Raw genomic sequence first — 72,089 nt, forward strand, 5'->3', positions numbered from 1 at the left:
TATAGTCAGGGGCACAGATAGGAGATTTTGTGGGAGCGTGAGAGACTCACGTTTGGTATGTTGCCTCCCAGGTGCAAGGGTACGTGATGTCTCGGATCGTGTTTTCCGGGTCCTTAGGGGGGAGGGGGAGCAGCCCCAAGTCGTGGTCCACATTGGCACCAACGACATAGGTAGGAAAGGGGACAAGGATGTCAGGCAGGCTTTCAGGGAGCTAGGATGGAAGCTCAGAACTAGAACAAACAGAGTTGTTATCTCTGGGTTGTTGCCCGTGCCACGTGATAGTGAGATGAGGAATAGGGAGAGAGAGCATTTAAACACGTGGCTACAGGGATGGTGCAGGCGGGAGGGTTTCAGATTTTTGGATAACTGGGGCTCTTTCTGGGGAAGGTGGGACCTCTACAGACAGGATGGTCTACATCTGAACCTGAGGGGCACAAATATCCTGGGGGGGAGATTTGTTAGTGCTCTTTGGGGGGGTTTAAACTAATGCAGCAGGGGCATGGGAACCTGGATTGTAGTTTTAGGGTAAGGGAGAATGAGAGTATAGAGGTCAGGAGCACAGATTTGACGTCGCAGGAGGGGGCCAGCGTTCAGGTAGGTGGTTTGAAGTGTGTCTACTTCAATGCCAGGAGTATACGAAACAAGGTAGGGGAACTGGCAGCGTGGGTTGGTACCTGGGACTTCGATGTTGTGGCCATTTCGGAGACATGGATAGAGCAGGGACAGGAATGGATGTTGCAGGTTCCGGGGTTTAGGTGTTTTAGTAAGCTCAGAGAAGGAGGCAAAAGAGGGGGAGGTGTGGCGCTGCTAGTCAAGAGCAGTATTACGGTGGCGGAGAGGATGCTAGATGGGGACTCTTCTTCCGAGGTAGTATTGGCTGAAGTTAGAAACAGGAAAGGAGAGGTCACCCTGTTGGGAGTTTTTTATAGGCCTCCTAATAGTTCTAGGGATGTAGAGGAAAGGATGGCGAAGATGATTCTGGATATGAGCGAAAGTAACAGGGTAGTTATTATGGGAGACTTTAACTTTCCAAATATTGACTGGAAAAGATATAGTTCGAGTACAATAGATGGGTCGTTTTTTGTACAGTGTGTGCAGGAGGGTTTCCTGAAACAATATGTTGACAGGCCAACAAGAGGCGAGGCCACGTTGGATTTGGTTTTGGGTAATGAACCAGGCCAGGTGTTGGATTTGGAGGTAGGAGAGCACTTTGGGGACAGTGACCACAATTCGGTGACGTTTACGTTAATGATGGAAAGGGATAAGTATACACCGCAGGGCAAGAGTTATAGCTGGGGGAAGGGCAATTATGATGCCATTAGACGTGACTTGGGGGGGATAAGGTGGAGAAGTAGGCTGCAAGTGTTGGGCACACTGGATAAGTGGGGCTTGTTCAAGGATCAGCTACTGCGTGTTCTTGATAAGTATGTACCGGTCAGACAGGGAGGAAGGCGTCGAGCGAGGGAACCGTGGTTTACCAGGGAAGTGGAATCTCTTGTTAAGAGGAAGAAGGAGGCCTATGTGAAGATGAAGTGTGAAGTTTCGGTCGGGGCGATGGATAGTTACAAGGTAGCGAGGAAGGATCTAAAGAGAGAGCTAAGACGAGCAAGGAGGGGACATGAGAAGTATTTGGCAGGAAGGATCAAGGAAAACCCAAAAGCTTTCTATAGGTATGTCAGGAATAAGCGAATGACTAAGGAAAGAGTAGGACCAGTCAAGGACAGGGATGGGAAATTGTGTGTGGAGTCTGAAGAGATAGGCGAGATACTAAATGAATATTTTTCGTCAGTATTCACTCAGGAAAAAGATAATGTTGTGGAGGAGAATGCTGAGCCCCAGGCTAATAGAATAGATGGCATTGAGGTACGTAGGGAAGAGGTGTTGGCAATTCTGGACAGGCTGAAAATAGATAAGTCCCCGGGACCTGATGGGATTTATCCTAGGATTCTATGGGAGGCCAGGGAAGAGATTGCTGGACCTTTGGCTTTGATTTTTATGTCATCATTGGCTACAGGAATAGTGCCAGAGGACTGGAGGACAGCAAATGTGGTCCCTTTGTTCAAAAAGGGGAGCAGAGACAGCCCCGGCAACTATAGACCGGTGAGCCTCACGTCTGTAGTGGGTAAAGTCTTGGAGGGGATTATAAGGGACAAGATTTATAATCATCTAGATAGGAATGATATGATCAGGGATAGTCAGCATGGCTTTATGAAGGGTAGGTCATGCCTCACAAACCTTATTGAGTTCTTTGAGAAGGTGACTGAACAGGTAGACGAGGGTAGAGCAGTTGATGTGGTGTATATGGATTTCAGCAAAGCGTTTGATAAGGTTCCCCACGGTAGGCTATTGCAAAAAATACGGAGGCTGGGGATTAAGGGTGATTTAGAGATGTGGATCAGAAATTGGCTAGCTGAAAGAAGACAGAGGGTGGTGGTTGATGGGAAATGTTCAGAATGGAGTACAGTCACAAGTGGAGTACCACAAGGATCTGTTCTGGGGCCGTTGCTGTTTGTCATTTTTATCAATGACCTAGAGGAAGGCACAGAAGGGTGGGTGAGTAAATTTGCAGATGATACTAAAGTCGGTGGTGTTGTCGATAGTGTGGAAGGATGTAGCAGGTTACAGAGGGATATAGATAAGCTGCAGAGCTGGGCTGAGAGGTGGCAAATGGAGTTTAATGTAGAGAAGTGTGAGGTGATTCACTTTGGAAGGAATAACAGGAATGCGGAATATTTGGCTAATGGTAAAGTTCTTGAAAGTGTGGCTGAGCAGAGGGATCTAGGTGTCCATGTACATAGATCCCTGAAAGTTGCCACCCAGGTTGATAGGGTTGTGAAGAAGGCCTATGGAGTGTTGGCCTTTATTGGTAGAGGGATTGAGTTCCGGAGTCGGGAGGTCATGTTGCAGCTGTACAGAACTCTGGTCCGGCCGCATTTGGAGTATTGCGTACAGTTCTGGTCACCGCATTATAGGAAGGACGTGGAGGCTTTGGAGCGGGTGCAGAGGAGATTTACCAGGATGTTGCCTGGTATGGAGGGAAAATCTTATGAGGAAAGGCTGACGGACTTGAGGTTGTTTTCGTTGGAGAGAAGAAGGTTAAGAGGAGACTTAATAGAGGCATACAAAATGATCAGGGGGTTGGATAGGGTGGACAGTGAGAGCCTTCTCCCGCGGATGGATATGGCTGGCACGAGGGGACATAACTTTAAACTGAGGGGTAATAGATATAGGACAGAGGTCAGAGGTAGGTTCTTTACGCAAAGAGTAGTGAGGCCGTGGAATGCCCTACCTGCTACAGTAGTGAACTCGCCAACATTGAGGGCATTTAAAAGTTTATTGGATAAACATATGGATGATAATGGCATAGTGTAGGTTAGATGGCTTTTGTTTCGGTGCAACATCGTGGGCCGAAGGGCCTGTACTGCGCTGTATTGTTCTATGTTCTATGTTCTATGTTCTATCCCCCAACACGCCCAGCCCAGCCACGGACTCAACCTCGACTCCACCCCCGAAATATACACTCCGCCCCGGAACGCCCACAGACTGCAGCAGCAGAGACAGCGACTGTGACTCTGACGACAGCCACAGCACGCCTCCCTACTATCCCCATCCAACAGGACCCACACCCAGCAACTCCGACTACGATCCAAGTGATCCCTTCATGATCACTTTCCTGAACAAACCCCACCACCGACCACCGAACTACACTGACGACCCCGATTCTGTCCCCACACAACTAGACACCAATTATTGGCACCGAGATAACTCGTTCCGACTCGTCCGCACCGACGAGAGCGACCCCACCTCACACCACGCAGCCCTTTCAGCCCTGATACACTCAAGAGTTTGGCACCCGGGAGAAAATGACGACCTTGGGTCTGACTCCCAAACCGAGAACCCCTTTGCGACCCTGTTCACAACCGAGAACTGAGGTGTCCAGATGATTTTTTAAAAGGAACCGTTTGGGAGAAGTGGTGTCCTTTCTGATGTAACCTGCAGAATCTTTTATGTTGTTTGTAAGTTTGTTAAATGTTGTTTGTCAGACAGGAAAACATTTTTCACGGCCCCACGCCTTTTTGGCCGAAACCTCTGTGGACTTGCCCACAGAGACTCACTATTGCCAGGCACTAGTTCAGCGGAACTAGCTTGTCTGCAGAGACTTGTTCAGGTACCAGACGCCCGTTCGTAACTGCCCTTCTGGTTCGAGGGAAAGAACCACTACGGCAGCCCCCCCACGATGAATACATTTCTTGCCCGTTCTTGTCGGTTGCTCAGGCAGTGGAGAAGTGGCTTGGGACCCGCCCTGCCTGGGAACCCCCCCTCTGGTCAACTACGCTCGGGTAGGAGAGACACGGCATTGGTCGCCGTCCTACCCGGGGACTCCATCCAACTCTTACCCGTCGCGGCCCATACGCACCTCATTTTGGAAATTTTAGTTCAAAACGTTTTGTTTTCTTTCAGGTACCCCTTAGGTTGCCAACCACATGCTATTTACATCCTGAAACATTTGGATGGTAAATTGTACAGTCTGCGAGACGGCTCGCACTGGTTCATTATTTGGAAGTTTGTCTTGTCCTGAAATTCGGTTTTTGAAATACAATGAGGGAGTCACACATAGTGACCAATCATAAAGGGAGTATTTGGCACTACAGGACAGACACACTATCGTACAAGATATTAAACAAAGATAGTTACAGACACTATGCTTGTTTCCACAGAACTCCAGAAGCTCCAGGACCGGAGAAGAGAAGAAAGAAAAGGAAAGAGAAGAGCCATGAGGACTTCCTTCACATGGATCAGCATAATCTTTATGGACATTTGGGTGCGCGTGAACGCGAACCCCATGACCTCAAGCCCCCCAGCCGTTAATGTTTCACTTCCCCGCAGTACCTAGAGCCCAGTCACCAGCGACACCGCATCATCTTGGTGTGCCAGGTTTATAACCTGGTACTCCCTGTCCTATGTAATAGAAACATTACTGGTATTGGCGATACTCTGCTGCATCGTGCAGACTATGCGTCTAAGAAAATGGAGAAGGAGAGCCGACCGCGCTCGAACCCCGGTATATAGGATCAGATCCCCTATGTTCGGAAAGGACCAGACCCCCGACCCCCGCGATCTATAATAAAGAGCATTCACTTGCGGTTTTATTGTAAATAAAGAAATGTAAAGAACTATACATGAGCAAATTGTACGACCCTGAGCTTGACTGCCAAGCCAGGAAAACTGATGTATAAACTGCTATGATTTTGTTTGTATGGTTGAGGAAGGTAGAATGATGAAATGTTTAAGTGAGTGTAGTGTATTAAGAATAGTTAGAGGTTCCCAGTTTATTATTTTGTAATGCATGTCCCTGTTTGACATAGCGCCCTTAGAATTGTCAGTTAAAGATTTTTGCATAGCTATGGTCAGTGCAGAGGCAATGAAGGAAGTGCCCCCCTTAGGTCAGGGAATGGAAAGCAACATAGTTATGTGATCCTTCACGCTTCGCGTTAGGATCACAAGGAGGATATGTAGCCTCTTAAAATGGCCAACTCCCGATTCAAAATGGCGAACGGCAAAGGCTGATGGGAAAGTCAGCCAACAAGACAAAAACCAGCAGCTGCAGGTTGGCTGTGTATTTACCACTGGAAAGGCCAGACAATATCGATACCAGCAACCATCAGCATAACAAAAAAACAGCTATCTGCATACTAATGAGCAATTCTCGGGAACAGTAAGCAACATTTAGACACACAAAGCAAAACCAGACTCTTCGGCGCCAGCAGGAGCCTACACAAAAGGAGGTGAACGAGCACCTCAAGACCACCCATCAATCAGGGAACCGCTCCGGCATTGGAGAAAATCGAACCAAGTGATTGGGACGAAGTCCAATCACTTGGGACCAGGTACAGGGTCCGCCCCGAAAGGCGGGAAGCCCCCGGGGACTATAAGAATTGAGCCCCAAGTTCAAATCGCTCTTTTTCTCTTCCTCTCCACCTCTTCGAGCTCTTCGTCCTGCCCGGGTCACCCAGCAACAACGAACCAACATTGACCGTGACCGGAGCAGTGAAGATCGAATCGTAAGTTTAATTCAACGCTCGCTACGAGATAGGCGCTCCTAGCTACCAATCTGTACCAACTTCGAATCCCGCAGACTCAGAACCCGAACGAAAGGCCATTTGTTTCCCTGACCTGGTGGGCCAGTTCCAAGTTAAGTATAGGCCTGTTATTTGTAGAAGTAGCTTAGACGTAGAATTTGTGCATGAGTAGCAATTACTGTGTATAATAAATGTGCTTTGATTTAAATCTTACTAATCGGTGAATTGGATTATTGATCATTACTCGGACTTGAACCACGTGGCCGTATCAGAAAGATACCTGGCGACTCAAGAGCAAAGGTAATAAAACAGAGCAATTGAACTAAGGCAAAATCAGCAACAGTACGATCACCCCATTTTCCTCTTAAAAGCTGACAGAGGCTGGTCAACTCCTTTACTGGAGAAAGATTTGCTTTTCCCTCCAGAGAACTCGATGAAAGCTGAGGTAGTAGTGAATGGGATGGGTGGAGATAGTATCTCTATTCCATTCTATAAAGTACAATTGGAGCGTGATTTACTGTCAGATCCAGTAGTCGATGGGCTGCTTAAGAAATTCCCAGTAGCTGGAGTAGACTTCCATTTGGGGAATGATTTGGCAGATGTGAAGGGTGCAGTTTCACCCATGATTACAGAGAGTCAGAGAGAAGTACAGCAGATAGCACGTGAGATGCCAATGGTAGGGCATACGAGAGTTAGGAAACCTCATTTGACATCAAATGACTCAAAGAAATGTTGAAAGACGGTGGTGACATATCAATGGTCAGTGGTACTGAACCAGATTCTGAGAATGCGAGCACCAAAGGTGGCCATAGGAAAGAGGAGTTCGAATTTAGTAACATTGACAGTGATGAAGAGTCAGGCTAGAGTTCTGAATTCAATTTCGGTCCTGATTATGGAGTAAGGATAAACAACTGGTACAGAATAGACCTGCCACTAACTAACCCTGACCAAATGGCAAGTAATTCTTCCGAAGCTCGGAAAGAAGACCGCAAATCTGCTTGGAAGAAAAATATACCGAAAAGCATGGCATCAGTTAGTCAGGACAAGGACAGTGAGGGCTGTGAAGTGATACCAAGTGAACAGCTGGTTAATGAACATCTTTCGAAAGGTCCCCAGTGCCTCTTCAGGGTAAAGGAAGCAAATAGCAAAGGAGGTGAAATAATCAGCCATTGATTCCTTTTGAAAATTGAAAGGAAGGTGGATGGAGATTTAAAAAGGGGGATTAAGGGGTTGGTTTGAGATGAGTCTTCACTGCCGTGGTTGCAGCCTTTGGGAAAAGATTTGCCCAAAGATTTTCAGGTTGGTGCAGATCCGTCTTTCCACTGCCAGGTGGAGCTAAGTACAGAGATTTTCAGGTCAGCGCAATTCCAATCTCCAGCCACAGGATGGTGCTGTACGCAGGGTGACTGTACCGGTGCAACTCTGCTCTTCTGCCACCAGATGGAGCGTCGGCCTCCCTGTTGAATTACAACAGTTTTGACCCTGGAATGGGCAGACTTTCACTTGCCTGATTTCTGTACAAAACTCTGATGGTTTCTGACAGAACAGAAAAACAAAAGATGGAACTCTGCAGAAGACCCACCTTCTGTCCTGACAGTTTCTGACTGACTCCAACAATCACAGGCAATAATAGGAGATGGCTGAAATTACTACATTCCCGATTGCCTGGCTGCCAAGTCCATCAGATTGACATTGCAGGTTCTGCCACAGAACCCAAAGGGACATCCTGGATTTGTCTGTCAGGACAGGGCTGCAAAGGGTCCAAAGACTGTAATTTAAACAGAAATCACAAACGGTCCAAAAATAAAGTAGCAGCTAACCAGGGGTCTGTAGATCAAATCAGGCAGCAGGACGGGGATAAAAAGGAACACAGACTAGACAAAGGGCGTTACAACAGTGTCCTGCCAACTGAGTGTAATTGTCAGTCTTTCACTGCAGTCCAGACTGAGCCCCACCCTGGGTCCTTCCTGCCTGTACATTTCCCCAGTTTCCCATTGGGGAACATTCAGCCCGGGATCTCCTGCAGAAGCAGCGCTGTGGAGTCGGGAGGCGGAGTCTGGTGACCCTGTTCGTCCTGGGCGTCTGATGTCACAATGGGAGATGACCCTCACTGAGCCCCAGCTGGAAACTGGGAAATGGCCAATAGGATTTCAACCTGGAGCCCGGCCGGTTAAAGGGGAGGGACAGGGAATCAGAGAAACATGTTCACAGGATGAGAGCGGGGATGTTTATAAATTGAAAATATCAAACACCACACTCAGTCCAGGTCTGGATTCCTGCAGCGACTTCAGCTGTCTCTCTCCAATTAAATGGAACTGACTCTCCTGCAAGCTGAAACAGATTAACAACAAAGAACAATACAGCACAGGAACAGGCCCTTCGGCCCTCCAAGCCGGTACTGGTCATGATACCAACCTTTGCCAAAACCCTCAGCATTCCTTGTGCCGTATCCCTCTATCCCCATCCTATCCATGTGTTGGTCAAGATGCCTTTTGAACGCCGTTAATGTATCTGCTTCCACAGCCTCCCCTGGCAACGCGTTCCAGGCACTCAACACCCTCTGCACATCTCCTCTAAACTTTGCCTCATGGACCTTAAACCTATGCCGTCTGGTGACTGACCCTCCACCCTGGGAAAGAGTGCTGCCCATCCACTCAATCCATGCCCCTCATAATCTTGTAGACCTCGATCAGGTCACCCCTCAACCTCCGTCTTTCTAATGAAAACAGTCCGAGTCTATTCAGCCTCTCCACCTAGCTAACACCCTCCAGACCAGGCACCATGCAGGCAAACCTCCTCTGCACCCTCTCCAAAGCCTCCACATCCTTCTGGTAGTGTGGTGACCAGAATTGTGCGCAATATTCCAAGTGCTTTGTTCTTTGTACATGAAGCTTAAAGACAATGATGGTTAAAGTGCTGCTTTTGTTATCTCCCGGTTTATTCTCTTGTCCTGTGCAGCTTCTGTGTGGAAATCTACAGACTGCTCCCACCAGTATCTTCTTCCCCTTCTTACTTACCTCCACCACATGGATTCAACATCTTCCGATCCAACATCATTTCTTGCTCTTGCGCTTATTCCATCTTGTACCAACAACACTACCCCACATCCTTTCCTGCCTGCCTGTCCTTACGTATCCTTAAATATTTCGTTCCCAGTATTAATCTCCCTGCAACTACAGCTCATGGTTATACGATCATACCCATTTGTGTCGTTAATTCATTTATTTTGTGCCAAATGCTACGTGCATTTTAGTAAAGAGCCAGTAATGTTGCCTTGTTCCTATATTTCCCTTTTAACCCTGTTTTTTGTTTTTTAAAAATGTTTTTATATTCTCCCTATCTGGTAAACTCTGGGTATCAGTGTTTTTTTTATTATTCGTTCCTGGGATGTGGGTGTCACCGGGCCAGCATTTACTGCCCCTCCCATTTAAGAGTCAACCACCTTGCTGTGGATCTGGAGTCAGGAGTCACATGTAGGCTAAGGACGACAGATTTCCTGAATCCTAAAGGACATTAGTGAACCTGACGGCTTTTTTCTTTGCAACAATCGACATTGGTTTCATGGTCATCTTTTAGTTGAAGTTAAATTTCACCATCGGCGAGATTTGAACCCAATCCCCGGAGCATTACCCTGCGTCTCGGGATTATTTGTCCAACGACAATATCACTACACCACTGCCTCCCCTATCGAAATAGCTGACTTGTATAGTGTTGTATCCTTTTGCTTTGTTAGCCTATGTATTCTCTCTGCAGAAACGCCCCTGCTCTATTTAATATAAAGCTCTCCCTACTTCCCTAATTAACCGGTTTGCAAGAACATTAGTCCCAATAGCTCAGCAAACACAGAACTGATGAACAAGACTTGGTGCCAGGAAGCACAAGGGTAGCAAAGTTTTGGATAACCTCAAGCTTACAGGGAGGTGTGCGGCCTGCTGGGAATGTCATCAGGTAAATAATTCTGGAATAAATAAAAGAATGGATGACGGCTTCAGCAATAAATGAGCGGAGGCTGGGGAGGGATAGAATGACGTCACTGAGGTGGAAATAGGCTGCCTTGGTGATGATGTGCCAATGTATTTGGAAGCTCGCCTTGGGATGAAATATTTTGCCACGGTTGTGAACAGTTCAGTTCCGTCTCAAGTGAGTGGAGTCTTTAGCAGGGACTGGGTGTATTGATTTCACTCTTGCCAATATTTCAAACCGTACACATGTTCTGTGTGTGTGGACAAGGCTTCCTTCGATCGTCTTGCCTGCTAAAACGCAAACAGAAAAGCGGAAGACATGTGGGACTGGGGGAAGAGATTCAATTACCTGACTGAACAGGAATCTCATTGGCGAAGTCGCACTGGGGACAGACCGTCCACCAGTCCCAAGTGTGCGATAGGATTCACTCAACCAATCAATCTGCTGGGGCAGTAGTGAGTTCATATTGAGGCGAGGTCATTCACCAGCTTCGCATTCAGGATGGGATTCACTCAGTTATCCAACCTCCATGCTCTGGGGAGAAAGCGCTTTAATGCCTGGACTGTAGGAAATGATGTAAAGGTTCTCGGGAACTGATGTAACACTAACGCAGTCAAAAAGATCAGACACTGTTCGGGTGTTTTCATTTTGGGAGTGGGCTGAAATCATCATCTAAGCTTACTCGGCAATCAGGTTACCTCACTGTTCACACTAGGGAGAGCCCATTCACACATTCCCTGTGTGCCAAGGGATTCCCTTGCTCATGGGGGCCCAGGTAAATTCAACAGGTTCCACGGCATGGAGGAACGGGAAAGCTTGGGAGGGGAGATACGATGGGGGCAACTGCAATAAAAGTCAGGGGTGCAGGGGGTCCTGAGATGAGATCCCTTGAAACCAGATAGTTAGGATAACACTAGAATAGCTCTGCATAAGTTAGTTTATTGAGGGCTGAAACTAACCATAGAAAATGTATCCAGTAATCATTATCAACCATTAAACATGTATTCTTAGAACATAGCAGTAACAGGCATTTAAACTCTTGCTAATTGTAGTGGCCGCAATGTATGATGGGATTTAAACTAGCTGACTTGACCACATTCCTAAGAAAGACAGAATCACACAGAACTAATGTGGGCAGCAAAGACACATGCAGAGGAAGCAGCTCTTATCGCCAAAGCTAGACATCCCATACTCAGGCAACGGTACAGCTAGGAACCACACACTGATAAGAAAAAATGGGAGGGAGAGCAAAGGACAATGGATGCGAGGGGCTTGAAAAACAACAGATGGCCAGTGGAAAGGACGGGACTACACCATGGGCTGATCACGCAGCTAAAATAAAATTCATTGGTCGAGGAATAATATTAGCTAGAAGGATTGGACCGAGCCTAGGTGTGGCAGGGCTACTGATTTTTGGAAATTGTGTCACTATTGAACCTAAAGCAATTTAAAGCAGAGTGTTTTGGGCTTTTATCCAAATCACTCTCCCTCGTACGTTGACCAAGCTTGGAAAGTAAAGCCGCCTTAACCAGAGTTACTGTGTCCACGAGTCTTTGTGTCAGCTAAATAGCAATTAGGTAGGGAGATTCCCCATGGAAAAGTCAGCTCAATACTCAATCTCTGAAAACGCTCCTCGAAGGAGAATGGAGTCCAGAGGGATCTGAATATTAAGAGGGGTGTGCCTTACTCTGGAAGGAGGAATGGAAGAGACCTACACCTCCACTTCCTGCCTGAGGTGTAACAAGGAAAAACTATGATGTTGTTGCCATTACAGAGACTTGGTTGAGGGAGGGACAGGATTGTCAGCTAAACGTTCCAGGATTAGATGTTCCAAGTGGGACAGAGGAGGATCTAAAAGGGGTGGGGGAGGGGTTTGTACTACGGATTAAGGAGAATATCACAGCTGTACTGCAGAGGACACTTCAAAGGGCTCATGCAGCAAGGCAAGATGGGTAGAGCTCAGTAATAGGAAGCAGTAGCCAATAGCCAGCAGGAGATAGAGGAGCAGATATGTAGGCATTTTTTGGAAAAGTGTAAAAGCAACAGGGTTGTTGTGGTGGGCGATTTTAACTTCCCCTATATTGACTGGGGAAAATATTCCCCTATATTACGTTGTGCTAGGTGCGTGGGTGCGCCAGAGTTTGTAAGGAGCATCCAGGAGGGCTTCTTGAAACAATATGTAAATAGTCCACTGGGGAAGGGACCTTACTGGACCTGGTATTGGTGAATGAGCCAGGCAAGGTAGTCAACGTTTCACTCGGGGAGCCTTTCGGAAACAGTGACCATAATTCAGTAAGTTTTAAGGTACTGTTGGATAAAGATAAGTGTAGTCCTCGTGTGAATGTGCTAATTTGGGGGAAGCTGATTATATCAATATTAGCGCAGAAATGAAGAATCGAGTTCGGAGGCGGACCTTTGAGAGTAAGTCAACATCTGGCACGTGGAAGGCTTTGAAATGTCAGTTGATAGGAGTTCATGACTGGTATGTTCCTGCGAGGAAGAAGGATAAGTATGGCAAGTTTCTGGAACCTTGGATATTGGGAGCCTAGTCCAACATAAAAAGAAAGCATTTGTACGGTCTAGAAGGCTGGGAACAGAAAAAGCCCGTGAGGAATATAAGAAAAGTAGGAAGGAACTTAAGCAAGGAGTCAGGAGGGCAAAAAGTGGTCATGAAAAGTAATTGGCAAATGGGGTTAAAGTAAATCTCAAGGCTTTTCATGCGTATATAAAGAATAAAAGGAGCCAGGGAAAGGGTTGACACATTCAAGAGCAGGGAGGGAATCTATGTGTGGAGCTAGAGAAAATGGGCGAGGTACTAAATGAATACTTTATTCACAAAAAAGGACTTAGTGGATGATGAGTGTGGGGAAGGGTGTGTAGATAGTCCGGGTCACATTGAGATCACAAAGGAGGTATTGGGCACCTTGAAAAACATGAAGGCAGTTAAGTTCCCAAGGCCTGATGGGATCTACCTCAGAATACTGAGGGAGGCAAGAGAGGACATTGCTGGAGCCTTGACAGAAATCTTTGTATCTTCACTGGCAGCAGGTGAGGTCCCCGAGGATTGGAGAATAGTCAATGTTGTTCCTTTGTTTAAGAAAGGATAATCCAGGAAATTGCAGGTCGGTGAGCCTCATGCCAGTGGTAGGGAAATGATTGGAGAAGATTATTCACGACAGCATTTACTCCCAATGGGAAGCAAGTAGGTGTATTAGCGAGAGGCAGCATTGTTTTGTGAAGGGGAGTTTGTGTCTCACTAACTTGACTGAGTTTTCCGAGGAAGTGAAGAAGATGATTGATGAAGATAGGGTAGTGGATATTTTCTACATGGACTTCAGTAAGGCCTTTGGCAAGGTCCCTCATTGCAGACTGGTACAGAAGATGAAGTCACACGGGATCAGAGGTGAGGTGGCAAGATGGATAGATGGAAGACAGAGGGTAGCAGTGGAAGGGTGTTTTTGTGAATAGAGGGCTGAGACTAGTGGTGTTCCACAGGAATCAGTGCTGGGACTGTTATTGTTTGCAGGATATATACATGATTGGAGGAAAATGGAACTGGTCTGATTGGTACATTTATGGACAACACAATGGTTGGTGGAATTGTGGAGAGCCATCAGGACTGTCAGAGGATACAGCAGGATATAGATTGGTTCCAGACTTGGGCAAAGTGATGGCAGATGCAGTTTAATCCAGACAAATGTGAAGTAATGCATTTTGGAAGGTCTAATATGGATGGGAAACAGTAAATGTCAGAACCATTTAGAATATTGACAGGCAAAGGGATCTGGGTGTACAGGTTCACATGTCACTGAAAGTGGCAATGCAGGTGGAGAAGGTGGTCAAGAAGGCATATTGCATGCTTGCTGTATCGGCCGGGGGATCGAGTATAAAAATTGGCAAGTCATCCTGCAGCTGTACAGAACCTTATAGACTCATAGATGTTTATAGCATAGAAACAGGCCCTTCGGCCCAGCTTGTCCATGCCGCCCAGTTTTATCACCAAGCTAGTCCCACTTGCCTGCATTTGGCTCTTATCCCTCTCTCCCCACCCTGCCCATGTAACTGTCTAACTGTTTCTTTTTTTAAAATTTAGAGTACCCAATTCATTTTTCTAATTAAGCGGCAATTTAGCATGGCCAATCCACCTAGCCTGCACATCTTTGGGCTGTGGGAGCGAAACGCACACACACACGGGGGGGAATGTGCAAACTCCACACAGACAGTGACCCAGATCGGGGATCGAATCTGGGACCTCGGCGCCACCATGCTGCAGAGCCTAACTATTTCCTAAAGGAAAAGATTCTACCCACCTCTACCACTGCCTCTGGCAGCCCGTTCCAGATGCTCACCACCCTCTGTGTGAAGAAACCTCCCATCTGGTCTCTTTTGTATCTCTCCCCTCTCATCTTAAACCTATGCCCTCTAGTTTGACTCCTCTACCTTTGGGAAAAGATGTTGCCTATCTACCTTATCTATGTGCCACATTATTTTATAGACCTTTATGAGATCACCCCTAAGCCTCCTACGCTCCAGCGAGAAAAGTCACAGCCTATCCAGCCTCTCCTTATAACTCAGACCATCAAGCCTTGTAACATCCTTGCAAATCTCTTCTGCACTCTTTCTAGTTTAACAATATCCTTCCTATAATAGGGTGACCAGAACGGAACACAGTGTTCCATGTGCGGTCTTACCAATGTCTTGTCCAACTTCAACAAGACGTCCCAACTCCTGTATTCAATATTCTGACCTATAAAACCTAGCATTCTGAATGCCTTCTTCACCACTCTGTCCACCTGCGACTCTACGAGGAGCTATGAACCTGTACCCCTAGATCTCTTTGTTCTGTAACTCTCCCCAACTCCCTACCATTAACCGAGTAGGTCCTGCCCTGATTTGATCGACTAAAATGCATCACCTCACATTTATCCAAATTAACTCCACCTGCCATTCATCGGCCCACTGGCCCAATTGGTCAAGATCCTGATGCAATCTTATATGACCTTCTTCACTATCCACTATGTCACCAATCTTGGTGTCATCTGCAAACTTACTAACCACGCCACCTCCATTCTCATCTAAATCATTAATATATATAACAAATAACAGTGGACCCAGCACCAATCCCTGAGGCACACCACTGGTCACAGGTCTCCAGTTTGAAAAACAACCCTCCACAACCACCCTTTGGCTTCAGTCGCCAAGCCAATTTTGTATCCAGTTGGCTACCTCACCCTGGATTCCGTGAGATTTAACCTTTTGCACCAACCTACCATGTAGTACCTTGTCAAAAGCCTTGGTAAATCCAAGTAGACAACGTCAACTGCACTGCCCTGATCTACCTTCATAGCTCAACATATTCTTTAGCTGATTTCTGAACTTAGCCTGTGTCAGTACATAAATGCAGGTGTTTGTGCAGCAGCTCAAAAGCTGCAGCATCAATCCCAGTTCTCTTACGAAGGGAGGTAAATATATGTCACGAAAGCCTAAATATATCATCCGGATCCACATATAATAGAACATATACACTGCCCATAAAAGAATGAAATTCGCCGAGATAGCAAACAGTAAAATGATAGATTTCCTTCGGCTCTCCATCTCTGGATCGCTGGGGCTCTCCTGACTTACATGACCTCTGATTCTCCTCCGGGCTCTGCTGGCCACTAAAATGTATCTTACGGTTAAACTATTGAGCAGCATAATGATAAAAAATGGGACACATGGGTTGAGAATATAATGAAGAAGTTCAATTACTATCCAGAACTTTGAATCCAAAATACCAAATGTTTCATAGCAAAACCAAGGGGCGTTAAAAAATTTATAGCGACCTCTCAACAGGAAGTACCAGAATATATTCTTTAAACAACTGAGAAATGACACTGTTCCAATAACGGTAACTGCAGTTTTCTGTGTGCAATATTTCACTTTCACATTCTGCCAGCAAATAGCCACAAATCGATCAAAGGTGAAAGTGACGGTGAACCAAACTGAACAGTCTGTAGTAGCATAAAGCAGCACGGCATGGATATTGCACACCGGAACATACCAAAGGAAAGAAAACTGTCTTGAATAAGAAATTGGAATCTGCCTCAACATCGAATCAAGGATAGCGACCAGCATATCCGCTGCTGCCATGGCCACCAAGTAGCATGTGGTGCCTTTGGAGAGACCACACTTTCCCTTAGATAGTATCACAATCGTCAGCAAGTTAACTGTCAGGAAAGAAAACAGACATCAAATCACAAACAACACAAAATGCAGAAGTATAAGATAGATGGAGGCCTTGGTGAGATCAGTGGAGCATATAATCCCACACCACAAGACCAATCTGTGTGCTGTGCTATAGTCAGATTTCTGAAAGTGATATATACTTAGTCCTTATTTCTCCACTCTATCCGTTATTCTTGAAGTTAGCATTAAATCTGTTTCCATCATCTTTCAGTTCGTGAATTCCAGGAATTCCAGGAAACATGCTGCCTAAAATAACAATCCCTATTTCCCTTAGATTTTGTCAATTGTCCTTGATTTGTATCCTTTGGGTATCAACCCTGCTTCCAGGAGAGATTATTTATAAAAATGTAGCATATATCACACCATATAATGTGTTTTGTTTCAATAAAGTCTCTTCTAGTTTAAGGCTCTTCCAGTTTTCATATAGTTTATTATACCTGGTATAGATTTGGAAAGTATGAACTCTACCATTTGCAATGTAACTTTGCCCCATTTAAAGCGTGTACCTTAGATACAAAACCTCATCACAGACATATACAAAGTTTTATTAACGTTCATGACAACGGTATTTTTTTGGTTTTCCCATCCAGTAATGGGATTGAATAACTATACCAGGGCTTCAGGACAAAGACAACATTTTCATAAACACACCCAGATTTGGGAATAATAATACAACCTAAATTAAACATACCCAAAAGTAAATACGGTCATTTCATTGTTGTTGCAGTTTTCAATTCCCAACTAAATATAGATGCATTTGTTCAACCTGGCTGTGTAAATCAGTAAAGACTCGGAATTCCTCCCAGGCGACATTACCGAATTTGTAAACTTGTCCTGTGGATTTATGTGAAAGTTATCGTCCAGTTTTCGTAATACCCAGAATTTGCCAAATTCCTTACATGTCCAATATATGCTTTGGTACAGTATCTGAATCATGGAATTCCAACAGTGCAGAAGGAGACCATTCGGCCCATTTAGTTTGCACCGACCCTTGGAAAGAGCACCCTACTAAAGCCTACGCCTCCACCGTATTGCTGTCAACCAGTAACGCTACCTAACTTTTCAACACTGAGGGGCAATTCAGCATGGCCAATCCACCTAACCTGCACATCTAGGGGTAACACGCCGCAATAGAACATAGAACATTACAGTGCAGTACAGGCCCTTCGGCCCTCGATGTAGCGCCGACCTGTGAAACCACTCTAAAGCCCGTCTACGCTATTCCCTTATCGTCCATATGTCTATCCAATGACCATTTGAATGCCCTTAGTGTTGACGAGTCCACTACTGTTGCAGGCAGGGCATTCCACACCCTTACTACTCTCTGAGTAAAGAACCTACCTCTGACATCTGTCCTATATCTATCTCCCCTCAATTTAAAGCTATGTCCCCTCATGCTAGACATCACCATCCGAGGAAAAAGGCTCTCACTGTCCACCCCATCCAATCCTCTGATCATCTTGTATGCCTCAATTAAGTCACCTCTTAACCTTCTTCTCTCTAACGAAAACAGCCTCAGGTCCCACAGCCTTTCCTCATAAGATCTTCCCTCCATACCAGGCAACATTCTGGTAAATCTCCTCTGCACCCTTTCCAATGCTTCCACATCCTTCCTATAATGCGGCGAACAGAATTGCACGCAATACTCCAATTGCGGCCGCACCAGAGTTTTGTACAGCTGCAACATGATGGCTCCGAAACTCAATCCCACTACCAATAAAAGCTAACACACCGTTCGCCTTCTTAACAACCCTCTCAACCTGGGTGGCAACTTTCAGGGATCTATGTACATGGACACCGAGATCTCTCTGCTCATCCACACTGCCAAGAATCTTACCATTAGCCCAGTACTCTGTCTTCCCGTTATTCCTTCCAAAATGAATCACCTCACACTTTTCTGCATTAAACCCCATTTGCCACCTCTCAGCCCAGCGCTGCAGCTTATCTATGTCCCTCTGTAACTTGTAACATCCTTCCGCACTGTCCACAACTCCACCGACTTTAGTGTCATCTGCAAATTTACTCACCCATCCTTCTACGCCCTCCTCCAGGTCATTTATAAAAATGACAAACAGCAGTGGCCCCAAGACAGATCCTTGTGGTACACCACTAGTAACTGGACTCCAGTCTGAACATTTCCCATGAACTACCACCCTTTGTCTTCTTCCAGCTAGCCAATTTCTGATCCAAACTGCTAAATCACCCTGAATCCCATGCCTCCATATTTTCTGCAGTAGCCTACCGTGGGGAACCTTATCAAACGCTTTACTGAAATACATATACACCACATCAACTGCTTTACCCTCATCCACCTGTTTGGTCACCTTCTCTAAGAACTCAATAAGGTTTGTGAGGCACGACCTACCCTTTACAAAACCGTGTTGACTATCGCTAATCAAATTATTCCTTTCCAGATGAAGATACATTCTATCTCTTATAAACCTTTCCAATTTTGCCCACAATAGAAGTAAGGCTCACTGGTCTATAGTTACCGGGGTTGTCTCAACTCCCCTTCTTGAACTAAGGAACAACATTTGCTATCCTCCAGTCTTCTGGCACTATTCCTGTAGACAAAGATGACTTAAAGATCAAAGCCAAAGGCTCAGCAATCTCCTCCCTAGCTTCCAGAGAATCCTAGGATAAATCCCATCCATCAGGGGACTTATCTATTTTCACACTTTCCAGAATTGCTAACACCTCCTCCTTATGAATCCTTCTAGTCTAGTAGCCTGAATCTCAGTATTCTCCTCGACAACATTGTCTTTTTCCTGTGTGAATACTGATGACAAATATTCATTTAGCACCTCTCCTATCTCCTCGGACTCCAAGCACAACTTCCCACTACTGTACTTGACTGGCCCTACTCTTACCCTAGTCATTCGTTTACTCCTGACATATCTAGCGAAAGCTTTAGGGTTATCCTTGATCCTACCTGCCAAAGACTTCTCATGTCCCCTCCTGGCTCTTCTTAGCTCTCTCTTTAGGTCCTTCCTAGCTAACTTGTAACTCTCGAGCGTCCTAACTGAACCTTCATGTCTCATGTCTCATCTTTACATAAGCCTCCTTCTTCCTCTTGACTGCTTTAGTAAAACACGGTTCTCTTGCTCGACCACTTCCTCCCTGCCTGACAGGTACATACTTATTAAGGACATGCAGTAGCTGTTCCTTTATCAAGCTCCACATTTCCATTGTGCCCATCTCCTGCAGTTTTCTTCTCCATCTGATGCATCCTAAGTCTTGCCTCATCGCATCATAATTGCCTTTCCCCCAGATATAACTCTTGCCCTGCGGTATATACCTATCCCTTTCCATCACTAAAGTACACTTAATCGAATTGTCGTCACTATCACCAAAGTGCTCACCTACCTCCAAATCTAACACCTGTCCTGGTTCATTACCCAGTACCAAATCCAAAATGGCCTCGCCTCTCGTTGGCCTATCTACATACTGTGTCAGGAAACTCTCCTGCACACATTGGACAAAAACAGGCCCATCTAAAGTACTCAAACTATAGCCTTTCCAGTCAATATTTGGAAAGTTAAAGTCCCCCATAACAACTACCCTGTTGCTTTCGCTCCTATCCAGAATCATCTTTGCAATCCTTTCGTCTACATCTCTGGAACTTTTCGGAGGCCTATAGGAAACCCCTAACAGGGTGACCTCTCCTTCCCTGTTTCTAACCTCAGTCCATACTACCTCAGTAGACGAGTCCTCATCAAATGTCCTTTCTGCCACCGTAATACTGTCCTTGACTAACAATGCCACCCCTCCCCCTCTTTTACCACCTTCCCTGAGCTTACTGAAATATCTAAACCCCGGCACCTGCAACAACCATTCCTGTCCCTGCTCTATCCATGTCTCCGAAATGGCCACAACATCAAAGTCCCAGGTACCAACCCATGCCGCAAGTTCACCCACCTTATTCCGGATGCTCCTGGCATTGAAGAAGACACACTTTAAACCACCTTCCTGCCTGCCGGTACACTCCTGCAACTTTGAAACCTTACTCATGACCTCACTACTCTGAACCTCCTGTATACTGGAGCTACAATTCAGGTTCCCAAGCCCCTGCTGAACTAGTTTAAACCCTCCCGAAGAGCATTCGCAAATTTCCCCCCCAGGATATTGGTACCCCTCTGGTCCAGGTGTAGACCATCCCATTTGGAGAGGTCTCACCGACCCCAGAATGAGTCCCAATTATCCAGAAATCTGAAACCCTCCCTCCTGCAATGGTTAGCTCTACTGCCTCACGACGCTGAGGTCCCAATATTCCGGCTCTGGGTCACTGTCCGTGTGGAGTTTGCACATTCTCCCCGTATCTGCGTGGGTTTTGCCCCCACAACCCAAAGATGTGCAGGGTAGGTGGATTTGCCCCGCTAAATTGCCCCTTAATTGAAAATGATGAATTAGGCACCCTAAATTTTTAATTAAAAAAAAAGAAAAAAACCCTGCACATCTTTGGACTATTGGAGGAAACGGGAGCACACGGAGGAAACCCATGCAGACATGGGGGTAATTTGAAAAAGCCATAGTCACCCAAGGCCCTGGCATTGTGAGGCAGCAGTGTTAACTACTGTGCCACCCATTATCATTATCATTATTATCATTAGTAAGTTCACTGCCTTCACCGATAAACTTCAGCACAATCTTTAGAAGCCCATGTAAAATCTGATTAATAAATATATCCCTGGTTGCAAATGCTGAAACGGTCTTCACTTCTAACTTCAAATATTGCATCTCTTAAAATCATGCACTTGCAGTCAGGTGGTCTTAGTTTGAATAAATATGTACAGATTTGAATGACGGTGGGACCACATTTATCTGGATGACAGGGAATATGTAGACCTGCTGTAAATGTTGCCATTCACTCAGAAATGTCCTGTAAATGCTGAGACACATTCAGAAACAGCCTATCATTAAGGACACTCTCAGAAGCCACCTGTCAATATCGACCAACATACACTAATGTCTTGTCCATATCGAAGAAGACAGTTAAAGGCTTTGAGTTAAACTGAGACACTCACAGGTCGATTTACATTCCATGTGTCCCTTGTAAATTCTATGACTCCCAACATAATCTACAGACTCGATGTAGACACTGACAGATCACAAAGATATTCGTATATGCTGTTAAAAAAATCTAAGGGTTCTGCGTTATCACTGAAGCAAAATCTTTTTAATACTGATAGGTCCCGCGTTTAATCTCATATGGATCCCTTTGTCAATAGTGACCACCTGACTCACAGGAATTTGAACCACAGTAGAGACAGCATTAAGTAACCAGCAATATTGTAAAACATGCTGTAATACTTATAATTGAGATTAGCAGAATACCGGGTACAACATAAAACACGACAGTGTAATGTTAATGTCAAAAACAACAATGTAGTTTAACAGAGTTACTAAGATAAGAGTTAAATATAGATCCTTACTCGGAACACCAACAGCGACAAGAAAGGGATAGTAAATCTTCTGGATGTCATAAAGTACATCTTGTATCTGGAACACCAGACTCCAATTCATTATTCAGCCCACAATGGAATCAATGTTGCAGTTGATGCTTCTGCAGTCTGGGAAAACATGTCAAAATGAAGCACGTATTCATAGTGAAGGTAAACCCTCTAGTGAAACAATTAGGGCCCATAGAGACTAATATTAATTCCAGTCACTGAACATACACGTTCAGTTAATACTTTGAACATCATCATTTATTAAATCACAAAGTGATTACCTGGACAATGCTGTAGATTCCGGAATGTTTCCAGGATACCGGACTCACCAAAATCCGGAACTTGCATTTTTAACCTGGTCCGGCCCTGTACCCCTTTCTTTGCCTCATCCATCTATTATTGTACGAGTGCAACAGGGCTGCACATTGCAAAACACCGTGACTGTTGTGTATGTGTGTGAACGAAACCTACTGTTTTATTTCATCTTATCTCGAGTTTGCTGCGCAATTTAGTCACAGAACATTCGAGTACTCCGAACCTAAGGGTTGGTGAAAATACACGATTTACAAGGTGGGGGAGGGGGGATCAAAAATCAAAAATGCCTGTCTGTTTCTAGGTGCGTAGTGAGAGGAGAAATCAAGACTTTGTTTTATAAATTTAGAGTACCCAATTCATTTTTTCCAATTAAGGGCCAATTTAGCGTGGCCAATCCACCCACCCTGCACATCTTTGGGTTGTGGGGGCGAAACCCATGCAAACACGGGGATAAAATGCAAACCCCACACTGACAGTGACCCAGAGCTGGGATTGAACCTGGGACCTCGACGCCGTGAGGCAGCAGAGCTAACCACTGCGCCAGCGTGCTGCCCAAATCAAGGTTTCTTATATTAATCTCCCTCCTTTTTTTAATATCCGTTCATGGGATGTGGCATCACCTGTGGCTGGGCCAGCACTTAGTGACTAAACCTGAGGCAATTCAGAGTCAACCACATTGCTGTGGGTCTGGAGTCACAGATAAGCCAGGCCAGGTGAGGTAAGGACGGCAAATTTCTTTTCCTGAAGAAAATTCCAGATGAACCTTTAATAACAATATGCCGTGGTGGGATTCAGATGTTTGGTCCACAGAGGATTATCTTGGGTCACCCGGTTACCACGCGAGCTATGCGAGCGGCAATAACAGTAGCCACCCCTTCCCCCAAAAATTGAACACATGGAAAATAATGATCAATTCAAGGATAGTAAACATGAATTTGTGAAAGGGAAGTTCATCTTTGATGAACATATTGGCGGTTCTTTAGCTTGTTACTTGTTGCACAGATAAACAAACTGAGTGGAGTTGGATTTTCAGAAGACTTTGATAAGTTCTCACAGCGGAGGCTAAGAAACAAAGTGAGGGCGCAGGGCATTGGGAGCAATGTACTCGGATGGACGATGAATTGCGTCACAGACAAACAACATAGAAGAGGAAAAAGAGTGTCATTCTCAGGATGGCTGTCTTTTACGGGTGGGGAATCACAAGCATCAGGGCTAGGGCCACATCTGGTCACAATCCATATAAATGGTTTAGATTGCAATGTTTCCAAATTTGTTAATGGCACAGAACTAGATGGAAATGGCGGTTGTGAGGAAGATGCTAGGAGGCTTCAAGTGGACTTGTACGGGCTAAGTGAATGGGCACGGACATGGCAGATGGAGTGCCGTACGAATGAATATACAGTTATCCACTTTGGTAGAAAAAGAGGCAGACGGAATATTCCTAAAATGGCGAGAGATTGGGAAGTGTTGGTTCCAACGGTATCAGGCTCGTTAATAATACACTGAAAGCTCGCATGTAGGTTCAGCAAACAATTATGGGGGAGATTTTTGTGGGCCTTCATTGCAAAGACATTTGAGCACTCAAATAGGGATGAATTTCTGCAATTTCTAGAGTCTTGGTGAGATGGCATCAAGAGTATTATGTACATGGAGAGATTGCACTGAAAGTTCACCAGATGTTAGCACTTACCCTGCTCCTAAAACCATTCACCCAGAGATACTCAAGTGGGGAAATAAGCTACCTACATCTACTCAGGAGGAAAAGTAAATGTGAAACTGCAACATGCGATCACTGGTACTACAATAACACCCGCCTCGACAGAAGGAAATGAGTTGTGGGTTGCTTGAATGTGTACATTCACTAATGCTCCTGCAAATCTATATTTACTCTCTCACATTCCTCCAAACACTGTCACTGAATCTGGACAGTGTTAAAGGATAGCCTGCCTTTCACCGGGTCATTTCAGACAGTCTGGTGATGGTCAGAGTTTTTACAGGCTCTGATGGTGACAATACATATTGAGGGATTCCCAGCTGTTTTAGGATATAGTACCAACAAGTTTTGTGTTCCATTTTTGTTTTAGCCTGTGCAGTGGTCACCAAGCCAGGCAAAGTGCTCCCAAAGTAGCTAAAAAGACCTTTCTGAGCCCCCCGCTGAACTTTTTCCGGGACACTATTCAATCACACGAGTCATTGATCAGGGTGTCCCAGACCTCCAGTCCTGGTTCCCTGTCAATTTGCTGCACAAAAGCCTTCGCCAGTGTGAAAACTGTTCAAGAGTGCCCAACACATCACACCCTGGTGGCAATTTCTCAGCCCAAGACCGTAAGAAACTACAGAGAGTCCAGAAACCGCCTCCCATCCATTGACTCCATCTACGCCTCCCGTTGCCTTGGGAAAGCAGGCAGCAGAATCAAAGACCCCTCCCGCCTGGGTTATTATCTCTTCCAACCTCTTCCATCAGGCAGGAGATACAAAAGTCTGAGAATAGGCACCAACAGATTCAAACCAGCTTCTTCCCCGCTGTTACCAGACTCCGAAATGACCCTCTTATGAGCTAAACTATCATCTCCACACATCTTCTCTACTGAGTAGTACTACATTCCGTATGCTTCACCCGATGTCTGTGTCTATGCATTTACATTGTGTATCTATCGTGTGTCTTATGTACTTTCATGTATGGAACGACCTGTCTGGACTGTTTAGTAAGGGGAGGTCTTGCCTGACAAACCTGTTAGAGTTCTTTGAAGAGATAACAAGTAGGTTAGACCAAGGAGAGCCAATGGATGTTATCTATCTTGACTTCCAAAAGGCCTTTGATAAGGTGCCTCACGGGAGACTGCTGAGTAAAATAAGGGCCCATGGTATTCGAGGCAAGGTACTAACATGGATTGACGACTGGCTGTCAGGCAGAAGGCAGAGAGTTGGGATAAAAGGTTCTTTTTCGGAATGGCAACCGGTGACGAGTGGTGTCCCGCAGGGTTCAGTGTTGGGGCCACAGCTGTTCTCTTTATATATTAACGATCTAGATGACGGGACTGAGGGCATTCTGGCTAAGTTTGCCGATGATACAAAGATAGGTGGAGGGGCAGGTAGTATGGAGGAGGTGGGGAGGCTGCAGAAAGATTTAGACAGTTTAGGAGAGTGGTCCAAGAAATGGCTGATGAAATACAACGTGGGCAAATGCGAGGTCTTGCACTTTGGAAAAAGGAATAGAGGCGTGGACTATTTTCTAAACGGTGACAAAATTCATAATGCTGAAGTGCAAAGGGACTTGGGAGTCCTAGTCCAGGATTCTCTAAAGGTAAACTTGCAGATTGAGTCCGTAATTAAGAAAGCAAATGCAATGTTGTCATTCATCTCAAGAGGCTTGGAATATAAAAGCAGGGATGTGCTTCTGAAGCTTTATAAAGCATTAGTTAGGCCCCATTTGGAATACTGTGAGCAATTTTGGGCCCCACACCTCAGGAAGGACATACTGGCACTGGAGCGGGTCCAGCGGAGATTCACACGGATGATCCCAGGAATGGTAGGCCTAACATACGATGAACGTCTGAGGATCCTGGGATTATATTCATTGGAGTTTAGGAGGTTGAGGGGAGATCTAATAGAAACTTACAAGATAATGAATGGCTTAGATAGGGTGGATGTAGGGAAGTTGTTTCCATTAACAGGGGATACTAGGACCCGGGGGCACAGCCTTAGAATAAAAGGGAGTCACTTTAGAACAGAGATGAGGAGAAATTTCTTCAGCCAGAGAGTGGTGGGTATGTGGAATTCATTGCCACAGAGGGCGGTGGAGGCCGGGACGTTGAGTGTCTTTAAGACAGAAGTTGATAAATTCTTGATTTCTCGAGGAATTAAGGGCTATGGAGAGAGAGCGGGTAAATGGAGTTGAAATCAGCCATGATTGAATGGTGGAGTGGACTCGATGGGCCAAATGGCCTTACTTCCACTCCTATGTCTTATGGTCTTATGGACTGTACGTAGAACAATATTCACTGTACCTCGATACAGCAGATCAATCAATACAATCCAGTTGGTGTGGAAGATGGAGTTCGGTGGGTGGGCTGTGGGATCTCTGATGAGGAACTGTTTTTTAATGGTGGCGTCTTGATTCAATTGCTGCTGCCACAGGGCCCGTCGTGTTATTTACCGGCACAATGTTCTTAACCATACAAGCTGGCATGATGGGAGGCATGCAGCCAATGGATTGGGAAGGTTTTGTGCAGCAGCAGGCTTGGGTGATGTGAACCGACTCCAGGGGATTTCATGTTGAAATCGCCCCCTGTTTGCAAGGGTGTTGGTCAGGATTGGGAATGAGGGGAGCTGGGTTTATTGGAGGGGCCCAAGATGATGCACATTGTTGCGTTGAGTTGGGGATTGACAAGATTGATATGGGATGACTTGGACCATATTGGTGCCCAGTACTCCGCAATTGTGTAGATGAGAGAAAGAGCTGAGGTCCTTAAGATTTAACAATGTGCACCTCATAAAGTACCAGCACTCCTCCTGGGGAGGAGTTTGTTTCGCGCTTTGGTCTTCTCTGTCTCACAGTAGTTGGTCACCTTTGCAACATTATTGGTTAGTTTAGGTTTCTGCTTTCAAAAAAGCCCGAGACTGAGAGGCACAGCAGATATCAAAAACATAGAAGTTACAGTGCAGACGAAGGCTATTCGGTCCATCGATTCTGCACCGGCCCTTGGAAAGAGCACTCTACTTAACCCCACGCCTCAACCCTATCCCCGTTATCCCACCTAACCTTTTGGACACTAAGGGGCAATTTAGCATGGCCAATCCACCTAACTTGCACATCTTTGGGCTGTGGGAGGAAACCGCAGCACCCAGAGGAAACCCACGCACACCCGGGGAGAAAGTGCAAATGACATCTGAACAGTTTCTGAATGGCGGCATGGTAGCACAGTGGTTAGCACTGTTTCTTCACAGCTCCAGGGTCCCAGGTTCCATTCCCGGCTTGGGTCACTGTCTGTGCAGAGTCTGCACGTTCTCCCCGTGTGTGCGTGGGTTTCCTCCGGGTGCGTTGGTTTCCTCCCACAGTCCAAAGATGTGCACGTTAGGTGGATTGGCCATGCTAAATTGCCCTCAGTGTCCAAAAAGGTTGGGTGGGATTACTGGGTAATGGAGATAGAGTGGAGGTGTGTGCTTAGATAGGGTGCTCATTCCAAGGGCAGGTGCAGACTCAATGGGCTGAATGGCCTCCTTCTGCGCGGTAAATTCTATACCACACAGACTGTTTCCCAAGGCTGAAATTGGACCCGGATCCCTGCAACTCTGAAGCAGCAGTGCTAACCACTGTGCCACAGTGCCACCATTCAGATTGCAATCTGATATCGTCAGCATTGATGATCTTACTAAACATGTTTGGAGGCAGATCGCTGATATAATTTTGGAAAAGCATTGTGGCTAGAACAGTCCCTGGGGAAACTCTTTGGGCTTTTGCTTCCAGGCACGAGTCCCCTCACCCATGCTCACCCTGAATTCTCTATCTCAGAATAAGAGTTTGATGGTGCCAAAAACCCATCGGGAGAGCACTCTTAGGATTTGGACAAGGAGACCAATGTGTCAGACCATGACGAATGAGATCGAAAAGCCAGCACCTGTTTGAGGCTATTTTCAAATAAATTTTCAATTGCTGTGGTTAGTGCAAGAATGTTGTCTGTGCTTCACCCCGGCTTGGTCAGCTTTCAAGATTTTCTCCACCTCTGGCATGGAGCCGCTGGAAGATGAGGTATTCCGGGAGCTTGTAGCAGGCAGAGAGCAGAGATATTGATCGGTAGCTTGAAGGTACGTTTGTGTCTTTGACTGGATTTGTGAGGCTGAGGAATATCGACATGTGCTCGGGTTCTCCCTTCACTGGTAGTCTTGGTGAGGGACTGGTTTAACACAGTGGGCTAAATAGCTGGCTCGTAAATGCAGAACAATGCCAGCAGTGCGGGTTCAATTCCCGTACCAGTCTCCCCGAACAGGCGCCGGAATGTGGCGACTAGGGGCTTTTCATGGTAACTTCATTGAAGCCTACTTGTGACAATAAGCAATTATTATTATTAATCGAGCCAACCAGCAGCGGGCATGTTTGCCAATGTGTTTGAGGACCTCAGGAAGAAAGTTGCCACAGGTCGGGCACAATGGTGTTCAGCAGCAGTGCCAGGCTTTGATGTTTTTGCAGCACGTTGTAGAATTCCACTCAGTGAAGTGCTCGGGGCAGGACCTGAAATTGTAATGCCTTCGAAATGCTCTCCACTCTGTCTTTATTTGATTCTTCACATTATACTCCAGGGGTGCCTATCCCATATGGGAGAGAGAGGTTGCTACGTTGTTGGCATTTACTATAATAGGCGTTAGGGGCTTCTCCAAGGTAGCATAGGAACTTCCAGGAGTTCTGGATGGAATAGGTGAAATACAAGTTTCGATTGGTTTCTTGCCATGTAGCTTGCCAGGTAGAGTCCATCAAATGATCAAATATATCTGGCTCACCAGTTTCCCTGTAGTGCTGAAGGAGAGGGTGTACACTAAGTGATATCTATTTGGGATGGATTTGGAGGCAACTTTGTAGAATGCTTTGCAGATGGGGCTGTGTGCCCACTCTAAGGTAGCATGGCATCGCTACAACATTTTCTAGTCTTGTAGCATTTCTCCCAATTGGCTTTGCGTCAGTTCCATCCTGCAATAAGGTGAAAATATTGAGGATGCTGAAAATCTGGAATAAAAACTGGAAATGCTGGAAAAATAATCTCACCAGAGCTGAGAACACCCGCGGAGTGAAAAACAGAGCTGACATTTGGAGTCCGCGGGTTCATCTTTGGTGATGAAAAAAATGAGAAATTTTATTTGGTTTTTGGTTTATTTTTGGGGGTTTATTTCGGTTTAAGAAGGAGTTGTGTCGCTGAGCAAAATAGAAGTTCTACGATAGATGGAGCTAAGAAAGATTTGAGAAATACTCTATGGAACAGAGCAAAAACCGAGTTCATGATAGTGTTAAAGACTAAAGAAGGTGCTGATAGTAGCACAAAGGTAGCAGAATATTTTAATAACAGAACCAAGGTCAGCGCAGAGTAAAGTAAAAACTTAGAGCAAATAACAGCTGATCCTGGGGACGGGGTGGGGGCAGTATTGGGAACAATTGGATTTAAACATTTATTTCACCCGATCTGACTACGAACCTACAGAGTGTTTTTTTCCAGTGTTTTCTGTTTTCAACATGAAAATCCAATTATTTCTTCTCGACATTGCCCTTTGATTTAAAGCCAAGGATTGAATGCAGAGGTAGAGATTCCACTGATGTTTGAACTTAGGATCATCTGTTTAAAAAAGAGTCACTTTAACTACCTCCACCAAAGCGTGCACCAGCATTCTAATTCACAGTCTAAATTTGTATCTCAATCTGTTGTCTCAACCATCTGTTTTGTTCAGCTGTTCTATGGTATATGCCTGTGCGAATTCATCTGCACTCGTCTTTGAAAGTTTTCAAATGGTGTTTATTGTGGGGAAAGTGTGAGACAAACCCTTGAATGCAAGAAAGTTCATTTGGTTTTGTCATGTGAGAGTGCCTTTAAGAATTGGATGCTGAAGAAATGTATCTTTAACAGATGAAGCTGATCATATTACTGAAGTGATGTCACGGGGGGGGGGCGGCTGAGCTCACTTCTGCTTTTGGTTTCAGTTTGAAAAAGCAGCTTGTGTGTGTCTGGGTGTTTCCAGAGAGCTGCAGGAAGAAAAGCAAGGTGCTGGAGCTGAAGTCAACCAAGCTGATATATCTCTGCCATCCAACAGAAAATATATATTAACTGTGACCTGGTGTGTTACTGTTTAAGGTTTGAAGCCTTTTGGATGTTTGAAGGAACATTTTGAGGGATTATTTAGTGTTGTATTATTTTCTGGGTTTTCTTTGAAGTAAGGGGTGTTCAGAGATCCAATGTTTATTAAATAGGTTAATTTGAGTTCATGGAATAAACATTGTTTTGTTTTAAAAACCACGTGTCCATAATTGTAATCCCACACCTGGGGAACAAGCCGTGTGCTTCAAAAGCAACAATCCATTAAAGGGAGAGGTTGGGTGAACTCCATGATACATTTTGGGGTTCTGAAAACACCTCGCCCTCGTCCACACAGCACTATCGCCGCAAGACTGCACGTCCCTGGACACTGAGGGGCAATTCATCATGGCCAATCCACCTAAACTGCACATCTTTGGACTGTGGGAGAAAACTGGAGCACCCGGAGGAAACGTGGAAAATGTACAAACTCCACCCAGAAATTGACCCAAGGGTGGAATTGAATCTGGGCTCCTCAGGCAGCAATGCACTGTGCCGCCTGTATGTAAAGTTGTCATAGTTCCAGCTGACAATGGGGTGATTTTTCCCTTTGGGGGAGAGCTGTCTGGTGGCTATTTACCCTGAGGGTCAACATATCTTAAGCGAGGGGGAAAGGTTGAGAAGGGGGAAACCTTCATGGATAACCTCAGCTTGTAATTGAACCCTCTCTTCTGGCCTGGCATTTCATGGCAAACCAGCTGCCCAACCAATTGAGCTAAACCGGCCCAGTTTAAAGATAAATTGTGTGACTGTTAGAGGTGTTAGTAGATCTGTCAAACCACAGTCATCATTAAAATGTTGCACTTTTTATCACTCCCCATTCTTCCCTGTATTCAATGACAGAAATCAACCAATTCTTCCCTTTCCATCAGTTTTATCAGTTATCGACGGTAATAATTCAAAGCGCTTCCTTAAATAATAATCTCCAAACATAATATTGATCCAATCTGGCTTCTTTGTATTGGCAAATCCAAATATTTTTATTCGGATTTTCTGAGGTCGATTTAGTCTTCATTACATCCGTCTGCACGCTATTTTGTGTTGTTAATTTTTTCTGGTTTGCTTTAGTCTCCATTCTTTATTCCTTCATGTTAGATTGGGACGGTTGCGAATCAGCCACTCAAAACCTCATCTGGACACATTTTTGTTACTTTCCTCTAAACATTACAGCTCTCTTCGCATTTTACATCATGAATCATTTCCTCTCCCGTCCTCACTCACAGACCTTCACTTTTAGCACACCCTGCCCCATCCCGCCTGAAGATGTGAAGGTGTTGAATTATTGATCCTGGTCAATTTCCTGCTGCTTTGTACCAGCCGTTTAATCAATGTAACAGTGCCACAATTATCCAGCTGTGGTGAGCCAGTGGTTCGGAAATTGTACCTTGAGTGTTGTACGTGGGGTTCAGTGTGAACGTTCAAACACTGCTCGCAGCCCCATGATTGACATTATTCCCTTCTTCCATCAGCTCGCTGACTTGAAAAGATTAAATTGAATCCATCGACATAGAACTTGGAAACACAAATAATGTGTAAGGTTCATTGAAATTATGTTGATTTGTCAACACTCAAAAACGGATGAACAACAAACTCAGAAGAAAGGTTGAAAATGTATTTTAATAAATGACCGACAATGTTTGGGAACAAAAGCAGGAGCTTCAGCGCGCTTTGGTTTCATTTCCATGATGTGGAGATACCGGCGTTGGACTGGGGTGGGCACAGTAAGATGTCTTACAACACCAGGTTAAAGTCCAACAGGTTTGTTTGGAATCACTAGCTTTCGGAGAGCAGCTCCTTCATCAGATGACTGAAGAGGTGGGTTCCACAAACACACATCTAGACAAAGTCAATGATGCAAGGTGATACTTTGAATGTGAGTCTTTGCAGATTTTATTTCAAGTTTGAGGAGATTTATCTGCGCCTCTGATCGCAGTCGGTCTCGACGCTGGAATCTTCCAATAACATCACAGAACACATTGAAATGAGACGCCCTCACCATTCGGCCATGGGAGCTCTGCAGAAACACTCAAGTAAATGTCACTGTTGCATTCAAGCACCTGCATTATGGCATGGAAAATATTATGAATGCCGTGTCCTGATCCACTGCTGAAGCTGAATTCTGACTCTTTTCTATAAATGTTGTGTTGTTTTCACAGAGAAACAGAGGACACCACACGGCAGGCGGTGGAGAGAATGTGTTCTCATGCCTTGCAATTTCACTGAACTATTTATTTAGGTCTTAAAATAAAGACATTGGAAAAAAAGTAGAACAGTGGCATTATTTGGACACAGTTAGGTCAAGGAATTTGGGTTTGATTGTTCACTTTTCTAACCAATGTCGGAATAACTGTCCAGTTAGAATTTACCACTTTCTCCAGTCATTTCCTGAAATTAGTTTGCGTAGCTGCATAAATGCCAGTAGCTTGTCCAGTAGCTCAAAGACAATTACACATTACCTGTTTGGGAGGCGATACATTTCAGAGATGTAATTTCAGGTGGGTAATGCATGGCTAAGTCGTTAGTCACAGATCAAACAGCAGCTGTAAACCACAATAAAACTCTCTGACATAGTGAACAGGAAAATAACGGATTTCCTTCAGTTTCCCATCTCTGGATTATTCTGATTCTTACTGTTCTCAACCTGCAGTTCTTTGCAGACCATGGTAACTATTAAAATGCCGCTGATTATCAATAATAATAACAACAATAATCTTTATTAGTGTCACAATTAGGCTCACATTAACACTACAATGAAGTAAACAAAGAATATATAAAAACAAACAGAAGTAATGGTAATATTACTTCAGTACCAAAAGTCCCAGATTAGGAAACCCACGCCAGGACAGAAACCCCAGTGAGTATTGTTAATGAAAGTAAAAATACTGCGGATACTTGAAATCTCAAGAAGCAACACCCGAGCACTCCAAAACGCTGCAAGATTTCCATCATGTTTCCCAATGGCCCCTCCGGATTCCCAACATATAAATGCATATAGTGAGACCCTATGCTCCACCACTTCTCTAACTATCCTTTGCCAAGTTTTAGAAGCTCTCAGCGCCATGGCTAGCGGCTCTACTGCCAACGCAAATAACAAAGGAGAGATTGGACATCCCTGCCTAGTACCCTGGTATAGGAGAAAGGGCTCAGACAGAGGTCACTTTGTTAATGCATACACTGGCAAATGGAACTGCATTCAATAGCTGCACCAATGCTATGAAGCCCGGTCCAAACCTAAATGTCTTTAATATTGTGAACAGGTAGTCCCATTCTACCTGGTCGAACGCCTTCTCTGCATCAAGTGAAAAAATGATCGCCAGAACCAAACCCTCCCCAGGGGTGAGAGCCACGTTCGGCAGCCTTGTCCCGTTTGCTGTCAACCTCTGCCCCTATACAAATCCCATTTGGTCTTTTCCCACCACCTCCGGAAGACAAGGCTCCAGTCTTAACGCCTACATCTTGCCAGGATGCCGTCAACAAATCCATTTGAAGGCTGCCTCAAGGCGACCTGCCATTTGTGCAAACCAATTCTTTGAGCCTGCAAGTCTGGATGCGTCCACGCGAGATCAGACGATATGACCCGCAGACTGTGGGGTATTCGTTCTTCTTCAGGAGCAGAGAAATCGATGCCTGCCCTAGTGAATATGGCAAGGCACCTCTCTCAAAGGAACCCCTGAGCATTCCCAATAACAGAGGACCCAGCTGATCTAGGAATTTTTCATAACATTCCACGGGAAACCCATCGAGTTCCGGTGCCCTCTCCGAAGTATAAACTTTAGCGCCTCCTTGATCTCCTCCAAATTTAACGGGGCATCTAGTTCCTCCTGCACCTCCTCTCCCACCTTGGGAAATTCCAACTCCCACAGAAATTCCACCATACCTCTCATCCCGAGGTGGTTCGGACTTGTAGAACCCCTCGTAGAAGGCACAAACTGCCTCAATTACCTTCTCCTGAGGCGAAACCAGCCTCCAATCCTGCGCTCTAATGTGGACAACCCCCCTCAGCCTCCCATTTCCTCAGTTAATATGCAAGGAGCCGACTTGCCTTCTCTCCATACTCATAGATTCCCCCTTCAGCTCACCTCAACTCTCGCATCGCCTCATCAGCGGAGATCAAATTAAACTGCATTTACAGATTTTTCCTATCTGCTGATAGGACCCCCGGGGGCCCAGGGGGCGAGAGAGGCTGATGTTTTGGCCTTTGTCTCCCGGGTAGCCCGGAGACGGGTCTTATTAGATTGGCGGGACTTAGAGCCCCTGAAATCGGGGGTTTGGGTTCGGGACATGGCCGGGTTTCTCAGGCTTGAGAAGATCAAGTTCACCCTGAGGGGATCAATGTTAGGGTTCGCCCGGAGGTGGCAGCCATTTAGCGACTTCCTTGGGGAAAATTAAGCTGTCAGCAGATACGATAAGGGGGGGGGGGGCTTAGGGAGAGGGGTAGGGGGGAGATAGCTTGGGTGGAATCAGTGAGTGGAGGAGGGGGGACTGGGGAACTGTGTGTGTGCGCCATGTTGGCTGGTATGGTTGTTGGTTGTTAGGAGGCTATTCACTGTGTCATGTTTGCTTTAGAAATTGTTGTTAAAAAAATTACAAATCCCTTCACAAAATGTTTTATTTAAAAAAAGATTGAATCGCTCCTGTATCCCTTAAATTTTAATCTCCTTACCAATTCCACCGGTACACACGAGTACACCTTACCCTTACAGATTATATCATTTAAGCGTTCTGATACTTGCTTGTTCACCAACTATGGGACGCGCTGCACAATTTGTTGCCCCTCTGCCATTGGTACAATGATTTTTACTTTAATAAACCCTTATCCTCTTTTACCGAAACTGTCTTCCCAGTACATTTCTTAAGCCACCAACACTGCGACTTCACATGTCCAACTTTATTACAATGAAAACACTTATGTTTTCTTTTCACTCTATCACTATCCTAGGTTTCCTTTTTACTCTAAGGCACACTCTCCTTAACATTACGAAACAAAGCTCCTTTGCAATGACCACCATGAATTTCTCACGAACCAGGTTTCTATCCTTCAACAGATTGAAATTAATGTAGAAACCAAACTTAGTTTCATGAACCAATTCAAAATCATCGGCCATTTCTGCTGCCTGTCTAGCATTTTGAGCGCTTTGCTCTTTCACTTGAGTTCTCATTACTGAGTGGAATGAATCTCCTAATTCCTCCAAGATGATTATTTTCCTAAAAGCATCATATGTTTGGTCTGTTTTTTATTTTCTTATCCACCTGTCAAAATTAATTTTTAAAAAATCTTTTGAATTCAATATATGTCTGACATGGTTCTTTCCTCAGATTTCTAAACTTTTGTCTGTAAGCTTCTGGCACAAGTTCATGTGCTATTAATATGGTTTAGCTCACCTCATTATGATCCCTAGATATCTCTTCTAATAGTGATGTGCGACCTACCAGCTTCATCTGAACCAACACTACCCACATGGTCTTTGGCTAATCCAATTGATTAGCCACTACCTCAAATGAAATGAAAAAGCCTTACACGTGTTTCTCATCAAATCTTGTAAATGCTTGAATGTATTTAAGCATATCCCAACTAAGCTTGTGTTTGTAAAGTATGTCTACTTGCTCTCACCTTCCTCAGATTCAGCCTTTAACTTCAACCTTTTAAGTTAATATTCTCCTTGCAGCACCATTTTCTGAAGTGGAGATTCTCTCTCTCTTTCCTTAACCATTTAAACCTTTTCTAATCTTTCCATTTCTCCATCAATCGTCCTCCTTTCAATTTCCTTTAGAAAAGCTCTCTTTTTCCTTTTCTTCTGCCATTGCTGATCTCTCCTTTTTCTTTGCTTCTGCCATTTTCATCTCTCCTGTTCCACTGCTTCTGCTATTGCCAATCTGTGTATCCTTTGCTTCTATTTCCAATTTCTCCAGTAATATTTGCAATCGAATTCTAGCTAATTCTAATGATTCAGGCTGTGTCTCTGGAAAATTTAAATATTGAGCTGTGGTTTGTATTATCTCTACCTAACTCACGCCTTTTGATAAGGTTAACCACAGTTTCTCCACCAAACCCAAAAGCCTTGTTTTAGTCGCCCTTTCATTCCAAATAATCATTTCCACATCCAGGAAAATGTTTGCAATTGAAAGGGTCTTATCCAGCCACTCCTTATTTAAATTTCAAAACGTGAAAGAATGCGACCATTCTTTAAGTTCAATAACCCCAAGCCAAGCAAGGAATTCTCCTTAAATTCCCAGACGAGCCCTCAATTTTAAAATGAACGTAGACCAGACACCAGCAGTGGCTAGGATACTGGACTGAAACCCTAAAATCTTTGTTTATTTGTAAGATTGCTTGGAAAGAATTATTTGCTCCAGTGGTTATTGCATGAAAAAAACTAGGTCTTTGGTATTTCTAAAACAAAACTTTACTATGAATACAATATCAAACTTTTTAACATCATATCAAAAATAACACCTTACAATTACCCCTGAACACTCCGACTCAATTTCCCGTTAAACAACAAGGAAATAAACATACAGCTCTCAATCTATCTTAAAATCAGCAGGACATGGAGTAATACTTGTTTTATAAGACACATTTGGCTCCGGTTAGAACCACGTTCAGACTCTGGCTGAATATCTTCATAAAAAGTGGCTCACCTGCTGGGTTTCAGCTTCTTCCTGGTCCCCAAACAAAACTGTTCTGCTTTACATGATCCTTCAGGGGGAGGGGGAGCAGCCAGAAGTCGTGGTGCACATTGGTACCAACGACATAGGTAGGAAAAGGGGTGTGGAGGTAATAAACAAGTTTAGGGAGTTAGGCTGGAAGTTGAAAGCCAGGACAGACAGAGTTGCCATCTCTGGTTTGTTGCCGGTGCCACGTGATAGCGAGGCTAGGAATAGGGAGAGAGTGCAGTTGAACACGTGGCTGCAGGAATGGTATAGGAGGGAGGGCTTCAGGTATTTGGATAATTGGAGCGCATTCTGGGGAAGGTGGGACCTGTACAAGCAGGACGGGTTGCATCTGAACCAGAGGGGCACCAATATCCTGGGAGGGAGGTTTGCTAGTACTCTTCGGGAGGGTTTAAACTAATTTGGCAGGGGAATGGGAACCGGATTTGTAGTCCAGCAACTAAGGTAGCCGATATTCAGGACGCCAAAGCATGTAATGAGGCAGTGGGGAAGGGAACACTGACAAAGGAGAGTATTTGCAGGCACGGAGATGGGTTGAAGTGTGTATACTTCAACGCAAGAAGCATCAGGAATAAGATGGGTGAACTTAAGGCATGGATCGGTACTTGGGACTACGATGTGGTGGCCATCACGGAAACTTGGATAGAAGAGGGGCAGAAATGGTTGTTGGAGGTCCCTGGTTATAGATGTTTCAATAAGATTAGGGAGGGTGGTAAAAGAGGTGGGGGGGGGGGGTGGCATTATTAATTAGAGATAGTATAACAGCTGCAGAAAGGCAGTTCGAGGAGTATCACCCTATTGAGGTAGTATGGGTTGAAGTCAGAAATAGGAAAGGAGCAGTCACCTTGTTAGGAGTTTTCTATAGGCCCCCCAATAGTAGCAGAGATGTGGAGGAACAGATTGGGAAACAGATTTTGGAAAGGTGCAGAAGTCATAGGGTAGTAGTCATGGGCGACTTTAACTTCCCAAATATTGAGTGGAAACTCTTTAGATCAAATAGTTTGGATGGGGTGGTGTTTGTGCAGTGTGTCCAGGAAGCTTTTCTAACACAGTATGTAGATTGTCCGACCAGAGGAGGGGCAATATTGGATTTAGTACTGGGTAATGAACCAGGGCAAGTGATAGATTTGTTAGTGGGGGAGCATTTTGGAGATAGTGACCACAATTCTGTGACTTTCACTTTAGTAATGGAGAGGGATAGGTACGTGCAACAGGGCAAGGTTTACAATTGGGGGAAGGGTAAATACGATGTTGTCAGACAAGAATTGAAGTGCATAAGTTGGGAACATAGGCTGGCAGGGAAGGACACAAGTGAAATGTGGAACTTGTTCAAGGAACAGGTGCTACGTGTCCTTGATATGTATGTCCCTGACAGGCAGGGAAGAGATGGTCGAGTGAGGGAACCATGGTTGACAAGAGAGGTTGAATGTCTTGTTAAGAGAAAAAAGGTGACTTATGTAAGGCTGAAGAAACAATGTTCAGACAGGGCATTGGAGGGATACAAGATAGCCAGGAGGGAACTGAAGAAAGGGATTAGGAGAGCTAAGAGGGGGCATGAACAATCTTTGGCGGGTAGGATCAAGGAAAACCCCAAGGCCTTTTACACATATGTGAGAAATATGAGAATGACTAGAGCGAGGGTAGGTCCGATCAAGGACAGTAGCGAGAGATTGTGTATTGAGTCTGAAGAGATAGGAGAGGTCTTGAACAAGTACTTTTCTTCTGTATTTACAAATGAGAGGGGCGATATTGTTGGAGAGGACAGTGTGAAACAGATTGGTAAGCTCGAGGAAATACTTGTTAGGAAGGAAGATGTGTTGGGCATTTTGAAAAACTTGAGGATAGACAAGTCCTCCGGGCCTGACGGGATATATCCAAGGATTCTATGGGAAGCAAGAGATGAAATTGCAGAGCCGTTGGCAATGATCTTTTCGTCCTCACTGTCAACAGGGGTGGTACCAGGGGATTGGAGAGTGGCGAATGTCGTGCCCCTGTTCAAAAAAGGAACTAGGGATAACCCTGGGAATTACAGGCCAGTTAGTCTTACTTCGGTAGTAGGCAAAGTAATGGAAAGGGTACTGAAGGATAGGATTTCTGAGCATCTGGAAAGACACTGCTTGATTCGGAATAGTCAGCACGGATTTGTGAGGGGTAGGTCTTGCCTTACAAATCTTATTGAATTCTTTGAGGAGGTGACCAAGCATGTGGATGAAGGTAAAGCAGTGGATGTAGTGTACATGGATTTTAGTAAGGCATTTGATAAAGTTCCCCATGGTAGGCTTCTGCACAAAGTAAGGAGGCATGGGATAGTGGGAAATTTGGCCAGTTGGATAACGAACTGGCTAACCGATAGAAGTCAGAGAGTGGTGGTGGATGGCAAATATTCAGCCTGGATCCCCGTTACCAGTGGTGTACCGCAGGGATCAGTTCTGGGTCCTCTGCTGTTTGTGATTTTCATTAATGACTTGGATGAGGGAGTTGAAGGGTGGGTCAGTAAATTTGCAGACGATACGAAGATTGGTGGAGTTGTGGATAGTAAGGAGGGCTGTTGTCGGCTGCAAAGAGACATAGATAGGATGCAGAGCTGGGCTGAGAAGTGGCAGATGGAGTTTAACCCTGAAAAGTGTGAGGTTGTCCATTTTGGAAGGACAAATATGAATGCGGAATACAGGGTTAACGGTAGAGTTCTTGGCATTGTGGAGGAGCAGAGAGACCTTGGGGTCTATGTTCATACATCTTTGAAAGTTGCCACTCAAGTGGATAGAGCTGTGAAGAAGGCCTATGGTGTGCTCGCGTTCATTAACAGAGGGATTGAATTTAAGAGCCGTGAGGTGATGATGCAGCTGTACAAAACTTTGCATAAGGCCACATTTGGAGTACTGTGTACAGTTCTGGTCGCCTCATTTTAGGAAGGATGTGGAAGCTCTGGAAAAGGTGCAAAGAAGATTTACCAGGATGTTGCCTGGAATGGAGAGTAGGTCTTACGAGGAAAGGTTGAGGGTGCTAGGCCTTTTCTCATTAGAGCGGAGAAGGATGAGGGGCGACTTGATAGAGGTTTATAAGATGATCAGGGGAATAGATAGAGTAGACAGTCAGAGACTTTTTCCCCAGGTGGAACACACCATTACAAGGGGACATAAATTTAAGGTGAAAGGTGGAAGATATAGGAGGGATATCAGAGGTAGGTTCTTTACCCAGAGAGTAGTGGGAGCATGGAATGCACTGCCTGTGGAAGTAGTTGAGTCGGAAACATTAGGGACCTTCAAGCAGCTGTTGGATAGGTACATGGATTACGGGAAAATGATATAGTGTAGATTTATTTGTTCTTAAGGGCAGCACGGTAGCATTGTGGATAGTACAATTGCTTCACAGATCCATGGTCCCAGGTTCGATTCCAGCTTGGGTCATTGTCTGTGCGGAGTCTGCACATCCTCCCCGTGTCTGCGTGGGTTTCCTCCGGTTTCCTCCCACAGTCCAAAGATGTGCGGGTTAGGTGAATTGGCCAATGATAAATTGCCCTTAATGTCCAAATTGCCCTTGGTGTTGGGTGGAGGTGTTGAGTTTGGGTAGGGTGCTCTTTCCAAGAGCTGGTGCAGACTCAAAGGGCCGAATGGCCTCCTTCTGCACTGTAAATTCAATGATAATCTATGATTAATCTAGGACAAAGGTTCGGCACAACATCGTGGGCCGAAGGGCCTGTTCTGTGCTGTATTTTCTATGTTCTATGTACTCTTTTATAACTATCGTATTGTGAGAGAATTATGAACTTGTGGTCAGGCAGATGAGAATTCAGCCCCTCTCTCTCCCAACCTTCTCCAAATATCACTGCCTCTCTGAATTCCTGGGTTCCACCCAGCAATGTTCTTATATCTCAAAGCTGAAAAATAAATGACTTCTGCAGGTGGAATAACCGCAGTAACACCCCAGGGACATTTCCAGTCAGACCACATTGCTCTGGTCAATTGCACCTGCTGTTTTCTAGATGTTCTCAGGCCTGTACAAACAAAATTATTTTTTAATACATGACCAATGCAGATAAACACACTATATCCCAAGGATGAAACCCGCAAAATATCCCAATATTTAGAAGCCTCTAATCCTAAGACCTACCATTCATCACAAACGTCATGATTTTGAACTTCTCTACAAAATCTACTTTCAACATTTTGTTTCCTACAGAGATAGAACAGGCCATATCTTCCACACATCCGTGTAATTCAAATCTCTTACTTTTCGAACAATTGTCACAAATCTATAATGCACCCCTTCGAATCTCCACATCTTTCCTGGTTTAGCTCACTGGGCTAAATCGCTGGCTTTTAAAGCAGACCAAGGCAGGCCAGCAGCACGGTTCATTTCCTGTACCAGCCTCCCTGAACAGGCGCCGGAATGTGGCGACTAGGGGCTTTTCACAGTAACTTCATTGAAGCCTGCTCGTGACAATAAGCAATTTTCATTTTTCATTTCATAACTGGTGTTCAGAAGTAGCGCAGTGGTTAGCACTGTTGCTTCACAGCTCTGGCTCCCAGGTTCGATTCCAGGCTTGGGTCACTGTCTGTGTGGAGTCTGCACGTTCCCCCCGTGTCTGCTTGGGGTTCCTCCGGATGCTCCGGTTTCCTGCCATAAGTCCCGGAAGACATGCTGTTAGGCGAATTGGACATTCTGAATTCTCCCTTCGTGTACCCAAATAGGCGCCGGAATATGGCGACTAGGGGCTTTTCATAGTAACTTCATTGCAGTGTTAATGTAAGCCTACTTGTGACGCTAACGATTATTATTAGAAATTGACACTATTCTTTAGTTGTTGCCAAACCAACTGCACATAAATGCTCACTATACTTTCCTTGCTTTTATAATCTCTGCCTCTGTAATTGAAAACGAGGATCATGTGTATCTTGTTCGCCAATTATTAAATTACGCTCCCACTTTCAACGACGTGTTTCAACACACCCTCCGCTCCCTCAGTTCCTGCAATCCCTTTAGAATGTTATCTCTTATTTTGCATTGTCTTCCCAACTCTTCCCAATATATATCACTTCACATTTCTCGGCATGAATTTCACCTGCCACTTGTCTGTCCATCGCACTACCCTGTATAAGACTTGCACAGGACAATGACAAACCATCCGAAACGTTCACAACGCTTGGAAGTGTGTTGTCTGAAACTTTTGAGACGCCACTTTAAATGCTGCAGGTCAGTTGATGCAGGTACACCCACAGTGCCTTTATTTACAAATGTGGAAATAAAGCAAACACAGATTCTAGTAAAAACAGAGCTTTACAATAAATAAACAAAAGAAAACAAATAGAAATAGAAAGAACATGATAAACAGGCACTTCTGGGCAGAGTGAGCATTTGTGGAGAGCGGAATCTTCAGTTAAACGATTCATGGCTCTGAACTTTCTCGAGGTCTGAACATTTAATTCGAGTTTCCTCTCCACGGAGAGGATTATATTTCCTCCCCTTTAATGTTGCAGCTCCCCATTTTGGTTGCCAGAGTTAAAAGATTTAGCATTTTAAAAAAAATGTATGAACTCACTTTGCGCATTAAATGGTATTTGCTCTTCGCTCATCACCATTGTCACCGTTGATACTAACAGAATAAACATTCTGAACCCAATGGTACTATTGCCACTGTAAGGTAGATTTTGTCAACTGTAACATATTCCAGTTGTGCATCTCCATTTCTCAGACCTAGAACCAGGACTGATGCATCCGGCGTGGTTATGTTGCAGAGACAACAGGGTTCCGATTGCTTTCACTTCAGCTCCGTTCCTCTCCAATGCCAACATGGTGGAGAGTTTTTGATGGTCGTTTTTTTTTCTTTGCATCTTATTTTTTTTTTTTGCATTGCTTGTTTCTTTTCGAAGATACAATGCAATTGTCCACTGCTAGCTGTCACACCAAGCTGTTAGCACAGATTGCAGGGTAATTTCCCCCCCCCAGGCATTAACCATCACTCGTGTAGTGGGTAAAGCGGGAAAGCAAGCTGGCAATGGGGGAAGCAGGAATGAGTTTCAACAGATTTCTCTAATTTTAACGGAAGGGCAATTAGAGAGCTCAATAAGCTGCGAGCCAGCATCCCCATCAGCATGTTTTCCTGTGCTTCACTCTGGCGATGTCAATGCAGAGAACTGGATATCAGAATCGACCCCATTGCAATGGAACTTTGAACAAAAGCATTGTTCAGTGACATTGCACGGTGCTGAAGTTCCAGCTCGATGTTGAATCTTAAAGTGCTATGTTGGGCCAGCTTGTGCTGTGAGCTGTGCAGTTAGTTGACTTCGCTGGGCAGCATAACAGTAGAAACTTGTTACCATTCACAGACCTGATCAAATGGCGCCTTTTCTCCAAGAGATGACGCGGTGCCTACTGTATAAATCCATGTCTCCATGTTTGGAACAGCGTAGGGCGGTATTGCAGACACATCATTACCACAAGTAAATAGCTTCCTGTCCTCCATTATCCAAACTTGGAGGTGAGCAATTCCTAATACAATTAGGCTCAGAGAGGGAGATTGTGGCCGGGGATAAGACGTGTGTTACCGTCGCCACATCAGGAAACGACAGGGGATGAACCACCAGCTGTATAACTGGAGCTGCCTAAATACCCCCTTGTGTGAGAAATGTCCATATTTTCATATTTTCATTTCCAGTTAACTCAAAGGATAGCAATATAATAGTATAATCGACCAGGAATCAAACCCTCACTGTGCATTAAAATAAAATTAAATGTTTGGTCAAATTATCATTGTGATGTGATGCGTTGTGTCACGGAAGAAATGACTTGAAATGAATTATTGAGTTGTCTGCCATGAGTTAGCAGTGCGCACCTGTAAATAATCTGTTAGGATCGAGAGAGGTGTGGAAGAGTATTGAGGGGAAAAAAACAATTCATCAAGATAGCTACAAGACGAGGTTTAGCGCTGGTCTCACAGGTACATGCAAAAACAGAGTTGCCTCTGCGATTATAGCAGAAATTGTATCAATAGTCTCACCAAAGTGGCCATCGCTAGTCGTACAGTGCTGTGAATGGGAGTCCAAATGAATGAAATCAGTTATTCGAGAGGAGGAGCATTGTCACCTCTGGTGGACATACAGCATATCTGAGTTACAGGCCAAATTTAATGTATGTGTATGTTCACTACTGGTAATTTGGGAGTGCGTTCACATCCCTACTCAACTCTTCCAACTTCTTCCATCGGGCAGCAGATACAGAAGTCTGAGAACACGCATGAACAGATTCAAAAACAGCTCCTTCCCCGCTGTTACCAGACTCCTAAATGACCCTCTTATGGACTGACCTGATTAATACTACACCCCTGTATGCATCACTGGATGCCGGTGTTTATGTAGTTACATTGTGTACCTTCTGTTTCCCTATTATGCATTTTCTTTTTATTTCCTTTTCTTTTCATGTACTTAATGATCTGTTTCGAGCTGCACGCAGAAAAATACTTTTCACTGCACCTCGGTACACGTGTCAATAAACAAATCCAAATCCACCCTTGCAATGGCTGCACCTCGCACCGGAGGGACATGTCCACCAAGGCGCATTGGATTAACTCACCTTTTGCCCAGGTGTCGCAGTCACACTAGTACTGAAGGAACAGCCTCCTCCAACGCTGCCGTTCCACAGTCATCACAACGATTTCTGCGCTGCTTATCTGAAGGAGTCGAGACGTTAGAACGGATTCAAGTATTGGGGCAGAACGACTCGTAACTGGGAGACAACCTCTCCCAGTTCTGTGGGAATAGGGTCAGTGCCGGTGTTGTGACACTTCGCTTCAGACTTGTAGTTAATGCTTTCTTTGTGTTTTTCTTCAAAAATGTTCGAATTTCAATGTCAACCTTTTCTTTTAAACTGGCGCATCAGACAAACAGCAACAAAAACAGACTCCCCCGAGTTTGTCTGTTGAGCCAGATTTTATGGGCAACGGGTAATATCCCGGCCTCTGAAACTCTGGGTCTCAATCCCAGTTCATGACCTGATGGCCATGGAACCTGGCGTTCATCACTCTGACAAACAGGTGGCTTCTCACTCCGTGAGTCTTTCGAATGCAATCCAAAGGTGGTAAGAGTAGCACAGCTTCCAGGTCAGCCATTTGATGAAAAAGAGTTGAACTCTCAACCATCACTGGCCAAATCTCCAGACGGGCAGCACGGTAGCATGGTGGTTAGCACAATTGCTTCACAGCTCCAGGGTCCCAGGTTCGATTCCCGGCTTGGGTCACTGTCTGTGCGGAGTCTGCACATCCTCCCCGTGTGTGCGTGGGTTTCCTCCGGGTGCTCCAGTTTCCTCCCACAGTCCAAAGATGTGCAGGTTAGGTGGATTAGCCATGATAAATTGCCCTTAGTGTCCAAAATTGCCCTTCGTGTTGGGTGGGGTTACTGGGTTATGGGGATAGGGTGGAGGTGTTGACCTTGGGTAGGGTGCTCTTTCCAAGAGCCGGTGCAGACTCGATGGGCCGAATGGCCTCCTGCACTGTAAATTCGATGATTCTAAAACATTCACGTAATTTGCCACAGCAACTGAGCCTTCCTGCATAGTCCGTGTCACATATTTGTTAAATGACTGTAACTAATGTTAATTATGACTTAATCTGATTGACTCCCTGGAGGAGTGATGTGTGTATAAGTGCCTTATCCACCCGCCACTCTTTCAACACGTACAGAATTTAGCCATTCTTGAGGGAAATGGGACGACCGACGATTCTTCTGGTGAAAGAGTTGTACTATCCAATTCTCGCCTCCTTTGGTGTCCCGGGTAAAGCATTGTAATCTCCTTAATGTTAATCAAAGTTACCTTGTGTCTCCGTCGTACTGCCTAGTGGATAAAGCAGCATGTTTCTCCTGTGGCACGTTACAGAGTTGGTAGTTTTTGAAGTAAAAGCTATGTGTGCACACTTTACTCGTTTCCTTTGATCCGATAATTTTACTGATGTTTAAACGTTCTTTGAATATCCAGTGCAAGGGTTTTAAAGTGTTATCTGATCGCCTTGTCACCCTGTTCAGTGTGCGCACTTCAACCGCTCGTACAAATGTGAGCAGGTTTCCCTGATGATGGCTTCAATGTTATTCCTGTTGTTTTACATTGACAGTTCAACAGGGAAATCAGGAATGGAGTAACATGTGCTCATATCTCCACATATACTTCAATCGGACACCGCAACAATATATATTCTCTTCCTTACAGCCAACCTGCTGACAATTGTGGTTCTCTACCGAGGAAACTGCGGCCTTTCCACATGCATCACGGTCTATATGGTGGCCATGGCAACAGCAGATCTACTGGTCATGATCATCAATGTAACAATATATCACATTTTCAGCAATCGCTTTCCGCTTTCATTCCTCTCTCACACTCCCGTCTGCAAGCTCCTTATTTACATCACTGTTGTCACCATCGACTTGTCTGTTTGGTTCACCGTCTCCTTCACATTCGACCGTTTTGTCGCCCTCTGCTGGCCGAGGTTTAACATACGATATTGCACCCAGAGAACTGCGACAATAGTTATAACAGCGTTCTTTGTATTGAACCTTTTCAAGGATATTCTCTTCCTGTTTGCATATCAAACTGAGCAAATAATTAACAATGTGCATTGGGGCTGCCGGGCAAATGTGGCGTTTTATTCCTCACCTCTGGGCACAGTGTTCTCCTGGTTTCACAGCGCTTGGGTTGTGTGGATTCCTTTTATTCTCATTACTTCTTCAAATGTTTTAACCGTCCGAAGTATTTTAATGGCCAATCGAGCCCGGAGGAAACTGAAAGGTCGCAAAGGAGAGGCTCACACCGACACGGAGATGGGGAGCCGAAGGAAATCCATTATTTTACTCTTTTCTATATCAGGCCTGTTCATACTGCTGTGGCTGACAGCTGCCCTGAGCTTTGTAACTACCAGACTGACAAACACCGCTTATTACCGAGGCGACCGCACAGCCCCTGGCTATATCGCCACTGAAACCGGAGCTTTCCTCAAGCTGTTGAGCTGTTTACAAAATCCGTGCATTTATGCAGCGACCCAGAGGAAGTTTAGAGAAGAGCTGAAGAATGTCGTGAAATCTCCCTGGATACTAATCCAGAGATTATGCAAGAAATTAGGATAAAATGTGTCCTGCCATTGTGGAATTGCACTTCTTGTGTAAATGTGAGCTACACCAGTATGAATTGTGCAGAAAACACAATGAAAGCACTTTAAATTCGGATCAGTGATAACAACGTGACAGCCCCACAGAGGCTGCAGAAATATGGACACCAAAGAGATCCGCCTTCAGCCGCACAAACTGCGATCACCGTCACTTTAACAATCAGCCAGAATATATATTGGTGATGCCAGCCCAAAGGAATGAAATGTCATTTGATTGCCAACGTGGTGTCTTTCCTGAAACTTTGCTCTCATCCCTGTCGGTGACAGTTTCATTATTGAACAAAATCCTTATTGGCAACTCTGGTCACTTCATAATCTTTCGAACAGAGGAAACAATCAGAATTCGTTCGAATGAAGTGACATTTTACTATGTATGTCCCATTCACTGACCTATAATCTCCATTGTAATGAAGTGGAGCTGCCGGCGTTGGACTGGGGTGGGCACAGTAAGAAGTCTTGCACCAGGTTAAAGTCCAACAGGTTTGTTTCGAATCACTAGCTTTCGGAGAGCAGCTGCTGACTCACCTGATGAAGGAGCTACGCTCCGAAAGCTAGTGATTCCAAACAAATCTGTTCGACTTTAATCTAGTGTTGTGAGACTTCTCCATTGTAATATCATTGATGTATCAAACCAATCGGTAGGCCACTATCTGCTCTTGCTCTGTGCTGTCCATGGAAGTGGCTTGGGTAACATTATTGACATTCAGTTTCAAAACGTCTCCCAAACCAATTGGTAAAGGAATGAAGAAATGGATGTATTTTCATAAATATATTAACTATTAATATTCACGCAATGTACTGATAAAAAATAAAACATTGTCAGAAATTCAGTAATAATATTTTGCAGGTGGTGCAATTTTGTGAGAACTAAGCTGAACACAGAAGGTTAAGAGGGGAGGTGAAAGAGCAAATCTGAGGAGCGAGGATTGGTCATATGAAAGGACTGGCAACCAACAGAAAGGGGAATCCCAAAGCCTTCTATAGGCAATCAATAGTACAGGGGCTGGAGGGGAGGGGAGGAGGGCTGATTGGGGACCAAAAAGGAAATGTACATATAGAGGTATGGAACATGGATGAGGTATTGAATAATAAAAATCTTTATTGTCACAAGTAGGCTTACATTAACACTTCAAATAAGTTACAGTGAAAAAGCCCTAGTCGCTACATTCTGCCACCTGTTTGGGTACACAGAATTACTATGTTGCCTCTTTCTTTGCCAATGAGATACATTCTACGGAGGCCATGGTGACAGAGGAGGATAACCAGTTGGTGATTAAAGTTGCCAATGCACTGGAGGTGGATGACTTGGACATTGGAGGAAGTGAGATTAAGAATTATATGGGCACAGGCGAGAATAGTTTAGTGCTCCAGACTGGGGGACGGGGACGGGGGGGGTTCTCGAGAGGAGTGTAGATTTTTTATATAAATACCCTTGTTTTTAAAAAGTCTAAACGATTCGCAGATACATTAAATTTATCTTTGGTGGTCAGGAAGGTTTTAGATAAAAATATATTCGGGATAGAATTAATAGTAACAAGGAAAATTGCAGTTGGATCAGGAAGTGCCAATATGGATTTCTTAAGGTAAATTCGTGCTCACTGAACTTGCTGTAGTTTTGAAGACGGACCAGAAAGGGTGGGTGAGGTTAATGCTGTTGATGTGGTGTGCACAAACTTACAAAAGGCTTTCAGTACAATGCAACACAACAGATCTCTGAGGAAAAAGTCATAGTTAATTCAATCCACGGGACTGGAGCGACGTGGATACCAAACTGGCTGAATAACAAGAAGCAGAGAGTAACGGTCAGTGGAAGAAAGTTTGTAGTGGTGTTCCACAAGTGCCGGTTACTTTTCCTGATATATATTAATGATAGGCATATTGGTGTACCGGGACAATTTCAAAGTTTATTGATGATACGAATTGGAATCTGTGAACAGGACAGTGCAGAACTTCAAAAGGATTTGATGGAATGGGCCGATAGGTGGAAATGAAGTTCAGGATGGAGAGAGTGAAGTGATTCAGTTTGGTAGGAAGACCATGGAAAGGCAATAGAAAACAAGGAGCACAACTCTAAATGGTGTGCAGGAGCAGAGAGACCGGGGTGAATCTGTGCATATATCAGTGAAGGTGTCAGGACTCGTGGGGAGAATAATTAATAAAGCAGACAGTATGCTTAACTTTATTGATAGCGGCACACGAACAAGGAGTTTAAACTAAGCTGTTATAAGACATAAACTAGTTAGACCTCGGCTGCTGTAGTGTGTACCGGTCACAGAGTCACACTATAGGAAGAATGTGAATACTTTGGAGAGAGTGCAGAAGAGATTTACAAGAATGGCTCCAGGGATGAGGAAGTACAGTTGTGAGGATATATTAGAAAAGTTAAAAATGCTCTCCGTGGAGGAACAGTTTGACAGGATATTTGACAGAGGTGTTGAATGCATTTAGGCGGCTGGACAGAGTAGAAACTGGCCCATGCCTCAACCCATCATAGTTACCTTTATTGAGGTTCAGGACCCGGGTCTCAGAATCAACTACCTCACTATTCACCTTGATTTGAAAATAATTCTATCATATTATGGTCACTCATCCCCAAAGGTTCTCTCACAATTAGATTGCCACCTAATCCTTTCTCATTGCACAATACCAAAATGGCCTGTTCCCTTGTGGTTCCTCAACACATTGGTCCAGAAATCCATCCCGGACACACTCCAGAAGTCCCTCCTCTATTGTACTGTGACTAATTTGTCTCACCCAATCAATATTCAGATTGAAGTCACCCATAATCATAGATGTTCCTTTATCACATGCATCTCTGATTTCCTGTCTAATGCTATTCCTAACTTTACCACTGTGGTTCTGGGGTTGGCCTACCACCCCTACAAATGTTCATTGCCTATTTATGTTTCTTAACTCGACCTAGAGACATTTCACATAATCTGCACTAATAGCTTTCCTCAATATTGTATCAATGTCCCCTTTAATCAACAATGAACCTCCACCACTTCTATCTGTCCTTTCTAAAGACTGAATTGCCCTCAATGTTTAGTTCCCATCCTTGGTCACCTTGGAGCCATGTCTCCGTAATCCCAATTATATCATACCCCTTTACATCTAGCTGCACAACTAATTTATTCATTTTATTTCGAATGCTCCACGTGTTCAGGTACAAAACCTTTCAACGTTCTTTGTCCCGTCCCTACTATTTTTAGTGTCATTATCTGACACAAGCCCTTGATTTCTCTGCCTGTCACTTTTCTTATTCTTCTTGCTGTCTTTTCCTCTTGTTCTTGCTAACCCCTGGTCTAAATCCTTACATACGGTCCCACCCCTCTGCATTATTAGATTAAAGCCTGCCCAAATGCTCTAGAAAGTTCCACCGCACGAGGACACCAATTACGATCCTGCCCAGGTGGAGCTGTCCAGTTTATAGAGGTCCCAACTCCCCCAGAACTGGTCCCAATGCCCCAGGAATATGAATCCCTCCCCCTCACACTATCTCTTCAGCCACGTATTCACCCGATTCATCCTATTATTTCTTCTCTGACAGGTGGCACTGGTAGCAATCCTGAAATTACTATCTTTGAGGTCTGACATCGCAACTTGCTTTCTAATTCCCTACGTATGCTTTGAGAGCCGCATCACTTTTTTTCTTGCCTATGTTGTTGGTACCGTTGTGCACCACAGCCATTGGCTGTTCAGCCTCCCCCTCCAGAATGTCCTGTAACCGCTCAGAGACACACTGATCCGAGCACCCTCCTGGAGTCTCATTTGCGGCCACTGAAACACCTATCTATCCCCCTGACAATCGAATCTCCTATGTTAGAAGACATAAACTAGTTAGACCTCGGCTGCTGTCGTGTGTACCGGTCACAGAGTCACACTATAGGAAGAATGTGAATACTTTGGAGAGAGTGCAGAAGAGATTTACAAGAATGGCTCCAAGAATGAGGAAGTACAGTTGTGAGGATATATTGGAAAAGTTTAAAATGTTCTCCGTGGAGAATTGCTCCCTTCTGCAGCAGAACCAATGGTGGTGCAACAAATTTGCCTGTTGCAGCTTTCCTCTGGGAGGTCATTCCCCTCACCTGTATCCAAAACGGTGTACCTGTTTTGCAGGTGAATGGCCACAGAAGATTCGTGAACTGCTTGTATAGCTCTCTTGCACTGCCTGGTGGTCACCCCATCCCTTCCTGCCTGCAGGGTCTGAGCCTGCGGTCTGACCACCTCTCTGTATGTATTATCCAAGACACACACCACCTCGCGGATGTTACCCCAGTTCCCCCTGCCACGGGTTGTAGCTGGAGGTGCTTACTGAACACATGCTGGACCTTCGCACTGGAAAGGTCCCCGGTCTCCCACATGGAGCAAGAGGAGCAAAAAGAAGCTTTGGATTCTCCTGCCATTACTTACCTTTTGGAAGGTGCTTGATATTAGATTATATACAATTATCTATGGCCCTTCTTTCCTTGTCCTCGTCACTACCAATTATCGCACTGACAGATTATAAACCATAAAACATTTTTTCAAACTACAAGTGATGAAAGGTGTAAATACTTATCCACCTTGCCCACTACTTACCCACTAGCTCTCTCCCTTGTAACCTTAGCTGAGCAGCGCAATATCACTCTCTGAAGGTTCAAAAGTTACAAAGCAAGGAAGAAAAGAAAAAGCACCTCTTCCCGCTCCGCACTGAATTCCCACTCTACTTCAAGTTCCCAAGTGTAACACTCACTCAGTCTGTGCCTCATTCCAGATGTGGCCTCTCCCACTGCTCGTACGCATAGCGCACTCGCAAGCCCGGTGCTCTCTGCCTGTAGAATATATAAGATGCATTTCAACAACTGGCGACACCCCATTCAGCAACATCTTCCAAACAGACGATCACTATCGAAGGGCAAAGACAGGCATTACATTGGAAAATCAACACCTGTAATTGGTAAGGAACCAGAAGGGAGATGAGATTTTCCAAACTGAGTGGAAGGAACAATGAAAAGAGTGAGGCCACAAGTTGAACCCCTCCACACCCCCCTGCCCCTAAGCTGTCTGCTCTGATTAATGATTTCACATTTTGGAAGGAAGTTATCAGTAGAGAAGTACTTTGATCATTGCTGCTCTAGTCGAGAACCAGGGAGCAAGTATCTGACTATCAGAGTGGGATGTTCAGGAGCTAAGGATTATGTTGGAAAGTCCGGCTTTTAGCTGGTTGCTCCTTTGTTTGGTTCATCAGTCTTTTATTTTCACTGTTTTACATTTGCTGGCCACTCACAATATTCACATTCATAGAGACCCGGAGCCCTGGGTCGTGTTGCTGTGAAAACACCTCACTGACTGAAATCGCAGCCACTGTCACACCAACCTGTCTGTGGTAAACCACTGAATTGTATTGTACTGTTCCATGCCTGGGCTTGTCCCTGCTGGGTCTGAACTGAGGCAGCGGCGGAGACTAGCCACCTTTATACCGAGCCCGAGGGGAGGCTGGGCCAGCAGGCAGTAGTTTACCACATTACATACAATACAGTGGCAGTTTACCACAATACACACATTATATACTACAGTGGTTCGGACCCAGCAGGGACAAGCCCAGGCATGTAACAGTACAACAGTACAATACAATACAGTGGTTTACCACATTCACCCCCTGTTAAAAAAAGAGTCCAGCGGGGGTGAAGTGGACATAAAGATCAAGTCTGTCGGGGGCCTTGACCTTCCGCCGTGATCGCCTCAGTCCTGGCTGTGGTGTGGGCATCGGTGTCGACACCTGCACGTCCAAGAGCGTGTCGTCCTCTTCTTCACCCAGTCGGTGGAGGGGGGGGGGGTGTATGGGCGGGGGTGGTGGTGATGGCCGCCGGTGGGCCTGCGGGTGCCAGACCTTGAAGTAGCCGGGTAGTGGTGGAGGGAGACGGTGTAGGATCAGGGTGGTGGTGATGGTCGCTGGGGAACCTGCAGGTTGGCAAATCCCGGAGGGAGACTGTGTCCAGCCGCCCGTCCTGATGTGCCACGTAGGCATATTGTGGATTGGCATGGAGGAGCATGACCTTCTCAACGAGGGGATCTGATTTATGGCTCCTCGCATGCCTCCGGAGGCGGACAGGCCCTGGGACTGTCAGCCGGGACGGGAGCGAGACCCCGGAGGTGGACTCCCTGGGGAAGGCAAACATACGCTCGTGAGGGGTCTCATTGGTGGCAGTACACAGGAGCGACCGGATGGAGTGGAGTGCATCAGAGAGGACCTCCTGCTAGTGGGAAACTGAGAGACTTCTAGACCGTAGGGCCAGGATGATGGCCTTCCAGACCGTCACGTTCTCCCTCCACCTGTCCGTTGCCCCGGGGGTTATAGCTGGTCGTCCTGCTGGAGGCGATGCCCTTGCTGAGCAGGAACTGACGCAACTCGTCGCTCATGAAGGAGGAACCCCGATCGCTATGGATGTAGGTGGGGAACCCGAACAAGGTGAAAAGACTGTGCAGGGCCTTGATGACGGTGGCAGAGGTCATGTCAGGGCATGGGATGGCAAAGGGGAATCTTGAGTATTCATCAAGAATGTTGAGGAAGTACACGTTACGATCAGTGGAGGGGAGGGGCCCTTTGAAATCGATGCTGAGGTGCTCATTGGGCGAGAGGCCTTTACCAGATGCGCTCTGTCCGGCCGATAGAAGTGCGGACAGCAGACCACCACGATGCGGGTGGCCCTCCTGGCCTCGTACTTGAGGGCCCCTCCAGAGTGGTCCAGGCACCTGAAGCGCATCTTCAAGACCCCGAAGCACCTCGAAACCACACCCATGGTCGCTGTATGGGCATTATTGTAGCGGGTCTCCGCTACAATGATGCCATACAGCGACCTCTGTGGCCTCCATATAGGCGTCATCAGCCACGGCCGCAAACATGTCGGGGATCACCGAGTGCTCCAAAATGAAAGAGTCATGTACACTGTGCCTGGGTATCGTGCGCAAACGTGCATGATCCGCATCTGATGGTCACAGACCACCTGAATGTTCATCGAATGGTAGCCCTTCCTGCTGGTGAACAGCGGCCTGGTATCCGCAAGTGGCCCGTAGGGCGACGTGCACCCCATCGATGACCCCCTGGACCCGTGGTATCCCGGAGATAGCAGAGAACCCTGCTGCCCGGGCATCCTGGTGGGCGCAGTCCACAGGGTACCGCTCCGCCTGGGCATATAGGGTGTCGGTGATGGCACGGATGTATATGTGCGCCGATGCCTGTAAGATGCCAGACAGGTCCCCACACAGCAACTGGAATGACCCTGTCGCATTGAAATTCTGTGCGGCCGTCACCTTGACGGCCAGCGGGAGTGGGTGTCCTCCCCCATACCCATGCGGTGCCAGGTGTGCCATCATCTGGCCGATGTGTCGCACTGTTTCCCTGCTCAACCGCAGTCTCCTTCTGCATGCCCGGTCCGGAAGGTGGCGGTACACGCGTGGCCTCATCCGCTGCCTCCTCCTCCTCGGCTTGTTGGGCAGCCAGCCCTCCATCCTGAGCGGCTGCCACCTTCCCTTCTGCGGCTGCTCCTCTGCTGCAGCCTCCGCCTCCTCTCTGTGCGGCCCCCAATCATGCTTCCACAGGGCTGCATGGAGGGCAGCGGCCTTCGCCGCAGTGGCCACATCACAGGCTGGTGTCCGAAAGCCATTATTTTCTGCAGGGGGTGAAAGGAAAACATGTTAGCATGGCGCATACACCCGTGCCCAACCAGATGCCATGGGCTACATGGTGGCCCCGGTTGGCAACGCGTGACCCACCCACGCATGTTCCCCAACCCACCCCTGCACCCGGGCCCCGCCAGTGCCCCCGGTCCTGGCACCCGTCCCTGCTGCCAGGGGCACCTTTGGATGGCACTGCCCTCACTGGGGGCTGCCATCCGTGTGGCCCCGGGTGGTTCCCCCGGTGGGTGGCTGCCGGTTGGGTGGGGTGGTCGGGAGGGGGGCCCATCCATACACCCATTGTAACTGCGAGCACCCAGGGGCCGGGGTGGGTGGCCAGCAAGATGGCCGCCGTAATGGCGGCCTGTGCCTGGGCACCGCCCATGTCCAGTTGGGGGGGCTCCCTGGCAGGCTCGATTTCGACGTCGGAAGCTATTCTCCGCCCGATTGCGTTTCCCAAATTCAGCGTCAGCAAATGGAGAATCCAGCCCCATATCTTACTTGGAGGACATTTTTCAGGTTATGGTATTCCTCTGAACCTGTTGCACTTGTCATTTTTGGTGTCAGACAGGACAGTTTGGAAGGTGTTATCAATGGGATCTTGCCAAGAGGCTGTCGTACATTCCATACCTGGGACACATTGCTACCTTTTTGTGCTGGTTGTGGCAGGATTAAATGCTTAATGTACCCGACTGGTTCCTCATCAGGAGATTTCTTTTTCCTGGTTGATGTTGAGCTTCTTGTGTGCTGTTGGAGTTGGACTCCTCCAGGCAAGTGGGGATTATTCCATCTCGCAACTGGTTTGCACCTTGTAAATGGAGTGAGTACATGACTTGGGTCGATGGGAAATAAATTATTCACCTCACAGTTGGGCTGTCTTTCTGCCCAGACAATATTCAGAGTTGGTCCAGTTATGTTTGTGTTCAATCGCAACCACGGTGGATGTTGATTGTGGAGAATTCCGTGCACTAAATTGCAAGGGCAGGTGGGTATATTTACCCTTGCTCAAATGGTCATGGCGGGCATGTTCAGCAATTGTCATTGACAATCACCACTTCTGAATTTATATTGGAATAAGACAACTTATTAAATATCTGAAGATGTTTGCACAGGGAAGCTGACCTCTGGACCTTTTATTTCTTTATTCATTCATCGGCATCGCGGCCTGGGGGCCAGCATTTGTTGCCCATCCCGGAGGCACTTTAGAGTCAACCACATTGCTGTGGGTTTGGAGTCACATTTAGGCCAGACCAGGTAGAATGGCAGGTTTTCTTCCCGAAAGGACATTAGTGAACCAGATGGGTTTTGAAGGCAATCGACAATGGTTTCATAGTCATCATTTCAGGTTTTTTATTTATTGAATTCAAATTACACCAACTGCCCGGGTGGGATTCAAACCCAGATCCCCAGAGCATTATCGTGGGTCTCTGCATTACTAGACCAGTGACAATACCACTGTGCCGCTGTCTCCTGCAACATCCTGTGGCTGAGATCATTGATGTGGAGATGCTGGCGTTGGACTGGGGTGGGCACAATAAGACATCTTACAACACCAGGTTAAAGTCCCAACAGGTTTATTTGGAATCACTAGCTTTTGAAGCGTAGCTCCTTTATCAGGTGAGTGAAGAGGTGGGTTACTCAAACACGGAATAGAAAGACAAAGCCAATGATGCAAGATGATAAGTTGAATGCGAGTCTTTGCAGGTAATTAAGTCTATACAGGTCCAGATAGTGCGACTGGAGAGAGGGAAAATCACAGGTTAAAGAGATGTGAATTGTCTCAAGCCAGGACAGTTGGTAGGATTTGCAAGCCCATGCCAGATGGTAGGGGGTTTACTGTAGTGAGACATGAATCCAAGGTACCGGTTGAGGCCGTACTCATGTATGCGGATCTTGGCTGTCAGTTTCTGCTCGGCGATTCTGCGTTGTCACGCGTCCTGAAGACCGCCTTGGAGAACGCTTACCCGAAGATCAGAGGCCAAATGCCCTAGACTGCTGAAGTGTTCCCCGACTGGAAGGGAACATTCCTGCCTGGTGATTGTTGTGCGATGTCCGTTCATCCATTGTCGCAGCGTCTGCATGGTCTCGCCAATGTACCACGCTTCCGGACATCCTTTCCTGCAGCGAATGAGGTAGACAACGTTAGCCGAGTCACACAAGTATGTACCACATACCTGGTGGGTGGTGTTCTCACATGTAATGGTGGTATCCATTTGGATAATCTGGCACGTCTTGCAGAGGTTGCCATGGCAGGGCCGAGTGGTGTCGTGGTCGCTGTTCTCCTGAAGGCTGGGTAGTTTGCTGCAAACAATGGTCTGTTTGAGGTTCCGCGGTTGTTTGAAGGCAAGTAGTGGGAGTGTGGGGATGGCCTTGGCAAGGTGTTCATCTTCATCAATGGCGTATTGAAGACTCCGAAGAAGCTCACGTAGTTTCTCCGCTCTGGGGAAGTACTGGACGGCAAAAGGTACTCTGTCGGGTGTGTCCCGTGTTTGTCTTCTGAGAAGGTCAGTGCGGTTTTTTGCTGTGGCGTGTTGGAACTGTCGATTGATGAGTCAAGTGCCATCTCCCATTCTTACGATGCCGTCTTACAGCGTCTGTAGATGTCTGTTACGTTCCTCCTCGTCTAAGCAGATCCTATGCCTACGGAGGGCTTGTCCATAGGGGATGACTGCTTTAATGTGTTTCGGGTGGAAGCTGGAGAAGTGGAACATCGTGTGGTTATCCATGGACTTGATTGATTGATTGATATTTATTGCCACATGTACCAAAGTACAGTGAAAAGTATTTTCTGCGGCCAAAGGAGCGTACACAGTACGTACATAGTAGACAAATGAATAATCAACAGAGTACATTGACAATGGTACATCAACAAATAGTGATTGGTTACAGTGTGAAACATGGGCCAAACAAGAGCAGCATAGGGCGTCTTGCGGTAAAGCCAAGCGCTGAGGTGACCGTCCTTGATGAAGGAGCTATGCTCCGAAAGCTAATGATTCCAAATAAACCTGTTGGACTTTAACCTGGTGTTGTAAGACTTCTTACTGTGCCCACCCAGTCCAACGCCGGCATCTCCAAATCATTTCTACCTGTAAACATTGATTTAATTGCCTGCCTTTTTTGAACTCACTAATAAGGATGTTAGCATGTTCTCGTAACCTAGCATAACAAACGGAGAATTTCTTTTTAAAAATTTGCCAATGTCTGTTTGTTAAATCACTGTTAATAATGCTAATGAAGACTTTTCACCTGTTGGGTGCCTTGAGAATTGGTTTGTATATAAATATAGCATCTCTTCCAATGCTTTAGTCTGCGTCACTCCCAGTTTCAGCTTCGATATTATTAATCCACTTCTCAGAAGATGGGACAACCAGTTATTTTACTGATAAAAGAGATTTACTTCCCAGTTATCGCAACTATTGGTGTACCTGGTGAGTCATTGTAACTTATTTGCTTTTGATCAGTATTTCCTGTCTCCCTGTAATAGGGTAAAGTAGGTCTACATGTATGTCAATCAGTCGCTAGAACACGGTCTATCTTCTTTATTTCTTTCAGCGAACATGCTGACAATTGTGGTTCTTTGCCGAGGAAAGTGTGGCCTCTCCAAATGTATCTCCTTCTACATGTTGGCCATGGCAACAGCAGATCTACTCGTCATGATTATCAATGTAATGGTGAATCACATTTTCAGTTATAACTTTCCACTTTCATTTCTCTCCCACACTCCCGTGTGTAAGTCCATTCTGTACCTGGCTACTGTAGCACTTGAATTGTCCATTTGGTTCACTGTCTCCTTCACCATTGATCGGTTTGCAGTTATCTGCTGCCAGAAGTTTAAAGCAAAGTATTGCACCGAGAGAACTGTGGTTGTGGTCATAACAATATTCTCTGTCCTGGTCGTTTTGAAGAATGTCCCATTTTTCTTTGCTTACGAACCTCAGCAAATCATTGACAACATGCAGTGGGGTTGCAGGTCTGGTGTGGCATTTTTTTCCTCACCTATTGGTGCGACATTCTTCTGGTTTCACATCACCTGTAAGGTTTGCCTTCCTTTTACTTTAATTGTCTTATTTAATTCTTTGACAAGCAGACGTATTATAACGGCAAGCAGAACCCGAAAGAAACTCCGGTCTGACAAAGCTGAAGAAAAGTCTGATGCAGAGATCGAGAACCGGAGGAAATCCATCATCTTGCTCTTCACTGTGTCGGGCACCTTTTTACTGGTGTGGCTGACAGCTGTGGTTAGTTTTGTGACCACTGGATTGATAACTCTCCGTTCTTACCGAGGTGACCGTACAAACCCTGGCTATATCGCCAGCGAAAGTGGAAATATGTTGAAGTTTTTAAGTTCCTGTCTAAACCCGTGGATTTATGCAGCCACCCAGAGGAAATTCCGGGAAGATCTCAAGAAGGTGCTGAAATCTCCCTGCACACTGATTCTGCGGTGTATCAAAAAAATAAGCCAATCGACCTAGGGCCCCATTTGAAACATTATAATTAACTTTAATTATTATTCCATTCGGCTGGAACTCTCGCTCCTTACAGCTACATGGAATTGCTTATTTATTGTAAGGAATCACAGATACACATCTATATTTACCCCCCTTTATGGCAATCGACATCAGCATTGCATATGTCTTTCTACACTGTGTTGCCTGATAGCTCCAACTGAATAAATATATTACACTGTAAATGTTAGATGCAAACATCAGGAAGCAATAAGTAAATGGAACCTTTGATTAGCTGTAGCCCCCTGAGTTGGCCACTTCCTGACTTAAAATGGAGAACCGTAAAGGCTGAAGGGAAATTCAGCCAACGCAGACAAAAACTAGCAGGTACAAGTTTACTGTGCATTAGACTCTGCAGAAATCCAGACAGCATCAATAAAAGCAGCCATCTGCATAGTAATGTAGCAGCCATCGACATAGTAATGAGCGATCCCCGGGAACAATCAAACATTTTGAGGTAAACAAAGCCAAGCCAGACTCCTCGGCACCAGCAGGAACCAACACAAAAGAGGTTAACGGACACTTAAAGACCGCCCAACGATCAGGGAACCGCTCCAGCATTGGAGAAATCGAACCAAGCGATTGGAACGAAGTCCAATCACTTGAAACCAGGTGCGGGGTCCGCCCCGAAGGGCGGGAAGCCCCTGGGGACTATAAAGCAAAGCCCCCAAGTTCAAATCGTTCTTCTTGACCGGGTCACTCAGCAACGCGAAGCAACCCCTGAGAGTGAACTGTCCGGCGGCCTTCAAGAAAGTAACTCTCAAGTCAACGCTCGCTATGAGATAGGCGCTCCTAGCTACCAGTCCATACCAGCTTTGAATCCCGCAGACTCAGAACCCGAACGAAAGGCCATTTGTTCCCCTGACCTGGTGGGCCAGTCCGAAGCTAAGTATAGGCCTGTTAGTTATAGAAATAGCCTAGAAAGTCGAGTTTATGCATGAGTAGCGAGGTACTGTGTATAATAAATGTGCTTTGATTTGAATCTTACTAAATGGTGTGTTGAGTTATTGATCATTACTTGAACTTGAACCTCGTGGCGGTATCATAAAGATATCTGGCGACTCTAGAGCAAAGGTTATAAAACAGAGCCAATTGAACCAACCAAAAGTTAGCAACATATTACTGGCGACATCCTGACGGGACCCGATCTAGAAGTAGCTTAACCAATCCGGGGGAACACAGAATTTGAATTAGAAATCCAATTGGGAACAGAAAAACCACAAGTGTTCAAGCAATTCTGATCAATCCTCATAATTCGGAAGTGTGTTAATGCATGCGTAACTAACAGGGCGATAAGGTAATACTGATAGATTTTGTTGCGAAAACTGTCGGGAGTTTGTATTCCGGAAAATAGCAAAAGCCGTACCCGTAATTACAGCAATGCCTTCATACCCCTTGTTCCAAATTTCAAGAGAAGTATTTAGAGAGGAAAGATGGCAATGCAGGCAATGCAACGCCTCATGAACCCCGAAGAATTCATGGTCGCAGCGACCATCAGTAGAGTAGGACAGTGTCCCTTTTGGGAAGAGGAAATCAGAAAGTACCTCAAAGGGTAAGGATGGCCCCTTTGGAGCAAATTCTGTGAAAATGAGGAAACAGGTCCCGGGAGTATAGGACATACTTGGTGGGAGAACCTGAGTGAGATTCACAAGAAGAGCTTAGGAAAAGCTCGCAAGCCGATGGCAATCGTGTCCTGCTTGGCACAATTGCGAGGCATGGAGGAGGTCGTTAGGACGCTCCGAAAAGAGATAGAAGGCATACATCGAATGAGCAAGGTCGATGTCAGTGAGGTAGAGAAAGAGAATGTAGAATTAAGGAGGAAGTTAGCAGCAAAGGATGGAGAGGTGGATGATGCCAAGTGGGCACACCAGTCTTGTCTGGCACACCTAAGCAGCTTCCAATCCCAGTACGAAAAGGCCTATCAGGACATGCAACGTGCAGTCCTGGTACGCAAGGAAACCAAGAAGCAGGTAGAGGCATTGCAGAGGCAGTGTATTGACCTGAAGGCAGCGTTAAGAGCACTACATGCTGCCACCACGGAGCAAAGACAAAGCTCACTAGACCACGCGAAGTGCCGGAAGCAGATTGCAGAACTGCAATCTCTGCTTTCAGTTCAAAAAGGATTCCAGGAAACCTTTGGATCACAGCTAGATCAGGAAGACGGCCCTGATTAGTAAGAATTGAGTGAGACAACGCAGAGATATGTTCAGGGAACATGTGCGCAGGGAAAGCCCCAGAAGAGAAAAGCACCCCAACCCCCCACAGAGCAGATAGTTCAGGCTCCAATTAACCCAGTCACCACCCACCGCACAGCCACATCGGACGACACGGAATTTCTGTACACCACCCCCTTAACAGTGACCCAATTATGGGACGTGTGCGAGAAAATCAAACCGTTCCTCCCCGCCTCAGACCCCCACCACTTCTTTGCCAGAGTAAAGCAACAGGTGACCATGTACGGCCTGGATGAGCGAGAGCAAGTAAAGCTCACAGTTTTGAGTTTAGACCCTTTGGTCGTAGCAGCCCTTCCCGACCCACAGAATGTAGGAGGAGGCACCCTTGCAGAAATGCAAACCGCGATCCTAGACGCGATCGGGTATAACAGGGGTGACCCCGTAGAAGGCCTCAATAAATGCAGGCAAAAGAAAACCGAGCACCGCACAGCGTTTGCTGGATGTGTGTGGATCCATTTTGCAGCAGTTTTCGGAGACTTAGACCGCGCCCATTTGTCCCCAGACAACATGGCCAAATGGACCCGCACCCTTATCTCCCATGCCACAGAAAGAGGACAGAAAGCGTGTGCCAATTATGATCCCTCAGAGGAGGCTCATTGAGAAATGGGTTGTAAAAAGATTGTCCCGCACCTGGGAGCAATCTGTTCAAAACAAACCCACGAATAAAAATCCCGAAGAACAGCCGGCAGAAGCAGACATACAAGCAGTGAAAACGCACCAGAACCCCGCATGGGTAAATGAAGGGAGGAACAGCCCCCCACAAAAGCCACAGGAGTGTTACAACTGTGGACAGTTCGGACACTTTGCAAGGGAATGCAATGCCCCACGAAAGCCACAGAGAGCCCAGCAGACGGGCACTCTAAGTAAGAATAAGACAGAGCCCATACATAGTGTGAGCACCCGTTCAGATCAGACGGACCTGAATGGAACGGACTGACGGTGTTCGGGCTCCCCCATTTGGGTCTGCGACACCCTTTGGGATAGGTCCGGCCGACCAGTAGTTGCAGCAAAGATACGGGGGCAGCCCATCGAGTTTCTCTGGGACACGGGAGGGTCCTGCACCACAATCAATTCCTCCACCATGTTTCAAAAGGACACGTGGCCCACTACAGCCACCATCACCCTCAGCAGCTTTACAGGCCACTCACAGCAGGGACACATCACAGCCCCTGTACCCATTCAAATCGGAACCATTAACACAAAACACCCCGTAGTTTTAGTCGATCTACCCCACACAGCAGAACACATTTGAGGCATATATTTTATAAATTCCCACAACCTGTCCTTTGATCCAGTCAACCAATGTGTCTGGAGAATGGCAAAATCCGCAAGAGCCCCCGTAACATTCACAATAGGTGAATACGCCAACAAGATTAGCGCAGTCGGCGAATTTTGGTTTGACCCGACCCCAATTAGCACAGACAAGCAGGTTAGGGCAGTGTTACAGAAGAACAGGGCAGCATTCGCGACCCACAAACACGACTGCGGCCGGATGACTGGTTCCGTTCAAATCACAGGACCTGACCCTAGACCCCAAAAGCAATACGGATTTCCCCAAGAGGCAGAGGGAGAAATCGCAAAAGTTATCGACAGCTTATGAGAGCAGGGCGTACTCAGATCAGTAGCCTCCACTAATAATGCCCCGATTTGGCCAGTGAGAAAGCCTGATGGATCATGGCGACTGACCATCGATTACCGGGAACTCAACAAAGTCACCCCCGCAGCAGCCCCCACGGTAGCCACAAGTCCCGAGACCATGCTCAAACAGGGACTCAACTCACAATTCTTTACGGTTTTGGACGTCAGTAATGGATTCTGGTCCATTCCATTGGCAAAGGCGTGCCAGTACAGATTTGCCTTCACTTTTAAAAATCAGCAGTACACGTGGACATGCCTGCTACAAGGATTCCACAACTCCCCCTCCATTTTCCACCGACAGCTGGCAAATGGTTTAGCCAAATTTTCTCGGCCCGAATGTCTGGTCCAGTATGTGGACGACCTATTACTGCAGAGCTTCTGGCCGAACTCCTGGAACTCCTACAGAAAATTGGATGTAAAGTAACCCCCCAAAAGGCCCAGATTTTGGAAAACAAGGTGATATATTTGGGAACAATTATCACGCATGGTAAACGCAAGATGAGCATAAAAGGATTGACTCGATTGGCAAATCGCCCCTTCCCCAGAACGTTTCAGCCCTCCGGTCTTTTTTAGGACTGGTTGGCTACTGCCGAAACCACATTGACAGTTTTGCCAGCAAGGCAGCACCCCTCTCAGACCTCCTAAAGAAAGGAGCCCCCTGGGAATGGCTTCCGCAGCATACGGATGCTGTGGATGCTTTGAAAAGAGCCCTCATTGCAGCCCCCGCACTACAAGTTCCAGACCCGCTTTCCCCTTACGCTATAGAGGTAGCAAGCACAGGCCGCACCCTTTCGGCCGTGCCCCTCCAGGAACGGCACGACCAGTTAAGGCCCGTGGCTTAGGCCTCCAGAGTCTTAGATGCTGTGGAGCAGGGATTTTCAGCCTGTGAAAGGCACCTGCTCGCAGTTTGTTGGGCAGTACAATATTTTTCTTCCCTAACCGGACTGAACCCCATCACAATCCTCACAGAACACACCCCCACCCAACTTTTACTTGATGGACGACTCAAGGACAGTACAGTCAGTCAAATAAGAGCAGTCAGATGGACCCTTCTTTTGCAGGGACGGGACATTACTGTTAAAAGGACCAAGACCCACACTTTCTTAGCAGATAACCTTCAGTACCCAGGCACCCCCCATGAATGTGAAATTATATCTCCACACCACAACACAGGCCCCTTTATTGCGAAAACCCCCCACAGAAAGATAGGTAGTCCAACCCAGAGCCCCAAGCACACAGACACGTGCGAGCCCATAAGGATATATGTGGATGGATCTTCCACAGTATTAGAAGGGAAGCGCATAACAGGATGCGGCATTTACGTCAAGGATGCGCCCTAGAAGAAATCGCAATCAAACTTCCAGGACACTTAGGCGCGCAGACGGCAGAGCTAGCAGCCGTGGCGTCCATTGTGGAACACCCAGATTCCTTCCCCAGCCCAGCAGACATATACTCGGACAGCCTCTATATCTGCAGCAGCCTTACAGAATTTCTACCCCTGTGGAAAGCAAGAGGATTTGTTTCCGCAGACGGAAAACCCCTCCCTTCAGCCCCATTGCTCCGTCACATTTTAGAAAAAGCCCAGAACAGGACTTATGGGATCATCAAAGTCCGCAGTCACCATCGTTCCTCCCCGCCTGGAAATGTAAAAGCCGACGCACTGGCTAAGGCAGGTTCCAGGCATGGATATTTTTGGACACCCCCCGAAAGCGCACCAGTGAATGCAGTTCAGGTCTCACAGACTAATATCGAGGATTTAGTGCAGGCCCAGAAGCAGGACAGCAATCTCAGGGAGATTTTAAAAGGAAAATTTACGGCACCTTACGATAGGTTTAAAAATGCTCTGACCACACATGACGGTGTGGTGTTAAAAGACACCCTTTATGTGGTTCCTGAACAGGACAGGAATCAGCTCATTTGTTTGTTCTATGACAGTCATAGACATCAGGGAATTGATCCCACTACAGCCCACCTCAGGCAGCTCTGTTGGTGGTCGAGTTTAAAAGAAGATGTAACGCACTACATTGAGAATTGCCTTATCTGTGCCCAGAACAATCCGGACAGATACGCAAAGAAAGCTCAACTTAGTCACACCCGACCCGTTAACGGCCCCTGGACTAACCTCCAGATCGATTTTATAGGACCATTGCCCCCTTGCAGGAATGGTTATAAATATGTACTCATTGTGATAGACACGTTTACAAAATGGGTGGAAGCATTCCCATCCAGAACGAACACGGCAAAGACCACAGCCAAGATCTTAACCCACCACATCTTTACGAGATGGGAACTCCCCCGCAGCATTGAATCCGACCAAGGTTCCCATTTTACGGGATGTGTCATGAAGAACATCCTCACGATATTTGGCATTACCCAAAAATTCCACATCGCATATCACCCCCAGTCAAGTGGTATCGTGGAGCGCATGAATCGTCCCTAAAATCCACCCTCAGGAAAATGGTCCAGCAAAACAACAACATTTGGGATTCAGTCCTCTCTTTTGCGCTGATGTTTTTGCGAAATACAGTTTCAACATCCACAGGTTACACCCCACACACTCTCATGGCCGGATGCCCCATGAAAGGCACAGAATTTTTATTGGCATTAGATTTGACCAGCCCCGAAGTGACGGCCCTCACACACGAGAAAGCAGTAGAACAACTGGGAGAGAATGTTAAAACGGCTCAGCTAGCAGCCGCGGTACGATTAGGCACACGAAAGAAACAGAGCAAGGCCTGTTTCGATAAGACAGTGCATGTGACTGAGTTCAGTGTAGGACAGCAAGTCATGCTCTCCATATCCAACCCCAGCACGTTCCTGTCACCTAAATATTCGGGTCCGTACTCCATTGCGGACAAAGTAAGCCCCTCCGTGTACGAAATAAAGTTCCCCAACGGAAAGACTGCGTGGTTCCATATTAACCAGCTTAAGGCATACGGAACACAGTCTAACCACACACACCACGTCATGCTCGACGCAGCAGACCATGCCCCGCCCACAGCCAACGTAACCCTACCCTCCCCCACCACGTCCAGCCAAGCCACGGACTCAACCCCGACTTCACCCCCGAACTATACACTCCACCCCGGAATGCCCACAGACTGCAGCAGCAGAGACAGCGACTGTGACTCAGACGACAGCCACAGCACGCCTCCCTACTATCCCCAGGCAACAGGACCCACAACCAGCAAATCTGAGCACGATTCGAGTGATCCCTTCATGATCACTTTCCTAAACAAACCCCACCACCGACCACCGACCTACAATGACGACCCCGACTCCATTCCAACAGAATTGGACACATCCTTTTGTCACCGGGATAATTCACTTGGCCGGAATGACGAGATGGATCCCAAATCACACCATGCAGCCCTATCAGCCCTGATACATTCGCGAGTTTGGCATCCGGGAGAAGATGACGAATTTGAGTCTGCCTCCCAAAACGAGAATCCCTTTGTTGTAAAAAGGAACCGCTTGGGAGAAAACGGTGTCCTGTCTGATGGAACCTGCAGCATGTTTAATGTTGTTTGTCGTGGTATTGTTAGATGTTGTTTTTAAGATCGGAAAAAAAAATTTCACAGCCTCACGCCACCACCCTTCCGACGCTCACTGGCAGTCAGAGAAACTAGTTTGTCCTGGACGCTAGTTCAGAGGAACTAGTTTGTCCACAGAGACTTGTCCACAGAGGGCAATTATGATGCCATTAGACGTGACTTGGGGGGGATAGGTTGGAGAAGTAGACTGCAAGTGTTGGGCACACTGGATAAGTGGAGCTTGTTCAAGGATCAGCTACTGCGTGTTCTTTATAAGTACGTACCGGTCAGGCAGGGAGGAAGGCTTAGAGCGAGGGAACCGTGGTTTACCAAAGAAGTGGAATCTCTTGTTAAGAGGAAGAAGGAGGCCTATGTGAAGATGAGGTGTGAAGTTTCAGTTGGGGCGATGGATAGTTACAAGGTAGCGAGGAAGGATCTAAAGAGAGAGCTAAGACGAGCAAGGAGGGGACATGAGAAGTATTTGGCAGGTAGGATCAAGGAAAACCCAAAAGCTTTCTATAGGTATGTCAGGAATAAGCGAATGACTAGGGTAAGAGTAGTACCAGTCAAGGACAGGGATGGGAAGTTGTGTGTGGAGTCTGAAGAGATAGGCGAGATACTAAATGAATATTTTTCGTCAGTATTCACTCAGGAAAAAGATAATGTTGTGGAGGAAAATGCTGAGACCCAGGCTATTAGAATAGATGGCATCGAGGTACGTAGGGAAGAGGTGTTGGCAATTCTGGACAGGCTGAAAATAGATAAGTCCCCGGGACCTGATGGGATTTATCCTAGGATTCTCTGGGAGGCCAGGGAAGAGATTGCTGGGCCTTTGGCTTTGATTTTTATGTCATCATTGGCTACAGGAATAGTGCCAGAGGACTGGAGGATAGCAAATGTGGTCCCTTTGTTCAAAAATGGGAGCAGAGACAACCCCGGCAACTATAGACCGGTGAGCCTCACGTCTGTAGTGGGTAAAGTCTTGGAGGGGATTATAAGAGACAAGATTTATAATCATCGAGATAGGAATAATATGATTAGGGATAGTCAGCATGGCTTTGTAAAGGGTAGGTCATGCCTCACAAACCTTATCGAGTTCTTTGAGAAGGTGACTGAACAGGTAGACGAGGGTAGAGCAGTTGATGTGGTGTATATGGATTTCAGTAAAGCGTTTGATAAGGTTCCCCACGGTAGGCTATTGCAGAAAATACGGAGGCTGGGGATTGAGGGTGATTTAGAGATGTGGATCAGAAATTGGCTAGCTGAAAGAAGACAGAGGGTGGTGGTTGATGGGAAATGTTCAGAATGGAGTTCAGTTACAAGTGGCGTACCACAAGGATCTGTTCTGGGGCCGTTGCTGTTTGTCATTTTTATCAATGACCTAGAGGAAGGCGCAGAAGGGTGGGTGAGTAAATTTGCAGACAACACTAAAGTCGGTGGTGTTGTCGACAGTGTGGAAGGATGTAGCAGGTTACAGAGGGACATAGATAAGCTGCAGAGCTGGGCTGAGAGGTGGCAAATGGAGTTTAATGTAGAGAAGTGTGAGGTGATTCACTTTGGAAGGAATAACAGGAATGCGGAATATTTGGCTAATGGTAAAGTTCTTGGAAGTGTGGATGAGCAGAGGGATCTCCCGCGGATGGAAATGGCTGGCACGAGGGGGCATAGCTTTAAACTGAGGGGTAATAGATATAGGACAGAGGTCAGAGGTAGGTTCTTTACGCAAAGAGTGGTGAGGCCGTGGAATGCCCTACCTGCAACAGTAGTGAACTCGCCAACATTGAGGGCATTTAAAAGTTTATTGGATAAGCATATGGATGATAATGGCAGAGTGTAAGTTAGATGGCTTTTGTTTTGGTGCAACATCGTGGGCCGTAGGGCCTGTACTGCGCTGTATCGTTCTATGTTCTATGTTCTATGTACTTGTTAATGTCCCAGACGCCAGGTCAGAGGAACTCGTCTGTCGACAGAAAAACAGACCCCCGATCGTAACTGCCCTTCTAGTTTAAAGGTAGAACCAATACGGCAACCATCCACGATGACTACATTTTTGCTCGTTCTTGTCGGTTGCTCAGGCAGTGGAGAAACGGCATTGGGACCCGCCCTGCCTGGGAACACCCTCCCCCCCTCTGGTCAGCTACGCTCGGGTAGAGCACACACGGCATTGGTCGCCGTCCTACCCAGGGATTCCATCCAAATCTTACCCGTCGCGGCCCATACGCACCTCATTTCGGCAATTTTGGTTCAAAAAGTTTTTTGTTTCAGGCGACCCTTAGGTTGCCATCCCTCTGCTATTTACATCCTCACACATTTGGATGGTAAATCGCACAGCCTGCGAGACAGCTCGCACTGTGTCAGTATTTGTAAGTGTGTCTTGTCCGGAATATTCGGGTTTTTTTTAAATGACGGAGTCACACATGGTGACAAATTGTAAAGGGAGAATTGGCACTGAAGGACAGACATACTAACAGACGAGATATTAAACCAAGATAGTAACAGACACTATGCTCGATCCCACAGAACCCCAGAAGCTCCAGGAAAAGAGACGAAATGAAGAGAAGAGAAGAGAAAGAAAAGGAACCATGAGGACATCCTCTGTGTTGCTCATCACTCTAATGAAGATTTGGTTGCTCGCGAACGCGAACCCCCTGACCCCAACACCCCCAGCCGTTAATGATTCACTTCCCCATAGCACCCAGGGCCCAGTCACAAGCGACACCACACCATCTTGGTGTGACAGGTTTATAACCTGGTACTCCCTGTCCTACTTAATAGAATCCCTACTAGTATTGGCGATACTCTGCTGCATCGTGCAGACTATCCGCCTGAGGAAATGGAGAAGGAGAGCCGACCGCGCTCGCACCCCGGTATATAGGATCAGATCCCCTATTTTCGGTTATGACCAGACCCCGACCCCCGCGATCTATAATAAAGAGCATTCGTTTGCTTTCTTTTTGTGAATAAAGAAATGTGTTTCATGAGTGACTGTACAATCCTCAGCTTGACTGCCAAGCCAGGAAAAATGTGAATAATGCTGCTATGATTTTGTTTGTATCATTAAGGAAGTTAGTATGATTGAATGTTTGAGTGAGTGTAGTTTAGTGAGGACAGTTAGACTACCGTTTTTTAAAATTTTGTAATGCATGTCCCTGTTTTGACATAGCGCCACTTAGAATGTTAGTTAAACTTTTTCTTGCATAGTTATGGTCAGTGTAGAGGCCATAGAAGAGTGCTCGCTGGGTCAGGGAATGAAGACAACGCAGTTATGTGATCCTTCACGCTTCGCGTTAGGATCACAAGGAGGGTGTGTAGCCCCCTGAGTTGGCCACCTCCCGACTTAAAATGGAGAACCGCAAAGGCTGAAGGGAAATTCAGCCAATGCAGACAAAAACTAGCAGGTGCAAGTTTACTGTGCATTAGACTCTGCAGAAATCCAGACAGCATCAATAAAAGCAGCCATCTGCATAGTAATGTAGCAGCCATCGACATAGTAATGAGCGATCCCCGGGAACAATCAAACATTTTGAGGTAAACAAAGCCAAGACACACTCCTCGGCACCAGCCGGAGCCAACACAAAAGAGGTTAATGGACACCTAAAGACCGCCCAACGATCAGGGAACCGCTCCAGCATTGGAGAAATCGAACCAAGCGATTGGAACGAAGCCCAATCACTTGAAACCAGGTACGGGGTCCGCCCCGAAGGGCGGGAAGCCCCTGGGGACTATAAAGCAAAGCCCCCAAGTTCAAATCGTTCTTCTTGACAGGGTCACTCAGCAACGCGAAGCAACCCCTGAGACTGAACTGTCCGGCGGCCTTCAAGAAAGTAACTCTCAAGTCAACGCTCGCTACGAGATAGGCGCTCCTAGCCACCAGTCCATACCAGCTTTGAATCCCGCAGACTCAGCACCCGAACGAAAGGCCATTTGTTCCCCTGACCTGGTGGGCCAGTCCGAAGCTAAGTCTAGGCCTGTTAGTTATAGAAATAGCCTAGAAAGTAGAGTTTATGCATGAGTAGCGAGGTACTGTGTATCATAAATGTGCTTTGATTTGAATCTTACTAATTGCTGTGTTGAGTTATTGATCATTACTTGAACTTGAACCTCGTGGCGGTATCATAAAGATATCTGGCGACTCTAGAGCAAAGGTTATAAAACAGAGCCAATTGAACCAACCAAAAGTTAGCAACATAGCTATTGGATATTTGAAAATATAACGCGCAATGCACCTGATTTGGCGAAATGTATCCAAGAATACTGAGTAAAAATTCCTCAGCCATGTTCTACAATTTCCTAATCCTAGACTGCTGGGCAATCCAGGCCACGGGAGATTGGTAAATATGATGTTGTATAAGAAGTGCGCTAAACTGGTCATAAAGTGCCTGGGTAGTGATGGGGGTGTTGAGGTGTGTCCAGATGTGCGGGAGCCTGTGCGTGTTGAAGGAACACATTGCTGAACATTGTATTGTATGATCCAGTCCCATTGAGTCTGAGGGATCTTCAGCGACCCTCAATGTAAACCTCCACAAGCTCCTTTCCTTTTGCGATTTCTTGCGAAATTTTCAGAGAACAATTCGACCAGCAAAACATCAACTGGCAATGTTAAAATGACCAAACAAAAATGATCACCAGAACTCAAACGTTGAATATGACAATCATTAATTGTTAATGATATATAATTCTGGGTGGGACCACCATCAGGGCTGGTGGAGCTCAGTGGGCTAGACAGCTGGCTTGTAATGCAGAACAAGGCTAGCAGCGTGGGTTCAATTCCCGTGTCAGCTTATTCGAACCGGCGCCGGAATGTGGCGACGAGGAGCTTTTCACAGTAACTTCATTGAAGCATACTTGTGACAATTAAAGATTATTATTATTATGATATTGACAACACACAATCAATTGGCAGATATGTATCCAAATGAATAGGAGAGTTTGTATAATTAGATCACTACATCAAGATTATTCGCCAGCAGTTGAATCAATCGCAAATCAATTACAACAGTGTAGAAGGAGGCCATTCAGCCCATCGAGTCTGCACCGACCCTTACCTAGGCCCACAACCCGCCCTTTCCCCATAATCCAATAACCCCATCTATTCCCATTCCAAATAAACGCAGAGAGAATTAATAGCAACTTCCCAATAACCTCTCCTCCTAGGACAGTCCGGCAATCTCACTATCAGCCAATTGACCCTCCGCTGCACTCCCTCTCTGGCAACTATATCCTTTCTATGTCAGGGAGACCAAAAACTGTACACAGCACTCCAGGTGTGGTCTCACCAAGGCCCAGTGTAACTGCAGTAAGACATCTCCACTTCTGAACTCAAATCCCTCTTGCAATGAAGGCCAACATGTCATTGGTCTTCTTAACTGCTTGCTGCACCCCCTTCTCCACTTTCAGTGACTGGTGTACAAGCTCCCTTTGTACATCCACATTGCCCAACATATCACCATTTAAATTTGACTCTTTCCTTCAGTTTTTGTTTGACACTAACTTGGACAACTGTCCGAATTGTCTCAGTGTTGTGCTCACATAAAATGGCCACCATTAAGTAACTTAAAATGGCTGACTGCTGATCGTGGATTTGTTTAGACAGATTCCCAGAGAGAGAGAGAGAGAGAAGATGGGGAGAATAACTGAATACATTAATTCAAGATTCAGAATCTCCATCAAACACTGTTAGCAAAAGTACATCATGGGGTTAGAATCAGATTACACATCCCTCTACACTGTCCCCATCAAACAATCCCAGGGCTGCTACAGTACGATGATGTATACAGAGTAAAGCTCCCTCTACACTCTCCCCCATCAAACACTCCCAGGACAGGTACAGCAAGGG

At 46.0% G+C, this 72,089-nt stretch overlaps 1 protein-coding gene and 1 long non-coding RNA gene across 2 annotated transcripts; one reads left to right on the forward strand and one right to left on the reverse strand.

Annotated features, from left to right (window-relative positions):
* Window positions 1-16,092: 16,092 nt before the first annotated feature.
* LOC140410224 (uncharacterized) lies at window positions 16,093-51,463 on the reverse strand. Its single transcript, XR_011940579.1, has 3 exons — window positions 51,423-51,463; window positions 21,704-21,841; window positions 16,093-16,252 (listed from the first exon to the last, which is right to left on the reverse strand). It is a non-coding gene; the product is annotated as an uncharacterized lncRNA (long non-coding RNA).
* Window positions 51,464-57,701: 6,238 nt separating this feature from the next.
* On the forward strand, window positions 57,702-58,815 carry LOC140411358 (probable G-protein coupled receptor 139). Its single transcript, XM_072500480.1, has 2 exons — window positions 57,702-57,771; window positions 57,896-58,815. The coding sequence occupies exons 1-2, from the start codon at window positions 57,702-57,704 to the stop codon at window positions 58,813-58,815; spliced, it is 990 nt and encodes a 329-aa protein (XP_072356581.1).
* Window positions 58,816-72,089: the final 13,274 nt, after the last annotated feature.

This window comes from Scyliorhinus torazame, chromosome 4 (genome assembly GCF_047496885.1).
Source record: "Scyliorhinus torazame isolate Kashiwa2021f chromosome 4, sScyTor2.1, whole genome shotgun sequence".
Lineage (NCBI taxonomy): Eukaryota > Metazoa > Chordata > Chondrichthyes > Carcharhiniformes > Scyliorhinidae > Scyliorhinus > Scyliorhinus torazame.

Coding starts and splice junctions, on each gene's coding strand:
- LOC140411358 (XM_072500480.1), top strand. CDS start 57,702: ATGGGACAACCAGTTATTTTACTGATAAAAGAGATTTACTTCCCAGTT. Junction 57,772..57,895: donor CGCAACTATTGGTGTACCTG/GTGAGTCATTGT, acceptor TATTTCTTTCAG/CGAACATGCTGACAATTGTG.